Source organism: Triticum urartu, chromosome 6A (genome assembly GCF_056163025.1).
Source record: "Triticum urartu cultivar PI428250 chromosome 6A, HENAU_Tu73, whole genome shotgun sequence".
NCBI classification, from domain to species: domain Eukaryota; kingdom Viridiplantae; phylum Streptophyta; class Magnoliopsida; order Poales; family Poaceae; genus Triticum; species Triticum urartu.
The window spans coordinates 67656356-67728444 of record NC_141878.1 but is presented as its reverse complement, the minus strand read 5'-3'; the positions used below and the strand labels follow the sequence as shown (position 1 = coordinate 67728444).

The following is a 72089-nucleotide window of genomic DNA, read 5'->3' as shown; positions in this document are numbered from 1 at the left end:
GTACCATTAGTGCCGGTTCGAACGGCTATGCATTAATGCCGGTTCGTGTTGAACCTTTAGTACCGGTTCGTGCCATGAACCGGTACTAAAGGGGTGATGGCAGGCTAGCGTCAGGCCGGGGCCCCACGATCACCTTTAGTACCAGTTCATGTCACAAACCGGTACTAAAGGGCTAACCTTTAGTACCGGTTTGTGCCACGAACCGGTACTAAAGGGGTCTGACCTATAGTACCGGTTTGTGACACAAACCGGCACTATAGGGCAATTTTCAAACTCTAACCCCCCCCCCCCCCGTGTGTCGCCATTTCAGTTCTGGAAAAATCAAAAGAAAATGATAAAAACTTCAAAAAATAAAATCCTCCGAGAGGTAGTTATATTACTACATCTACTAGTTAGGAAAATTTGAAAACTTAAATTTGGACATGTTTTGCAAAAAGTGTAGGGAAAATGTAAAACGGCTATAACTTTTGCATACGATGTCGGAAAAAACGTATAATATATCAAAAAATTCAGCACGAAAATCCGCATCCGATGGAGACCGCCTACGGCCTGTTTGGATTTTTTTAGAATCCTCAAATTCCAAAAGGAAAAAAAGATATGGTCAAATTTCAGTTTTTTTAAAAAAAATTGGTTAAATCTGGTCAAACTACTTATTCAAGAAGTATTAATGTTACTACATAATTATTCAAGAATATTAGTGTTACTAAATAATTATTTCAATTTTTTGAATTTTGGTCAAATCTGGTCAAACTATGGTCAAACTATGGTCAAACTTATTCAAGAAATATTAGCGTTACTAAATAATTACTGTTTTTTTAGAATAATAGTTTCAAACTCAAACGGTGAAATGTGTGACTTCATGCTCAAGCTAAACTCCTGAGGGTTAATAGGATTAACATCTTACTATTGTCAGGAAAACAACAAGTGCAGACTTGGGAACGAAGGAGAATAGAACCCGAAAGTTAAGCATGCTCGGGCTGGAGTAGTGAGAGGGATGGGTGACCGGTCGGGAAGTTAGATGATTTGGAATGAGAGTGATCCACACTTGAGCAGTTAAGAGAGGTGATTAGAGACTAAATCATCAAATAATTCAGAAAAATTAAAAATCGAAAAAAAAATCAAAATTTTTTTCCAAAATTTTCAAAAAAAATTCAAAAAAAACCTTTAGTACCGGTTGGTAACACCAACCGGTACTAAAGGTCCCCCATACCAGGGCGTGAGCTCACGCCACGTGGTGGCACTTTAGCGCCGGTTCGTGCCGAACCGGTACTAAAGGGGGGGCCTTTAGTGCCCACACTTTAGTGCCGGTTCCATAACCAGCACTAAAGGCCCATACAAACCGGTTTTAAAGCTCCGTTTTCTACTAGTGATAATAATCTCTTCGTTTGTTCTCCGCTATTAGTGACTTTGGAGTGACTCTTTGTTGCATGTTGAGGGATAGTTATATGATCCAATTATGTTATTATTGTTGAGAAAACTTGCACTAGTGAAAGTATGAGCCCTAGGCCTTGTTTCCTAGCATTGCAATACCGTTTACGCTCACTTTACCACTAGCAACCTTGTTGTTTTTATATTTTCAGATTACAAAAACCTTTATCTACCATCTATATTGCACTTGTATCACCATATCTTCGCCGAACTAGTGCACCTATACAATTTACCATTGTATTGGGTGTGTTGGGGACACAGGAGACTCTTTGTTATTTGGTTGCAGGGTTGTTTGAGAGAGACCATCTTCATCCTATGCCTCCCACGGATTGATAAACCTTAGGTCATCCACTTGAGGGAAATTTGCTACTGTCATACAAACCTTTGCACTTGGAGTCCCAACAACGTCTACAAGAAGAAGGTTGTGTAGTAGACATCAAGCTCTTTTCTGGCGCCGTTGCCGGAGAGGGTTAGCGCTTGAAGGTATATCTTTAGATCTTGCAATTGAATCTTTTTGTTTCTTGTTTTATCACTAGTTTAGTCTATAAAAGAAAACAACAACAAAAAATGGAATTGAGGGTACCTCATATGCTTCATCTTTTTAATGTCTTTTGTGAAAATAAGGATTCCGATAATTGTGCCAAAGTGTTAGAAGAAGAATGCATTAGAATGTTTGGCACTAAATCTTTGTATGATGAGCATGATTGCAATGTTGTTAGTATGAATTCTTTGAATATCCATGATGCTAATTATATGCAAATCCACAAGCATGGGGATGCTATGTTTGATGAACATGATATTTTTTGTCCCCCAAGTTTTGATGTACAAATTTATTTTGATGATAGCATGCCTCCTATTTATGATGATTATATTGATGAAAGTGGGTTTGGAAGAGTGTCAACTTTAGGAAGTAATGATCCCACTATTTTGGAGGGTGTTGAATCTTATTGTGATAATTATGAAAGTGGATTTGGAAAGGTCATGACTTTAGTTAATGTTAATCCCACTATTTTGGAAGAGTGTCAACTTTGCATACATGTGGATCGTGTTAAGAATACGTTTTCTGATAGCTATATTGTTGAATTTTCTTACGATCCTACATGTAATTATTATGAGGGAGGAACATATGCTTGTAGGAATTGCAATAATATCAAGTTTCCTCTCTATGTGTTGAAAATCTTGAAGATTTGCTAGTTTTACCTTCCTATGAAAGTTGATTATTGTTCCCATAAGTCGTTTGCCCACAAAATCCCTATGCATAGGAAGTGGGTTAGGCTTAAATGTGCTAGTTATATTCTTCATGATGCTCTCTTTATGTTTCAATTCCTATCTTTTATGTGAGCATCATTGTCATGATGATGCCTAGCTAGGGGTGTTAAACGATAGCGCTTGTTGGGAGTCAACCCAATTTTTATTTTTGTTCCTTGATTTTTGTTCCTATTTAGTAATAAATAATACATATAGCATCTGTTTAGATGTGGTTTTATGTTCTAATTAGTGTTTGTGCCAAGTAGAACCTTTGGGAAGACTTGGGTGAAGTCTTTGTGATCTTGCTGTAAAAAATAGAAACTTTAGCGCTCACGAGATTAGCTACCCTTTTTTACTGGAGAGTGCTATTAAGTTGATTATTTTTGCAGATGATTAATAGACAAATTACGCAGGTCCACCAATTTATTTAAGAATTTTTGGGGTGACAGAAGTATTAGAAACCTACATATTACTACAGACTTTTCTGTTTTTGACAGATTCTGTTTTCTATGTGTTGTTTGCTTATTTTGATGAATCATTGAGTAATATCGGAGGATATGAACCATAGAGAAGTTGGAATATAGTAGATATTGTACGAATATGAATTTAGAATGAGTTCACAACAGTACCAAAAGTGGTAATTTATTTTCTTATACTAACGGAGCTTACGAGTTTTCTGTTGAGTTTTGTGTTGTGAAGTTTTCAAGTTTTGGGTAAACATTCGATGGACTATGGAATAAGGAGTGGCAAGAGCCTAAGCTTGGGGATTCCCAAGGCACCCCAAGGTAACATTCAAGGACAACGAAGAGCCTAATCTTGGGGATGCCCCGGATGGCATCCCCTCTTTCGTCTTCATTCATCGGTAACTTTACTTGGAGCTATATTTTTATTCACCACATGATATGTGTTTTGCTTGGAGCGTCATTTTATTTTCTTTTACTTTAGTTGCTGTTTGGATAAAATACCAAGATCTGAAATTCTTAAATGTTAGATAGTCTTCACATAGTTGCATAATTATTTGACTACTCATTGATCTTCACTTATATCTTCCGGAGTAGTTTGTCATTTGCTCTAGTGCTTCACTTATATCCTTTTAGAGCACAGCGGTGGTTTTATTTTGAAGAAATAGATGAACTATCATGCTTCACTTATATTATTTTGGGAGTCTTCAGAACAGCATGGTAAGTTGCTTTGGTTATGAATTTAGTCCTAATATGATGGGCATCCAAGAGGGGTATAATAAAAACTTTCATATAGGGTGCATTGAATACTATGAGAAGTTTGACACTTGATAATTGTTTTGAGATATAAAGATGGTGATATTAGAGTCGTGCTAGTTGAGTAGTTGTGAATTTGAGAAATACTTGTGTTGAGGTTTGCAAGTCCCGTAGCATGCACGTATGGTAACCATTGTGTGACAAATTTGTAGCATGAGGTGTTTCTTTGATTTTCTTCCTTATGAGTGGCGGTCGGGGATGAGCGATGGTCTTTTCCTACCAATCTATCCCCCCAGGAGCATGCGCGTAATGCTTGGTTTTTGATGACTTGTAGATTTTTGCAATAAGTATGTGAGTTCTTTATGACTAATGTTGAGTCCATGGATTATACGCACTCTCACCTATCCATCATTGCTAGCCTCTTTGGTACCGTGCATTGCCCTTTCTCACCTTGAGAATTGGTGCAAACTTCACCGGTGCATCCAACCCCCGTGATATGATACGCTCTATCACACATAAACCTCCTTATATGTTCCTCAAAACAGCCACCATACCTACCTATTATGGCATTTCCATATCCATTCCGAGATATATTGCCATGCAACTTTCCACCGTTCCATTCATCATGACACACACCATCATTGTCATATTGCCTTGCATGATCATGTAGTTGACATCGTATTTGTGGCAAAGCCACAATGCATAATTTCATACATGTCACTCTTGATTCATTGCCCATCCCGGTACACCACCGGAGGCATTCATATAGGCTCATACTTTGTTCTAGTATCGACTTGTAATCTTTGAGTTGTAAATAAATAGAAGTGTGATGATCATCATTAATAGAGCACTGTCCTTGAAAAAAAGAGAAAAAAAGAAAGGCCAAATAAAAAATAAAGGCCAAATAAAAAAAGGAAAGGCCAAATAAAAAAAGAAAAAAAGGGGCCAAATAAAAAAGGAAAAAAATAAAATAAGAAGGGGAAATGCTACTATCCTTTTTCCACACTTGTGCTTGAAAGTAGCACCATGATCTTTATGATAGAGAGTCTCTTGTTTTGTCACTTCCATATACTAGTGGGAATATTTCATTATAGAACTTGGCTTGTATATTCCAACAATGGGCTTCCTCAAATGCCTAGGTCTTCGTGAGCAAGCAAGTTGGATGTACACCCACTTAGTTTCTTTTGTTGAGCTTTCATACATTTATAGCTCTAGTACATCCGTTGCATGGCAATCCCTACTCCTCACATTTACATCAATTGATGGACATCTCCATAGCCCGTTGATTAGCCACGTCAATGTGAGACTTTCTCCTTTTTTGTCTTCTCCACACAACCCCCATCATTATATTCTATTCCACCCATAGTGTTATGTCCATGGCTCACGCTCATGTATTGCATGAAAGTTGAAAAAAGTTTGAGATTACTAAAGTATGAAACAATTGTTTGGCTTGTCATCGGGCTTGTGCATGATGAGAGCATTTTTGTGTGACAAAGATGAAGCATAGCCAAACTATATGATTTTGTAGGGATGAGCTTTCTTTGGCTATGTTATTTCGAGAAGACATAATTGCTTAGTTAGTATGCTTGAAGTATTTTTATTTTTATGTCAATATTAAACTTTTATCTTGAATCTTATGGATCTGAATATTCTTGCCACAATAAAGAATATTACATTGATAAATATGTTAGGTAGCATTCCACATCAAAAATTATGTTTTTATCATTTACCTACTCGAGGACGAGCAGGAATTAAGCTTGGGGATGCTCGATACGTCTCCAATGTATCTATAATTTTTTATTGTTCCATGCTATTATATTATCAACCTTGGATGTTTTATATGCATTTATATGCTACTTTATATGATTTTTGGGACTAACCTATTAACCTAGAGCCCAGTGCCAGTTTCTGCTTTTTTCTTGTTTTTGAGTATCGTAGAAAAGGAAAACCAAACGGAGTCCAATCGACCTGAAATTTCACGGAGATCATTTTTGGACCAGAAGAAGCCCACGGAGTACTAGAGATGGGCCAGAAGAGTCCCGAGGCCACCACGAGGGTGGGGGCGCGCCCTACCCTCCTGGGCGCGCCCCCTACCTCGTGGCCGCCTCGGGGACCCCCTGACTTGTTCCCGACTCCAACACCTCTTATATAACCCCAAACTTCCAAAAAGAAACCTAGATCGGGAGTTCCGCCGCCAGAAGCATCCGTAGCCACCGAAAACCAGTCTAGACCCGTTTCGGCACCCTGCCAGAGGGGGGAATCCCTCTCCGGTGGCCATCTTCATCATCCCGACGATCTCCATGACAAGGAGGGAGTAGTTCACCCTCGGGGTTGAGGGTATGTACCAGTAGCTATGTGTTTGATCTCTCTCTCTCGTGTTCTTGATATCGCACGATCTTGATGTATCGCGAGCTTTGCTATTATAGTTGGATCTAATGATGTTTCTCCCCCTCTACTCTCTTGTAATGGATTGAGTTTTCCCTTTGAAATTATCTTATCGGATTGAGTCTTTAAGGATTTGATAACACTTGATGTATGTCTTGCATGTGCTTATCTGTGGTGACAATGGGATATCACGTGATCCACTTGATGTATGTTTTGGTGATCAACTTGCGAGTTCCGTGACCTCGTGAACTGATGCATAGGGGTTGGCACACGTTTTCGTCTTGACTCTCTGGTAGAAACTTCGGGGCACTCTTTGAAGTTCTTTGTGTTGGTTGAATACATGAATCTGAGATTGTGTGATGCATATCGTATAATCATACCAATGGATACTTGAGGTGACATTGGAGTATCTAGGTGACATTAGGGTTTTGGTTGATTTGTGTCTTAAGGTGTTATTCTAGTATGAACTCTAGGATAGATTGAATGGAAAGAATAGCTTCGTGTTATTTTACTACGGACTCTTGAATAGATCGATCAGAAATGATAACTTTGAGGTGGTTTCGTACCCTACAATAATCTCTTTGTTTGTTCTCCGCTATTAGTGACTTTGGAGTGACTCTTTGTTGCATGTTGAGGGATAGTTATATGATCCAATTATGTTATTATTGTTGAGAGAACTTGCACTAGTGAAAGTATGAACCCTCGGCCTTGTTTCCTAGCATTGCAATACCGTTTACGCTCACTTTTACCACTTGCTACCTTGCTGTTTTCATATTTTCAGATTACAAAAACTTTATCTACCATCTATATTGCACTTGTATCACCATCTCTTCGCCGAACTAGTGCACCTATACAATTTACCATTGTATTGGCTGTGTTGGGGACACAAGAGACTCTTTGTTATTTGGTTGCAGGGTTGTTTGAGAGAGACCATCTTCATCCTATGCCTCCCACAGATTGATAAACCTTAGGTCATCCACTTGAGGGAAATTTGCTACTGTCCTACAAACCTCTGCACTTGGAGGCCCAACAACGTCTACAAGAAGAAGGTTGTGTAGTAGACATCAGATCCATGTATGAGAACAAAGTATGGACTTTGATTGACTTGCCCAATGATTGGTGAGAAATTTAGAATAAATGGATCTTCAAGAGGAAGAAGGACATTGATAGTAGTGTTACTATCTACAAAGCTCGAATTGTCGAAAAAGGTTTTCGACAAGTTCAAGATGTTGACTACGATGAGATTTGCTCACTCATATCGATGCTTAAAAGTCTGTCCAAATCATGTTAGCAGTTGCCGCATTTTATGAAATCTGGCAAATGGATATCAAAATTACATTCCTTAATGGATTTATTAAAGAAGAGTTGTATATCAAAATCATGCATAGCAGAAGTGGCATCATCAATAACATGCGACATATCAGAATCAATAGCAGGTGTAGGTGTCACAAGTTTACTCAAAACAGAAGGCGAATCAAGTGCAGAGCTAGATGGCAGATCTTTACCTCCCCTCGTAGTTGAGGGAAAAATCTTGGTTCTTTCATCTTTCAAGTTCCTCATAGTGATCAACAGATATAACTCCCAAGTGACTCAAAGAACAGAGCTATGCTCCTCGGCAACGGCGCCAGAAAATAGTCTTGATAACCCACAAGTATAGGGGATCGCAACAGTTTTCGAGGGTAGAGTATTCAACCCAAATTTATTGATTCGACACAAGGGGGGCCAAAGAATATTCTCAGGTATTAACAGTTGAGTTGTCAAGTCAACCGCACTTGAAAGACTTAATATCTACAGCAAAGTATTTAGTAGCAAAGTAATATGGAAGTAGCGGTAACGGTGGCAATAGTAACAGTAGTAGTTTTTGTAGTGATTGTAACAGTGGCAACGGAAAAGTAACTAAGCAAAGATCAATATGTGAAAAGCTCGTAGGCAATGGATCAATGATGGATAATTATGTCGGATGTGATTCCTCATGCAATAGTTATAACATAGGGTGACATAGAACTAGCTCCAGTTCATCAATGTAATGTAGGCATGTATTCCGAATATAGTCATACGTGCTTATGGAAAAGAACTTGCATGACATCTTTTGTCCTACCCTCCCGTGGCAGCGGGTTCCTATTGGAAACTAAGGGATATTAAGGCCTCCTTTTAATAGAGTACCAGACCAAAGCATTCCACATCAAAAAAATTGTTTTTATCATTTACCTACTCGAGGATGAGTAGGAATTAAGCTTGGAGATGCTTGATATGTCTCCAACATATCTATAATTTTTTATTGTTCCATGCTATTATATTATCTGTTTTGGATGTTTAATGGGCTTTATTAAACACTTTCATATTATTTTGGGGATTAACCTACTAACCCAAGGCCCAGTGTAAATTGCTGTTTTTTTGCCTATTTCGGTGTTTCACAGAAAAGGAATATCAAACGCAATCCAAACAGAAAAAACTGTCACATCCCTAGTTCTGGTATGACCTAGAATAGCTAGTCATGTGTGCATCATGTCTAAATTTCTGAAACTTGAATTGAGGATTGTTGAAACCTCAGAAATCTGATTAAAAGAAGGGCAAGCACCCTTTAAATTGCATTCTGTGAATCCAAAATGCCCTAAAAATAGTTTTGTGAATTTTGGCAAGAGTTATATATCAAACCAAAATTCTGGAACATTTTTAAGGAATTATTTGGTCTCTAAATTTAAATCAATAATCTATTTGAATTTGGGGATATATTCATAATATATAATGAATATATTTTCAAATGCTTTGAAATGTTTTATGTACTTTTGGAATAGTCCAGAGAGGTAACATAAAATATCTCAGAATGTTTTGGCACTGTTTGAAATTATTTTGAATTTGAAAACAGTGGCAAAATAAAATGAAAAGGGAAACAAAACAGAAAAACAGAAACAAAAGAAAAACGAAAGGCCACCGGGCCTCTTACCCGCACCCACCTGGCGGCCCACCTACCTGGTCCAGCCCACCTACCCCCACTGCGCCGTCTTCCTCCTGCCAGTAGGAGCAGGTGCGTGTCGATGCACGCGCAGCTACGGCCACCTCCTGCTTCGCTCTGGAGGCCTATCCTTCTCCCTGATCCCGCTCTTGGAGATGCCCTGGAGCCCCTCTGTCCTCCTCCTACTTCACTGGTTCCCCACCTCCTCTGCTCCCTCGCTCGCGTCGGAATGCAGCCGCCGACCGCCACTGCCATTCGCATAGCCAACACCTCCCCCTTGACTGCTTGACGCATCCGGAAGAACCGCCATGACGCCTCGTCCTCGATGAGCCAAGCGACCAGGGACGCGCTACATCGCCGCCACCATCGTCGTCTTCACCTCCGGCCGCCCGAGATCGCCGTCGTCGTTCCGTCCGCACCAACGCATCCCCGACCTCGCTCTCGCGCCCGTCGACTTCACTATGAGCACCTCTTCATTCTCCTCCTCTTCCAATCATCGATTGCGCCCCCTAGCCGCTGTTCCCGCCATGGCCGAAGCTTCTCGCTGCCGCGTTTGTCGCCGCCATCACTAGAGCTTGCGCTCGATGTTTCTGAGTGCGTCGGCGTGCTCCCCGTGCTCTGTAGCTGTTGCCTAGCCGCTTAGCTCGCCCGTTTGTAGGCCGCAGCCCTATGCCCGAACAGAGCCGTGCTCCAGCCGCCACCTTGCTCGACGCCGGCGCCATTTCCGGCCACCCCAGCAACTCCCACCACCACCAACGGATGCGCGCTGCCCCCAGCTAGACGTAGGTCCAAACAGCGCTCAATTCCGTGGACTACAGCGCAAACCCGACGCGTCTCCGCCGCTCGGTTTGGTCATCGCCGGCCCAACTCCGGTGAGGTGACGTGGCGTCATTAGCCTGAGGCTAATTACCGCGTTAACCTCACCCTGTGTCACTAATAGACCGGCCCCACCATGCTAATTAACCACGGGGTAAACCCCTGTTAGGTTTTAACCTAACCACAGTGGCCCACGCGTCAGCCTTGACCGTGCTGACATGGCCGTTGACTGGGCCCACAAGTCAGCGACCCTAGCTAGCACCGTGACACTGACCAGTGGGACCCACTGGTCAGGTTTGACCTGGACCAGCCCCTATGACCTGCTGATGTCATGCTTACACATTGCTGATGCAGTAAAGGAATTTCTGGATTAAATCTAATTCAGGAAATTCCAGAAAATAACCAAAACTTCAAAAATTCATAGTAAATCAACCGTAACTCCAAATGAAATAGATTATATATGAAAAATTATCAGAAAAATTCAAGGAATCCATATGTACCATTTTCATGCATGTTTGAGCAAATTAACCTCACTGTTTAGGATGAAACATGATTAGGGCAAATTTCATAATAGGTTTGGAGTTGGAATTTGATATAGTTTTGAATTCCACTTCAATTAAAATGACTTTCTGTTGCATTAGCCCAAAACACATTCATATTGCCATGTCATAGCATGCATCATATTGTTGCATATCGCCATGTGTTGATTGTGTTCTTTCTCAGTTGCCAGTGTTTGTCCCCCCTCAGTAGACATTGATCCAGCGGTGAATTCGATGACACCGATGAAGAGCTATTCTATCTTAAGAAGTGCCAGGCAAGCAAAAACCCCTTGTTCATTCCGATACAATCCCACTCTCTCGCTCCTGCTCTCTTTTACTGCATTAGGACAACACCATTTCAACTGTTACATGCTGCGATAGCTAAACCCCTTTCCTCTGCATGACCTGTCATTGCCACAGTAAATAGATGAAACCCACTAGCATGGGTAGGAATTGTTTGAGCCCTGATGTGCCTACTCATTCATGCTTGTTGTCATTCCTGCTACTGCTTAGAGTTGAGTCAGGTCTGATTCATCGGGAATGAATTGGAACGTGGTGAACATGTCCTACCGTTGAGAGCTAAGTGTGTGAACACGGTTTGGTAAAGGTAGTGGTGAGAGGCCATGTAGGAGTACATGGTGGGTTGTCTCATTGCAGCCGTCCTCAGGAACTGAGTCCTGTGTTTGTGATCCATGAACAGTTACTACCACACATTGGGTTCCGGTAACTCGGCCCCTCTCGGCTTATTAATCAACTCGATCTCTGTCCAGGAGTTGCAACTAGTTTCTGGTGTTTGTAGGTAGTGTTAGTAGTCTACCAAGTGGCACCCGGTACAGGTGGGCTTGGGACAGACTAGGGACAGTGGCACGGTGTACCAAGTGGCACCCAGATGGTGGGCTTGGGAACCCTGCACACATCGTTTGGGGCCGTGAGCGACACCCCGGCCGGATCTCCTTGCGGATGGAACCCGAATAGGCGATAAACCTGGACTAGAGACTTGTTGGTTAGTCAGGTCGTGGCCGACTCCCTCGCCCGGCTTCCGCTTGAAGGTTGCCGAGGTACATGACGTGTACATGGCAATAAGTGGCGAGAGCGTGTGTGAAGAAGTACACCCCTGCAGGATTATCATTATCTATTCGAATAGCCGGATTCCTCGGATGTGGAAACTTGGATCCCTTGCATAGTTCATAGACAAGTGAAAGTGGATACTCTAAAACTAGCTAGATAATCATGAGTGCTATGGATGGCCTTCTCGTAGGGAGACGGCAGCGGATCCATAGTGGTGTATTGATATGGTGAATATGTGGACTCGTGTGCGCCACCTCAAAGAGTTGCTTGTAGTCGTAGTTCAGGTTAGCCACTGAGTCAAAGCTGGCTTGCTGCAGTTAAACTCCACCACCCCTTTTTTTGATACCGATGCATATGTAGTTAGTTCTGATGTAAGTCTTGTTGAGTACACTTGTACTCACGTTTGCTTAATTTATGTTTTGCAGAGAGACTTCAGTCTCGCTAGTAGTTCCACATGGACTTCGACATTTAGCTTGTTACCTCAGCTACGATCTTGTGCCCTCGGCAGGATCTGGTAGATAGTCAGGCTTCTCAGCCTTTTTCATTTGTAGATGTCTGTACTCAGACATGTTAAGCTTCCGCATGTGTTTGACTTGTATGCTCTGAATGTTGGGTCATGAGACCCATGTTTGTTTTATCTCGCTCCTCGGAGCCAAATGAATAAATACTTTGAGTCGTAGAGTTATGTTGTGATGCCATGTTGTATTTACACATATCGAGCATATTGTGTGTATGATTGAAATGCTTGGTATGTGTGGAATCCGACAACCTAGTGGTTTATCCTTGGTAGCCTCTCTTATGGGGAAATGTAGTCTTGTGCTTCCATGAGCCATAGTAGTTCGCTACAGCCCAGTTCACCGGAGTCCTGCTAGCCCAGCACTACTGCTCAGGACACTTGACTGGCTGACATGTGTTTCACTTCGTTCCTGTGTCTGTCCCTTCGGGGAAATGTCACGCGGTGAAATCCGGAGTCCTGCCTAGCCTGCTACAGTCCGGGTTACCGGAGTCCTGTTAGCCCAATGCTACTGCCCGGATTCACATGCTGTTGACCGACATGCTCGATGTGATTCATGTATGCCTGTCCCCATAGGTCTGTGCCGCTTTGGGTTCACGACTAGCCATGTCGGCCCGAGTTCTCTGTCATATGGATGCTAGCAACACTATCATATACATGAGCCAAAAGACGCAAACGGTCCCGGGCCATGGTAAGGCGACACCCGTGGGAATACCGTGCGTGAGGCCGCAAAGTGATATGAGGTGTTACCGGCTAGATCGATGTGACTTGGAATCGAGGTCCTGACAAAATCCTTCGGGAGAGTTGTTTTTGGAACAAACGTGATCCAGGGGACTTGGAGTAGACGTCAAGAAAGGAGCGAGGAGGCCATGAGGTAGGGAGGCGCGCCTGCCCCCCTGGGCGCACCCCCCACCCTCGTGGGCCCCTCGCAGCTCCACCGACCTACTTCTTCCTCCTATATATATCCATATACCCCAAAAACATCCAGGAGCACCACGAAACCCTATTTCCACTGCCGCAACCTTCTGTACCCAAGAGATCCCATCTTGGTGCCTTTTCCGGAGCTCCGCCGGAGGGGGAATCGCTCACGGAGGGCTTCTACATCAACACCATAGCCTCTCCGATGATGTGTGAGTAGTTTACCATAGACCTTCGGGTCCATAGTTATTAGCTAGATGGCTTCTTCTCTCTCTTTGGATCTCAATACAAATTTCTCCTCGATCTTCTTGGAGATCTATTCGATGTAATTCTTTTTGTGGTGTGTTTGTCGAGATCCGATGAATTCTGGGTTTATGATAAAGTTTATCTATGAACAATATTTGATTCTTCTCTGAAATCTTTTATGTATGATTTGTTATCTTTGCAAGTCTCTTCGAATTATCAGTTTGGTTTGGCCTACTAGATTGATCTTTCTTGCAATGGGAGAAGTGCTTAGCTTTGGGTTCAATCTTGCGGTGTCCTTTCCCAGTGACAGCAGGGGCAGCAAGGCACGTATTGTATTGTTGCCGTCGAGGATAAAAAGATGGGGTTTATATCATTTTGCTTGAGTTTATCCCTCTACATCATGTCATCTTGCCTAATGTGTTACTCTGTTCTTATGAACTTAATACTCTAGATGCATGCTGGATAGGGGTCGATGTGTGGAGTAATAGTAGTAGATGCACAATCATTTCGATCTACTTGTCGCGGACGTGATGCCTATATACATGGTCATGCCTAGATATTCTCATAATTATGCACTTTTCTATCAATTGCTCGACAGTAATTTGTTCACCCACTGTAATACTTATGCTATCTTGAGAGAAGCCACTAGTGAAACCTATGGCCCCCGGGTCTATATTTTGTCATATAAGTTTCCAATCCATCTTATTTTGCAATCTTTATTTTCCTATCTATATCATAAAAATACCAAAAATATTTATCTTATTATCTCTAACAGATCTCACTCTCGTAAGTGACCGTAAAGGGATTAACAACCCCTTTCTCGCGTTGGTTGCGAGGTTCTTATTTGTTTGTGTAGGTACGAGGGACTTGCGTGTAGTCTCCTACTGGCTTGATACCTTGGTTCTCAAAAACTGAGGGAAATACTTACGCTACTTTGCTACATCATCATGTCCTCTTCAAGGGAAAACCAACGCAGTGCTCAAGAGGTAGCAAGAAGGATTTCTGGCACCATTGCCGGGGAGATCTACGCACAAGTCAAGACATACCAAGTACCCATCACAAACTCTTATCGCTCGCATTACATTATTTGCCATTAGCCTCTCGTTTTCCTCTCCCCCACTTCATCCTTGCCATTTTATTCGCCCTCCTTTTCCGTTCGCCTCTTTTTCGCTCGCTTCTTGTGTGCTTGTGTGTTGGATTGTTTGTCACGATGGCTCAAGATAATACTCCCTCTGTCACACAATATAAGAACGTTTTTCAAGCTAACATAGCTTGAAAAACGTTCTTATATTATGGGACAGAGGGAGTACTAAATTGTGTGAGTTTTCCAATACCATCAATAATGATTTTATTAGCACTCCGATTGCTCCTCTTACCGATGATGAATCTTGTGAAATTAATACTGCTTTGCTGAATCTTGTCATGAAAAATCCGTTTTCTGGCCTTCCTAGTGAAGATGCCGCTACCCATATAAATAGCTTTGTTGATTTGTGTGATATGCAAAAGAAGAAATATGTGGATAATGATATTGTTAAATTGAAGCTATTTCCGTTTTCGCTTAGAGATCATGCTAAAACTTGGTTTTCGTCTTTGCCTAAAAATATTATTGATTCTTGGAACATGTGCAAAGATGCTTTTATCTCTAAGTATTTTCCTCCCGCTAAGATCATCTCCCTTAGAAACGATATTATGAACTTTAAGCAACTAGATCATGAGCATGTTGCACAATCTTGGGAGGGGATGAAATTAATGATTCGCAATTGCCCTACTCATGGTATGAATTATGGATGGTCATACAAAATTTTTATGCTGGATTGAAATTTGCTTCTAGAAATCTTTTAGATACGGCCGCGGGAGGCACTTTTATGGAAATCACCTTAGGAGAAGCTACCAAACTCCTAGATAATATTATGGTTAATTATTCTCAATGGCATACAGAAAGATCTACTAGTAAAAAGGTTCATGCTATAGAAGAAATTAATGTTTTGAGTGGAAAGATGGATGAACTTATGAAATTGTTTGCTAATAAGAGTGTTTCTTCTGATCCTAATGATATTACTTTGTCTACTTTGATTGAGAATAATAATGAATCTATGGATGTGAATTTTGTTGGTAGGAACAATTTTGGTAACAACGCGTATAGAGAAAACTTTAATCCTAGGTTGTTTCCTTGTAATTCCTCTAATAATTATGGTAATTCCTACAACAATTATTATGGAAATTATAATAATACGCCCTCTGATTTTTAATCTAGTATTAAAGAACTTATTAGTTCACAAAAGAGTTTCAATGCTTTGATTGAAGAAAAATTGTCTAAGATTGATGAGTTGGCTAGGAACGTGGATAGAATTTCTCTTGATGTTGATTCTTTGAAACTTAGATCTATTCCACCTAAGCATGATATCAATGAGTCTCTAAAAGCCATGAGAATTTACATTGATGAGTGCAAAGAAAGAACCGATAGGATGCATGCTAAAAAAGATTGCTTTATAAAAGCGTGTTCTTCTAGTTTTGATGATAATAAGGATGAAGATCTAAAAGTGATTGATGTGTCTCCTATTAAATATTTGTTTTGCAATATGAATCTTGATAATGATGGGACTGGAGATGAGTCAACTTTAGTTAAAAGGCGTCCCATTGATTCGGAGTTTTTAGATCTTGATGCAAAAATTGGTAAAAGTGGGATTGGAGAGGTCAAAACTTTAAATAGCAATGAACCCACTATTTTGGATTTCAAGGAATTTAATTATGATAATTGCTCTTTGATAGATTGTATTTCCTTGTTGCAATCTGTGCTAAATTCTCCGCATGTTTATAGTCAAAATAAAGCTTTTACCAAACATATCGTTGATGCTTTAATGCAATCTTATGAAGAAAAGCTGGAATTAGAAGTTTCTATCCCTAGAAAACTTCATGATGAGTTGGAACCTACTATTAAAATTAAAATTAAACATCATGAATGCTATGCTTTATGTGATTTGGGTGCTAGCGTTTCCATGATTCCAAAAACTTTGTGTGATGTGTTAGGTTTCCGTGAATTTGATGATTGTTCTCTAAATTTGCACCTCGCGGATTCCACTATAAAGAAACCTATGGGAAGGATCAATTATGTTCTTATTGTTGCAAATAGGAATTATGTGCCCATAGATTTCAGTGTTCTTGATATTGATTGCAATCCTACATGTCCCATTATTCTTGGTAGACTTTTCCTTAGAACGATTGGTGCAATTATTGATATGAAAGAAGGGAATATTAGATTCCAATTTCCGTTAAGGAAAGGCATGGAACAATTTCCTAGAAATAAAATTAAATTACCTTATGAATCTATTATGAGATCCACTTATGGATTGCATACCAAAGATGATAATACCTAGATCTATTCTTGTTTTTATGCCTAGCTAGGGGCGTTAAACGATAGGGCTTGTTGGGAGGCAACCCAATTTTATTTTTGTTTATTGATTTTGGTTATGTTTAGTAATAAATAATTCATATCTATTATGTTTAGATGTGGTTTTATGCTTTTAATTAGTATTGGTGCCAAGTAGAACCTTTGGGAAGACTTGGGGGAAGTTTTTGTGATCTTGCTGTAAAAAACAGAAACTTTAGCGCTCACGAGATTTGCTACCATTTTTTTACTGGAAAGTGTGATTAGGTTGATTCTTTTTGAAGATGATTAATAGACAAATTCCTCATGTCCAACAATTTATTTCAGAATTTTTGGGGTTACAGAAGTATTCTAAACCTACATATTACTACATACTGTTCTGTTTTTGACAGATTCTGTTTTTCGTGTGTTGTTTGCTTATTTTGATGAATCTATGGCTAGTATCGGAGGGTATGAACCATAGAGAAGTTGGAATACAGTAGTTTTAACACCAATATAAAGAAAGAATGAGTTCATTACAGTACCTTAAGTGGTGGTTTGTTTTCTTATACTAACAGAGCTCATGAGATTTCTGTTGAGTTTTGTGTTGTGAAGTTTTCAAGTTTTGGGTAAAGATTTGATGGATTATGGAATAAGGAGTGGCAAGAGCCTAAGCTTGGGGATGCCCAAGGAACCCCAAGGTAAAATTCAAGTACAACCAAAATCCTAAGCTTGGGGATGCCTTTCGGGCATCCCCTCTTTCGTCTTCGTCCATCGGTAACTTTACTTGAGGCTATAATTTTATTCACCATATGATATGTGTTTTGCTTGGAGCGTCTTGTAAGATTTGAGTCTTTTCTTTTTAGTTTACCACAATCATATTTTCTGTACACACCTTTTGGGAGAGACACACATGAATCGGAATTTATTAGAATACACTATGTGCTTCACTTATATCTTTTGAGCTAGATAATTTTGCTCTAGTGCTTCACTTATACCTTTTAGAGCACGGTGGTGGTTTTATTTTATAGAAATTATTGATCTCTCATGATTCACTTATATTATTTTTAGAGTCCTTTAGAAAAGCATGGTAATTTGCCTTGGCTCTCAAATTGGTCCTAATATGATAGGCATCCAAGATTGGAATAATAAAAACTTTCATAAAAAGGTGCATTGAATACTATGAGAAGTTTGATACTTGATAATTGTTTTGAGATATAAAGATGGTGATATTAGAGTTGTGCCAGTTGAGTAGTTGTGAATTTGAGAAATGATTGTGTTGAAGATTGCAAGTCTCGTAGCATGCACATATGGTAACCGTTGTGTAACAAATTTGAAACATGAGGTGTTCTTTGATTGTCTTCCTTATGACTAGCGGTCGGGGACGAGCGATGGTCTTTTCCTACCAATCTATCCCCCTAGGAGCATGCACGTAATGCTTGGTTTTTGATGACTTGTAGATTTTTGCAATAAGTATGTGAGTTCTTTATGACTAATTTTGAGTCCATGGATTATACACACTCTCACCTTTCCATCATTGCTAGCCTCTTCGGTACCGTGCATTGCCCTTTCTCACCTTGAGAGTTGGTGCAAACTTCACCGGTGCATCCAAACCCCGTGATATGATACGCTCTGTCACACATAAACCTCCTTATATCTCCCTCAAAACAGCCACCATACCTACCTATTATGGCATTTCCATAGCCATTCCGAGATATATTGCCATGCAACTTTCCACCGTTTCATTTATGATACGCTTCATCATTGTCATATTGCCTTGCATGATCATGTAGTTGACATCGTATTTGTGGCAAAGCCACCATGCATAATTTATCATACATGTCACTCTTGATTCGTTGCCCTTCCCGGTACACCGCCGGAGGCATTCATATAGAGTCATATTTTGTTCTAGTATCGAGTTGTAATCATTGAGTTGTAAATAAATAGAAGTGTGATTATCATCATCAATAGAGCATTGTCCCAAATAAAAAAGGGGGAAGGCCAAAAAAAGGGAAGGCCCAAAAAAAGAGAAATAAAAAGGGACAATGCTACTATCCTTTTTTTCCACACTTGTGCTTCAAAGTAGCACCATGATCTTTATGATAGAGAGTCTCTTGTTTTGTCACTTTCATATAATAGTGGGGAATTTTTATTATAGGACTTGGCTTGTATATTCCAACAATGGGCTTCCTCAAATGCCCTAGGTCTTGTGAGCAAGCAAGTTGGATGCACACCCACTTAGTTTCTTTTGTTGAGATTTCATACATTTATAGCTCTAGTGCATTCATTGCATGGCAATCCCTACTCCTTGCATTGACATAAATTTATGGGCATCTCCCTAGCCCGTTGATTAGCCGTGTCGATGTGAGACTTTCTCCTTTTTTGTCTTCTCCACATAACCCCCATCATTATACTCTATTCCACCCATAGTGCTATATCCATGGCTAAAGTTTGAGATTACTAAAGTATGAAACAATTGCTTGGCTTGTCATCGGGGTTGTGCATGATGAGAGCATTCTTGTATGACGAAAATGGAGCATGAACAAACTATATGATTTTGTAGGGATGAACTTTCTTTGGCCATGTTATTTTGAGAAGACATGATTTCTTAGTTAGTATGCTTGAATTACTATTATTTTTATGTCAATATTAAACTTTTGTCTTGAATCTCTCGGATCTGAATATTCATGCCAAAAAAAGAAAATTACATTGAGAATTATGCTAGGTAGCATTCCACATCAAAAATATTGTTTTTATCATTTACCTACTCGAGGACGAGCAGGAATTAAGCTTGGGGATGCTTGATACGTCTCCAACGTATCTATAGTTTTTGATTATTACATGTTATTATATTATCTGTTTTAGATGTTTAATGGGCTTTATTATACACTTTTATATTATTTTTGGGACTAACCTACTAACCCAAGGCCCAGTGCAAATTGTTGTTTTTTTGCCTATTTCAGTGTTTCGCAGAAAAGGAATATCAAACGGAATCCAAACGGAATGAAACCTTCGGGAGAGTTATTTTTGGAACAAACGTGGTCCAGAGGACTTGGAGTGGACGTCAAGAAACAAACGAGGAGTCCACGAGGCAGGGGGTGCGCCCTCCCCCCTCGTGGGCCCCTCGTGGCTCAACCGACCTACTTCTTCCTCCTATATATATTCATATACCCCAAAAACATCCGGGAGCACCACGAAACCCTATTTCCACCGTCGCAACCTTCTGTACCGAAGAGATACCATCTTGGGGCCTTTTCCGGAGCTCCGTCGGAGGGGGAATCGATCACGGAGGGCTTCTACATCAACACCATAGCCTCTCCGATGATGTGTGAGTAGTTTACCACAGACCTTCGGGTCCATAGTTATTAGCTAGATGGCTTCTTCTCTCTCTTTGGATCTCAATACAAAGTTCCCCTCAATCTTCTTGGAGATCTATTCGGTGTAATTCTTTTTGCGGTGTGTTTGTTGAGATCCGATGAATTGTAGGTTTATGATCAAGTTTATCTATGAACAATGTTTGATTCTTCTCTGAAATCTTTTATGTATGATTTGTTTTCTTTGCATGTCTCTTTGAATTATTAGTTTGGTTTGGCCTACTAGATTGATCTTTCTTGCAATGGGAGAAATGCTTAGCTTTGGGTTCAATCTTGTGGTGTCCTTTCCCAGTGACAGTAGGGGCAGTAAGGCATGTATTGTATTGTTGCCATCGAGGATAAAACGATGGGGTTTATATCATATTGCTTGAGTTTATCCCTCTACATCATGTCATCTTGCCTAATGCATTACTCTGTTCTTATGAACTTAATACTCTAGATGCATGCTGGATAGGGGTCGATGTGTGGAGCAATAGTAGTAGATGCAGAATCGTTTCGGTCTACTTGTCGCGGACGTGGTGCCTATATACATGATCATTCCTAGATATTCTCATAATTATGCACTTTTCTATCAATTGCTGGATAGACCCACCGTAATACTTATGCCATCTTGAGAGAAGCCACTAGTGAAACCTATGGCCCCCGGGTCTATCTTTTATCATATAAGTTTTCAATCTATTTTATTTTGCAATCTTTATTTTCCTATCTATATCATAAAAATACCAAAAATATTTATCTTATTATCTCTATCAGATCTCACTCTCGTAAGTGACCGTGAAGGGATTGACAATCCTTTTATCGCGTTGGTTGCGAGGTTCTTATTTGTTTGTGTAGGTATGAGGGACTTGCATGTAGTCTCCTACTGGATTGATACCTTGGTTCTCAAAAACTGAGGAAAATACTTACGCTACTTTGCTGCATCACCCTTTCCTCTTCAAGGGAAAACCAACGTAGTGCTCAAGAGGTAGCAGATCATAACACATAGTAGGTGACTATTGACTTGTACAATAGGATCAAGAACTCACATATATTCATGAAAACATAATAGGTTCAGATTTGCAATCGTGGCACTCGGGCCCTAGTGACAAGCATTAAGCATAGCAAAGTCATAGCAACATCAATCTCAGAACATAATGGATAATAGGGATCAAACCCTAACAAAACTAACTCGATTACATGATAAATCACATCCAGCCCATCACCGTCCAGCAAGCCTACAATGGAATTACTCACGCTCGGTGGTGAGCATCATGAAATTGGTGATGGAGGAAGGTTGATGATGACGATGGCGACGGATTCCCCTCCTCGGAGCCCCGAACGGACTCCAAATCAGCCCTCCCGAGAGAGATTAGGGCTTGGCGGTGGCTTCATATCGTAAAACGCGATGAATCCTTCTCCTTGATTTTTTTCTCCCCAAACGTGAATATATAGAGTTGGAGTTGACGTCGGTGGAGCCTCAGGGGGCCCACGAGGTAGGGGCGCGCCCTAGGGGGGTGCGCCCTGCACCCTCGTGGACAGGGTGTGGGCCCCCTGGTGTTGATTCTTTCGCCAGTATTTTTCATTTATTGCAAAACTTGTCTCCGTTGATTTTCAGGTCATTCTGAGAACTTTTATTTCTGCACAAAAATAACACCATGGCAATTCTGCTGAAAATAGCGTCAGTCCGGGTTAGTTCCATTCAAATCATGCAAGTTAGAGTCCAAAACAAGGACAAAAGTGTTTGGAAAAGCAGGTACGATGGAGATGTATCAGAGACTTGCCGGTAACGAGATTGAACTAGGTATGAAGATACCGACGATCGAATCTCGGGCAAGTAACATACCGATGACAAAGGGAATGATGTATGTTGTCATTGCGGTTTGACCGATAAAGATCTTCGTAGAATATGTAGGAACCAATATGAGCATCCAGGTTCTGCTGTTGGTTATTGATTGGAGATGTGTCTCGGTCATGTCTACATAGTTCTTGAACCCGTAGGGTCCGCACGCTTAACGTTCGATGACGATTTGTATTATGAGTTATGTGTTTTGGTGACCGAAGATTGTTCGGAGTCCATGACAAGGAGTCTCGAAATGGTCGAGAGGTAAAGATTGATATATTGGACGATAGTATTCGGACATCGGAATGGTTCCGGAGTGTTTCGGGTATTTATCAAAGTACCGAGGGGTTACCGGAACCCCCGGGGGAAGTAATGGGCCATATGGGCCATAGGGGAGAGGCAAGGCAGCCCACGAGGGGGTGGCGCGCGCCCCCCATGGGGAGTCCGAATTGGACAAGGGGAGGGTGCGCGGCCCCCCTTTCCTTCTCCCTCTCCCTTTCCTTAGCCCTTTCCCCCTCCGATAGAAGGAAGGGGGCTCGAATAGGACTAGGAGTCCAAGTGGGATTCCTCCCCACTTGGCGCGCCCTAGGCCTGCCTCCTCCCCTCTCCCTCCTTCATATACGGGGGCGGGGGGCACCTCTAAGCACATCAATTGTTTCTTAGCCGTGTGCGGTGCCCCCCTCCATAGTTTACTCCTCCGATCATATTGTCGTAGTGCTTAGGCGAAGCCCTGCGCGGATCACATCACCATCACCGTCACCACGCCTTCGTGCTGACGAAACTCTCCCTCGACACTTTGCTAGATCAAGAGTTCGAGGGACGTCATCGAGCTGAACGTGTGCAGAATTCGAAGGTGTCGTACGTTCGGTGCTTGATCGCTTGAATCGAGAAGACGTTCGACTACATCAACCGCGTTAAGCTAACGCTTCCGCTTTCGGCCTACGAGGGTACGTGGACACACTCTCCCCCTCTCGTTGCTATGCATCTCCTAGATAGATCTTGCGTGATCGTAAGAATTTTTTTGAAATTGCATGCTACGTTTCCCAACATTTGGTCCATCACGGCAGCAGATCCAGCAGGCTCATGTGGCGGCGGATCTAGCAGCCCGGCAATGTGTGTGTGTGTGCGCGCGCGCACGCGCGCGCGCCAGCTTCTGAGTTGGGCAGGGTCGCACTGTGGAGTGCCGGCGCCGCGCCTCCGGGATGTGCATATTTTTTTTAATTTTTAAAATCATAACCGTGGCGGGTGAATATTGATGCCCGCCATTGCTAGTTTGTGACGTTAGTGCCATTATTGGATTATACTTGTGGCGGGCACTATGTGAAGCCAGCCACTGCTAGGTCTTTAACAGTGGCGGGCGCGCGCACGCCACTGATGCCTTGTTAGCAGTGGCGGGCGACCCTGAGAGCCTTGCCCGTCATTGCTGGGATTTTTACACCTTCCATTGCTAGGCATTCCTGCAGTAGTGCATGTAGGGGTACGTAAAAGGTTAGACTTCTATCGATCATGATTTTTCTGGCAATGTGATGAAATCAAGACAAAATACAGGCTAACCAAGTGGGACATTATATGTAGACCAAAGGACCAGGGTGGGCTTGCGATTAAAAACTTAGAGGTAAAGAATAGATGCCTGCTCAGCAAATGGTTGTACAGTCTTTCTATTGAGACCGAAGGAATATGGGTACAATTTTTTGCGTAATAAGTACCGGCAATCGAAAACCCTGGCCCAGGTTACCGTAAGACCCAATGACTCGCCTTTCTAGAAGGGGTTAATGAGGACAAAAGCAACCTTCTTCCATAGGACTATATTTATCATTGGGAACGGTAACTCGACTAGATTTTGGGAAGATACATGGTTAAGGGCGATGCCACTAGCCATAAAATATTCTTCTCTCTATAATATTGTACAACATAAGGACGCTTATATTGCTAAAATATTACAATTTGTCCCTCTACATATCCAGTTCAGGAGGTCCCTAGTAGGAGACCGATGGGATAGTTGGCTGCATCTCGTGTGGAGGTTGATGGACGTTCACCTTTCTGATGAGGCAGATATGATTCACTATAAATTATCCGCGAATGGGATATTCTCCATGAAGTCTTTGTATTTAGACTTAATAGTCTCTTGTCCTATTCTGGAATCAATCTTTATTTGGAATATTAAAGTACTATTAAGAATAAAAGTCTTCATGTGGTTTGTGCACAAGGAAATGATTCTGACTAAGGATAACCTGGCAAAACGAAGATGAGAGGGTGGTAAACAATGTTGCTTTTGTGATCAAGATGAAGCTATACAACACCTCTTTCTCAAATGTCCTCCCGCCAAACTCTTATGGTGTAGGATTCATGTAGCCTTTAATGTTAGCCCTCCTAATAGTATTAACACGTTATTTCGGACGTGGCTTAATGGAGTGGAGGCAAGTACTGCGGGACATATTCAAATAGAAGTATGTGCATTACTTTGGGCTATATGAAACTGTAGGAATGACATGATTTTTAACTGACAAACTCTTATAAAATTTTGCAGGTTATATACAAAGCCACTTCTTGCATCCAGATGTGGTCGTTACTCAGTCATACGGAAGCCAAGGAGCTTATGGCTATTGAGTGGAATCATTGAAAGACGGTAGCACGGGATATTTACAAATGGTTTGGATGGCGGTCAAATAATAAGCTAGGTGTTTAGTCATCTTGATATGTTTTTGCCGGTTGTGGCAACCCTTATTTCTAGTTTACTTTGGGTCTTTTTGTGAGCTTGTATCGGATCACAAACCTATTTGGACATTTCCTTAATAATATGGTTGCATGCATCATTCTAATACAGAGAGCAGAAGTAACCCTCCTTTTCAAAAATACATAAATACACTCCATAGGTAGTTAATTGACAAAGCCTAAACAAGCATGATAATACTACAACATTTCACCACTATAAATCAGTTAAGCAGATGTATCCAACGTTGGCATCCATCAACAATTTTTTTTTACACCCATCAATAATTGGTTGAGAAAATTCCTTATTTAACATTATCTTAAAATCTGCTTCCTTATTTGACACTGGAAAAGTTTTTCTTTCCTATTTGACATAAGTTCTAAATTTTATTTTCTATAAGACATTTTCGTCCATTTTGAGCCTAAATGACACCTGAAAAGACTCTTTTGCCCCTCATGTGATATGTGTGTGGGGGGCAATAGCGCGCACACGCAGCATCAGTGCGAGGGCAGGAGCACACACGCAGCAACGCATACACATGCACCAACACACAACGCACACGCACACACACGCAACAACACATGCGCGCGTGCACACACGCACGCAGCAACACACACTTCACGCAGCACACACACATACACACACACGCAGCAGCAGCACACACGCAGGCAGCACATAGGCACACAACCGCACACACGCACGCGCGCGCGCACGTACACATGCAGTAGCAAACACACGCAGCATCACACATGCAGCAGCAACACACACGTAGGCAGCACATAGGCACGCAACAGCACACGCACGCACGCACGCACGTACACACGCAGCAGCAAACACACGCAGCAGCACACATGCACACACACATGCAGCAGCAGCACACATGTGCGCGTGCACCCACACACGCAACAGCACACGTGCGCGCGCACACACACGTACCACATGAAGGGCAAAATCGTCTTTTCAGGTGTCATTTAGGTTTAAAATGGACGAAAATGTCATATAGGGAATAAAATTTAGGACTAGTGTCAAATAGGGAAAGAAAAACTTTTCTAGTGTCAAATAAAGAATCAGATTTTAAGACAGTGTCAAATAAGGAATTTTCTCTAATTGGTTGGGCTAAATGGCCGGTTCGATGTTCAAAGTACATAACTTTTGACACTTTGTGTATCACTAGACCCACGACATGACATATTTGATGTGCCGAATACATGCACTCAAGCAGAAAAATTCTATCTAGCGGATTTCCTTTTAGGGAAGAACTAGCTCAGCTAGAGTTCGAACATCCCCGTTCGAATTTGGTCATTAATTTGCTCTCTCTTCCAGGCCTATAGTGCCTTCTTCACTTGTTGATTTGACCGTTGGATGGATTAAGAGAAGTACTACTCCCTTTGTCTGCTGAAGAATGTATATTTGGATTTAAAAATTTGTTCACAAAAAAATGTACTTCTATATTTTCAATGTAATTTAAAGTATTTTATCTCATCACACGATAACTAAGATCAATAGCATTATATACATAGTTTTCTTAATTTTTAAATGCACTTAGCTCATTGGGGTTGGGTAATTAAAGAGGTGAGAGATGGTGGCTTGCATCTTCCCAAAACATTTTTTACTCCACTTCATATTCTAAAATTTCTAAATGTACATTTTTCATCGAACGAAGGGAGTATACAGTAGGTAAAGTTTCAGAATTCTCGATGGTCGTCGACAGACTATTGCGGTTGACTTTGACCAGACTTATGAAGACGCGGCATGTGAAGTAAACGGGTGATGATTTTCTATGGCATTACACGATCGTCTTTATCGTGACGGAAATAGCAGCGAAGGTGCATTGCTAGCTAGTGGGACTCGGATCTCAACATCACTCAAAAGTTGCTTCACTGGCGTCCTTATAGAGCATTTACTCTACCTGTCTACCCGATTAAATAAAAACACCTAGTTGATGTTTACGCTATGTAAGTATCGAGCTACGTGTATTTGGGCAAAGTCAACAGCGTCGCCTCGTCGGTTTTCCCGTAGGATAAACAATGTGCATGCACTAGTACGTACTCCTCCTACTTTTGAAGAGTATAAACCCAGTCCGAAGCGAACCCAAACGGCGCATCCTCATTCACTAGTACAGTAGTGTACTACACTACTACGACTGGCAGCAGCGGCAGCAGCAAGCAGCAGCAAGAGGCGATGGGCATGAGCTGCTGCGAGGAGAGGGAGAGGCCCAGGAAGAGCTGTGCGCCGGTCCACGCCAACGCCGGCTTCGCCGCCGGCGTCCTCTTTGCGCTCCTCGTCTACTTCCTCGTCCGGCAGCAGACTTCGATCAGTGGTAAATGATTCGTTCGTTCCATTCATCTTCTTACCCGCTGTTTGCATACTCCATCATCTTATTCCGGGGCTAGCTTTTCAATGTCACGCTAACGTACGTTAGCCTAGCCTTATCCTTCGACGACCAATGTGGCTTATTTAGCTGACTGACGGCAGCGGTTCTTTCCTGTTGTTTAATATGCAGCTGCCACCACGGCGGCACTAGCACAATGGAGCACGGTTAAACAACTGATTAGAGCTCCTGGTGAAACGCAACTGATTAAAGCTCCTGGTGAAATACGTGAGCACATCTACCCATATGCTTATTTCCAATCTGTGTAGTCTATAATCTGAAGATTAATTCTTGCTTGTTGCTTAATCTACAGTTGTTACGTCTGATGTGCACCGGGTCGCCGACAAACAACCGATTCAAGATACGGGTGAGCAGATCATCAAACTCTCCCAGTCATTTCTACCAAATTTGCATGCATGCTCTGTTAGTTTGGGTACCCAAGGAAATCATGAACTAGAAAAAGGAAAAGTTATATGGAAAATCATTTATTCAGAAGACAACTTTCTTCCCACGCAAAAAAGGTTGTCGGGTCGCCTCTATTTCCGGCAGTGACTAGGTAGTTCACTTAAGCTTAAATACATGTATGACAGATCTGACAGGCAACTCATGATTTAGACTGGTCATAGTAGGAGTAACATAACTAGTAACATAACGCACTTCAATAATTTGCTTATGTGGCAAGTAGTTAATGAGGAAAGAGGTGCCTAGAGTAAAATAATACTCCCTCCGTCTAGGTGAGTAAGTCATTTTAGATTGTGCACCGTGACCAAGAAGGAGGGGGAAAACAAGAGAATTTAATGTTTATTTGCTAATTAATAGCATTGCATGCAATGAACTAACCACTGCATGTCGTGTTTGGTAATCTCAAGTCATTAAAAACATACACACCCTTCATCTCTTAGACTAGCCACAGCGGGAGTAACTTCAGCAATAACATCGAGTCCAACTCAGCAAATTTGCTTATGTGGCAATGAGTTAATGAAGAGAGAGGTAGTTGTAGTAACTTAGCTAGTTACTGTAACATCACATGTTCCAATGCAATATGAGTCTATAACCTAATAAATGAATCTTTGCATGTTATCACACTTAAGTTACTACCCACTATCAAGGTAGTAACATAGTCTAAAAATATGTGTATGTTACTAGTGTATGTTACTATCCATTGTGGCTAGTCTTATTGGTTGATATGTTAAGAAACAAGAAACGAGGTAGAAGTTAATGCACCGCGCCTAAGTGTTTTGGGACTATTTGGTTTTCGTAAGATGACTTACACACATAGACGGAGGGAGTATGTTACTGTAACATAGCGCTTCCCAAGAATAAATGAGTCTACAAATTAATAAATGCAATCATCTATGTTACTAGCTACTTCTTTGTTACTTTGCATTATGAACATAGTAACATAGGCTAGTGTCATATGCATGACACTAGTCTAAGTCACTCCTCACTATGACTAGCCTTAACCTGTAAATCAGAGAAGTCAATGTCAGTTTACATTTAAAAGTGAACTAGAGCGGTCTGGTTAATATTTTAGATCAATGGTCTTACAATTCACAACATTGTTAAAGTTTTCTAGTAATTAGAATAGTGTCTTTAAAATTAACACTAACCAGCATATGGGTCCCCACATATGTTCAATTAATAGACTTTATTAATATGAAAAAGTCATATTACCATTTTTAAACAAACGCATCAGCAGGTCGACAAAAAGAATAATGCTTAACTAGTACTCCCTCTTTAAAGAAATTTAAAAGCATTTAGATCACTAAACTAGTAATCTAAACGCTCTTATTTTTCTCTACAGAGGGCTAATTAGAGGCTCCATGTTAATCCTCACGAGACATGCACTCTAGAAGAGAAAATAAATAATAGAGTTCTTTCAAATGACAAACTCCGACCGTTAATGATGTGGACCCAATCATTGTTGATAACTATTACCAGTTGATCTGGTTTGCTTCTAATCACTCATCTCTTTCACCATTTAATATAATCTAGAAAAAAACCAAGCTAAATTTGCACTAGTATTCTCTCTTAATTAGTTTGAACTTGCATATCAAAGATGAATCAAGATGTGTTATCTAGGCTTCATGCATTGGTTGATGATGCAGCTAATGATAAATGCTCCTGCATATACTCGTTTGCCGCATCACTATTTGCTAATATGTTTTGTACTGTGAGAAAAACTTTAAAAAAAAACTAAGATGTGCTCCTTTTGAATCTCCGCTACCCATCGCTGTCATTGCGAAAAGTAAGCTAGCCCCTTGGATTTGCTTCCATTTACCCAATCATGTCATTATTAAAGTTCATCTCATAAAGTGACCCACTAAATTTGCATCTAAATATTATATCCAATATGTTTTTCAATATAATTCACAAATATTTGGTTGCATGGAATATGAATATTTGAATTACTAATATGAAAACTGAAACTGAAACTGAATATAACTAATTGTATTAATATTGTATAGCTGGTTGATAATATTGAATATAAGGAAGACAACTGTAAATCAATTCATCATGCATGGTTGCATGTTGAGGTCTTTTTGTACATGTGTGGTTACATGTTAACATGACATGCTAGAGAAATAAATTACTGAGGATCACCCATATAGCTATATAGGATACATGCATAAAGTAGCACAGCCTAAATTTGCATCTAAACTACTCCCATATGCATTATATAAAATAACAAAATAGCCCCTAGATCTTGATCTCAACTGCTGTCCTCTACCATTACAAAAATATATATGGGAAATGTTAACTGGTGAACGTTCGCTCAAGTAAGGTCGATCGTAGCGAACGCTAGCGCGGGCCGTCTAGTGGGAATCAAACAGATGACATTTTTGGGAGAAAAGAAGTGTTCACTGGCAATTCTTCCATACACATGGCAAGTTTACATTCTGTACATGGCAAGTCCCTAACAAACGTATGGCATTTTTAGTTGTTTTGACATAGCAACTCCGGCGTTCGCTGGGAATTTTGCTCCCGGCCAACGTTCACCAGATATTCGTGTCCATAAAATAACGGAATCCTATGCATTCTTCTAAATAACCTCTGTTAATATAGTATAAAAGATTATTATATGCATGCAGGATGCATGCCACCGGACCACATATAACCGATGAGGCGGACAGCTATAAGCATATCAATTGCATTGTTTTTTCATAGTAAAAGAAATTATCAATTTGCAGGTTTAACATTTATCAAAGATATTTCCTTACTGGGTGACTTACTGTGACAATAACAATCAACTTGCTACTCCATGAAGGCACACGGGTTGATGGTTACAGTACTAGTTAGGCAGGCCGAGTGCAATTAGAAAAGATGAACACGTTGTCCAACCGTTGAAGCAACATGTTAACCTGCTAACTTAGTCTGGCTATAAGTATTATCATGTCATTTATAGTCCATTTTATATCAAATATGTACAATAGTTGATTAGAAGAGTGTATTATTTTTTTATTATATGGCCCACCTTTCACTCTCACAAAGTGCCTAGGACTAGGAGCACGTGCTAGAGTTGGCTCTTCACCAAGAGCCCGTTTACCTTTTCTCTCCTCTTTTCTTTCCTCCAACTAAGCAAAAATATACTAGTTTATTTTTTATAGCCAGCTGACTCAGCTCTATTGTACTTGCTCTTATGCTAACGAACGAAGCTAGTTTCACAATGTTAATTGTTTTTTCTTTCCTTGGCACGTGACAGATAATGGCAAGGTGGTGTGTACCACGGAGGACCACTCCCGCGGTTTGTCTGGCACCTGTGAAGTCGAAGGCGACGTCCGCACCAATGGCACAGCCCTATCGGTGAGCCTCGTTCCAGTGAGCTGGTCGGAGCGCCACGAGTGGATGATCTCACCGTACACGCGCATTGGCCAGAGCCTCAGGGCGGTCACTGTGATGCAGCTGCAGGATCGGGCTGCCGCCCCGTCGTGCACGCTGACCCACACGATGCCTGCCATCATGTTCGGGATCGGGGGGTACGTGGGCAACTACTGGCATGAGTACGCTGACATTCTGGTGCCGCTGTTCGTCGCAGCGCGGCGGTACCACGGCGAGGTGACGTTCCTGGTCAGCAACATCCAACACATGCCGCGGTGGCTGGTCAAGTACAGGGCCTTGTTGCAGGGGTTGTCCAAGTACGGCGTCGTGGACATGGACCGCGATGCGTATGTGCGGTGCTTCCCGCGCGTCTCGGTTGGGCTCCGCCTCGATAAGGACCTCAGCATCGTTCCCGAACTGGTGCCGGGGGGGCGCCTCACCATGGCCGACTTCACGCACTTCGTGCGCGAGACCTACGCGCTCCCACGCGGAGCAGTGACCATGGAGCCGTACAAGAAGCCGCGGCTACTGCTGATCCAGCGGGTGACCTCCCGCCAGTTCCTCAACGAGCCGGAGATTGCACGAGCGGCCGAGGCGGCGGGGTTTGAGGTGGCAGTGACGGAGCTGCGGCACAACGGCTCCGAGGTTGAGCAGGCGCGGGTGGTGAACTCGTTTGATGTGGTGCTGGGCGTGCACGGCGCCGGGCTGACGAACGCGGTGCACCTGCCGCCGGGCGGCGTCCTGATCCAGGTGGTGCCGTATGGCAAGATAGAGCCCATGGCGAGGTTGGATTTCAGCGAGCCGGCAACAGACATGGGGCTCAAGTACCTTGACTACAGCGTGAGCGCGGAGGAGAGCTCGCTGCTGGAGAAGCTAGGGCCGGAGCACCCGGCAATCAAGGACCCCGACTCCATCCATCGAAGCGGCTGGACCACAGTGTATGAGTCCTACCTGATGCAGAACGTACGCATCAACACCACTCGCTTCGCGCCAACGTTGGAGCAAGCGTTCAACCACCTACGCAAGCACTAGGGGCAGATAATGTTCGTCAACTCATTGTTTCCTTAGTTAGTTTTTCTCATTTTGGGTTAATTCTTTGCTAGGTGGCATGGCGTCTTTTCTTTTGTCATTATTTTTTCCCTTTTCTCCACTACTATTAAACAATCAAACAAGAACTTTCTTAGATGTACCCCGCAATTAGCCCCACAACACCGCACGTATCAATCAACACCGTACGATTAGGGCCACAATTCTCAATCTAACAGTCATCATTGATTTAATGGCTCTGTGGTGTGGACTTAACAATTTTCAATGACTGACCATGCTTGACCGGAAAAGTTTTCGAACTACCGGTCCCGCATCCCCTACAATCACGTGATTCTGAATCCCAAACTCCACCCCGATCCGCAACCTGTTTTCCGTGATTAGCGCTCACCTCTCAATCCCTTCCCCCGCATGAACCCTTTCCAACTGAAAGACAAAATCTCAGGAGACGCAAGCTGCCGTCAGGGACTCGGTAGATGCCTGCCGCCACCACGCACACGAGCCACGGTGGAGAGAGAGGAAAGGTGGCCAGCCATGGCGAGGCGTCGGCCATCTGCCGCTCCGGCGAGCGTGGAGAAACTAAGAGGAGAGGTGGCCAGCCATGGGGGCTCTCGAGTCTCGATGTGGCTCGGGCGGCAGATCCCGCAAGAGCCGTGCGCCTGGTGGGGCGCCAAGCCCTAAACGCTTCTACTCACCTCGGTCCTCGCCCACCGCGGCCTCTCCCTTCGTCTTCCCCAACCCTTAGAGATGGCCTCGACCTGCTTCCACGCCGCCACCGCGACCTGGTGCTCCATGCCCTTCGTCGGCCGCTCCGCCGCCTGCCACACCCCGTGCATCTCCGGGTAAATAAACATGACGCAGTTGCTAGACTTATCCTTGCAGGTGCCAGATCTGTGACGCAGAATGGTTTCTGGTGTACAGGGTGTCGCTTGAGCTGGGGAGCTGCACGGGAATGTTCCTGTTGTCGCAGCACACGGCCAGGCTGACTTTGCGGCTGAGCACGGCGTCCTAGAGCCCTTGCGCTCTCTCTCTCAGGGTATACTCTGTCACACCTATCCCGGACTTTAACAATCATATAATCGATGAAGCTGTTGTCTGTATTTTCAGTTTAGGTGAGAACTGTGCCCCTGCATACCTTCCTTTATTTCATGCATCGTTAGTTTACTTGCTTGCTTTAGCATGTTGAAGACTCTGATGCTGCTTGTTTGATCCGTGTCACCCTCTGGTTAATTTCCTTCCGTGTAGTATTTATCCAAATATGTGTGATGTCACAGAAATGTCAGTGTTCTAAGAAGTTCCATTTGGTGTTTATTTTCTGTTATTTCTATTCCAAAGGGAAATGTTCAGCTTGCTGTAGATGGTTTGATCCATAAAAATGGAGAATTAGATATCCATGTGCATAAACTCTAAATTCCTCTAATTTTTACCAGAATAATGTCGTATATAACAACATTTGGCTGGGTTCTGGTGAGAGCACGGGCATGCTCACCCCCAACTCTTTGATCAATCCATTTGTTAATGCTAGCTCCTCTCTATTCTACTGGTCTCGCTTGGGTTTCAAATACAGTCCATGTAGGTTTTCTCTAATCAATTGGATTGGTTATCTTCATTTTACTGGGTGTGCCTGTTAGCGGCTAGGGTTCTGCCCGGTCTTGGTCGGAGACAGTAGGGGAAGGAGGGGGAAGGGCGAGGGCTTGAGCGCGGCGGCCGGCGGCGGGGCGCCGTCCTGGCGCGGTGCGGCGGCGGCGAGAGAAGGAGGCGGCTAGGGTTTAGGGTTTCCGGCTCCTCTGGGAGCCGAGCAATAGAAATAGTCTTATTGCTTAATTCCAAAAAGAGTCTTACAACCTATATTTATATCCTAGATAACTTGCAGAAGAATTAACCTAAGATAACTTGTATAAGAATTAACCTAAGATAACTTGCATAATCTGAAAATAAAAACTAAGATAACTTGCGGGCCTAAGCCTGCCTGTTGGGCCTCCTTCGGCCATAGACCTGGCCGGTCATAACATCTCTCTCCGCCTGCGCAAACAGCTCGTCCTCGAGCTGAAAGTCAGGGTAGTGCTGGAGGAACTCCTCGCGCTGCTCCCAAGTAGCATCCTCCTCTGGTAGTCCAGTCCACCGGATCAACACGTACCAGGAGCCTCGGCGCAGCTGAGCCTGCAACGCCTTCTCTGGTTCAGGAAGGAGACGCCCGTCCGTGACCGGTGGAAGAGCCGGCGGTGCCGCAGGTGGCTCGCCGTGGAATGGCTTGAGCAGCCCGACATGGAAGACATCATGGATCCGGGCGCCTGCCGGAAGCTGCAGACGGTAAGCCACTTTTCCAATGCGTTCCAGGATCGCAAAGGGACCGGCATAGCGAGGACCGAGCTTCTTCCTCGCGCGGGGGTCCAAGGACTGCGTAGAGCGGTGAAGTAGACGCAGCCAGACCCAATCACCCACCGTACTCCGCCTCGCGATGGTGGCCATCATAGTAACGTTTGGCCTACTGCTGGGCCTGCAGGAGTCGTTGCTGGATCTCCGCGATCATCTCATCACGACTTCTCAGAAGGGCCCCGGCTACCTCGGTCCGCGCCGAGGCCGGATCAACCGGCAGGATCGGCGGGGGTGGCCGGCCATACACCACCTCAAAGGGCGTAGCTCGCAGGGCGGAGTGATAAGAGGTGTTGTAGCAGTACTCTGCCCACGAGAGCCAGTCACCCATGCACGAGGGCGATCACCTGTAACACAGCGCAAATACATGGCAATCACCTTGTTAACGATCTCAGACTGGTCGTCCGTCTGAGGGTGGAAGGCTGTGCCGAGGCGTAGCTTCACGCCCGCCAGCTGGAAAAGGTCACGCCACACGTGTCCCGTGAACACGGGGTCCCGATCACTGACGATCGAAGAAGGGAACCCGTGGAGACGGACAATGCCATCGAAGAAGGCCCGGGCAACCGATGCCGCTGAATATGGATGGCCGAGCGGTATGAAATGAGCATACTTGGAGAAGTGGTCGACCACCGTGAGAATGACAAACTTGCCGCCCACCTTGGGAAGGCCCTCGATGAAGTCCATGGAGATGTCCGCCCAAACCTGAGTGGGGACCTCCAAGGGTTGCAGCATGCCAGCCGGCCGTAGAGTCTCCGTCTTGTTGCGCTGGCACGTCACACACGACCGTACCCAGTCACGGACCAAGGCACGATCACCGGGAATGTAAAAGTCGGCGCGGAGACGATGGAGCGTCTTCTGCACTCCCTCATGGCCCGCCGAGTGAGCGAGGCGCAGCACCTGCTGGCGAAGATCGTCGTGCGCCGGAACGAAGACCCGACGCCCATGGAGAAGCAGGCCATCGGCAAGGCGCCACGGTTCCTCCAGCTCACCCGCCGCCAACTGCTGCTGTAGGAGGAGGGAATCGGCCGCAACAGCAGTCGCCCGACGGATGTCGTCGTAGAGGGCGAAGGAGGGCCCGGTGATGATGCAGAAGGCCGCCCCCTCCGCCGCACCGTCGTCCACATCGGCATCACGCTGAGACAGGGCGTCGGCGACGGTGTTAAGGCGACCCGGACGGTACTCGACGGTGAAGTCAAAGCCAAAGAGTTTACTGATCCATTGGTGCTGGGGCACCGTCGAGAGCCTCTGATCTAGCATGAACTTGAGGCTGTAATGATCCGTGCGGATCCGGAAAGAGCGACCCCAAAGATAGGGCCGCCAATGGCGTACGGCCTGCACCAACCCAATGAGCTCACGTTCATACGCCGCCAACTTAAGATGATGTGCGGCAAATGGGCGACTGAAGAAAGTGAGGGGTCCCTCTCCCTGGTGTAGGACCGCATCGAACCCCGCACCGGAAGCGTCGCAGTCGACGGTGAAGGGGAGGTCAAAATCCGGCATCTGCAGTACGGGTCCCGTCGTGAGGGCCCCCTTGAGGGCCTCGAAGGCTGAAGTGGCCTCCTCGTCCCAAGAGAAGGCGTCGCGCCGGAGGAGACGCGTGAGTGGGGCCGCGATGAGGCCAAACTCCCGGATGAACTTCCGGTAGTACCCCGCGAGGCCAAGAAACCCGCGAAGAGCACGCGGAGACTGCGGAATCGGCCAGGCGGCGACGGACGCGACCTTGTCGGCATCCATGGCCACTCCCTTGGCCGAGATGACGTGGCCGAGGTAAGCGACCGACGGCGTCCCGAACGAGCACTTCGAGCGCTTAAGATGAAGATGATGCACCCGAAGCTCGTTGAAGACGACGGCCACATGCTGGAGGTGCTCTGCCCAAGAGGCGCTGTAGATAAGAATGTCATCAAAGAAAACGAGCACAAACCGGCGTAAGTAGGGCCGAAGGACATCGTTCATCAAGGCCTGAAACGTCGTCGGGGCGTTGGAGAGGCCAAAGGGCATCACCAAGAACTCGAAGTGGCCGTGATGAGTCCGAAACACCGTCTTGGCGATGTCGTCTGGATGCATGCGCACCTGATGATACCCTCAGGTCCAGCTTGGTGAAGAAGCGTGCCCCGTGCAGCTCGTCGAGAAGCTCATCGACAACCGGAATAGGAAACTTGTCCTTCAATGTGAGAGCATTAAGGGCACGGTAGTCAATGCAGAAACGCCACGTGCCATCCGACTTACGCACGAGGAGGACCGGTGCTGTAAACGGGGACATGGAGATGCGGATGATGCCGGCGGCAAGCATGAGTGCACATTGTCGCTCCAACTCGTCCTTCTGCAGCTGTGGATACCGGTGAGGCCGCACGGCCACAGGGGCCGATCCCGGAAGGAGGTGAATACGGTGGTCGTAGATCCGGGCCGGTGGCAGACCCTGCGGCTCCTCAAAGAGATCCCGGTGCTGCTGCAGGAGCCCGTCCAAGAGCGGATGCTCGGCCTCCGTGGTCGCCGTGGCCAGCTGAAGAGGGGGCGCGGGTGCGGCCCCCCGAATACCCTCCCACCGAATGCGACGACCCAAACGCCAAAAGGTCATCGTTAGCGCGTCAAAGTCCCAAAGGATAGGACCCAACGTGCGCAAGAAGTCGACGCCGAGGATAAAGTCGAAGCAGCCCAAATCGATGCCGGCGCATGTGATGGTGAAGTGCTCGTCGCCGATAGTGATGGGCACGTCGCGGGCGAGCCCATGGCAGCGTAGACGGTCGCCATTCGCGACCGTGACCCATAACTGCTCTCCTCCGGCCGGCTGGAGCGCAAGTCGCCGCATGGTGGCCTTTGGCAGGAAATTATGCGTGGAACCTGTGTCCAGGAGGGCCACCAGGCGCTCGCCATGGATCATGACCAGTAAAAGCATCGTCCGTTCATCACGGATGCCGGCCAGCGCGTGAAGGGACACCACGAAGGCGGTAGCCGGGCCCGGTGCGGGTGCCGCTGCGGGCTCCGCAAGAGTCGGGGTGCCGAGGTCGGCCTCCGGGGTGTCATCCTCGATCTCGTCCGTCGTCTCCAGGTAGAAAAGGCGCGGACAAACATGGCCCGGCACATATGGCGCATCGCAGTTGAAGCACAGGCCCAGGTGCCTGCGTTCCAGCTGCTCCGCCCGAGTGAGGCGCCGGAACGGCCGTGTCGGGGCTGGGGTAGCGGCCGGGGCGGTGGTAGAGAACGCCGGTGCTGCCGGAGGCGGGCGGGGAGGCTGGCGGCCCCCACGCGGCGCGGATGGCCATGGCGACGTCAAAGCCTGGGCACGCTGCTCGAACGCCCGCGCGTAGTACATGGCCGTTTGAAGGTCTTGTGGTCCCTTCATCTCAACGTCCACGCGGATGTGGTCGGGAAGGCCACCGACGAAGAGCTCCGCCCGCTGTAAGGCTGTCACACCAGGCGTGTGGCACGCTAGAGCCTGGAAGCGGTCGGCGAAATCCTGCATCGTGGAGGTGAATGGTAGGCGGCCCAACTCGGCCAAGCGGCTCCCGCATACCGGTGGCCCGAACCGAAGAAGACAGAGCTCGCGGAAGCGATCCCACGGTGGCATGCCGCCCTCGTCCTGCTCGAGGGCGTAGTACCAGGTCTGGGCGGCCCCGCGAAGATGGTAGGAAGCCAGCCACGTGCGCTCGGACGCGGGCGTGCGCTGTCCACGGAAGAACTGGCACATTGGTTTAGCCAGTTAAGCGGGTCTTCGGAACTGTCGTACGTGGCGAAGTCAATTTTGGCGAACCGGGGCGGCTGCTGGTGTGGGGCGCCTGGGGCCACGGCCTCGGCGGTGCGGAGGGCGGAGGACGGCACCCGGTCCAGGGTAGACGGCCCGGCGTACTGCCCTGGGACGCCCGACGCCTCGGGCTGCCACGGGGACCCTGACGGGGGCCGGGCCTCCGTGGGAGCCGACGGCGGCCCGTGGAGCCAGTCGGGCAGCGGCGATGGCGACGAAGGAAAGCGGACCTCCTGGATAGGGAGGCCGCTCGGCGAGGACCTGCCCGGCCCAGGGTTGGGCGGTGGCGGTGGTGGAGCGCGCGCCATGGCTGCCGGGAGGGACGGCGCGGTGGAGGGTGGCGCGGATGGTGGAGTCCAGGTCGGCCACTGCGGTCCCTGGGCGGAGGCGGATGGCGCGGTTGGCACCGTGAACGGCGTCGGCCATTGTGGCCAGGGCGTCGTCGAAGCCGTCGGAGCGGGAAGCACTGGGTAGCCGCCGGTGAGAGCCGCCGGTACGGGGTACCACAGCAGCGCCTGCTGGCCCGTGGCCGCGGTCTGGTGGAGCGGTGGGGGCGGCCCGTATGGGCTGGCCAAGTAGAGATGGATGCCCTGGACCGCCACGACTAGGTCATTGAGCACGTCGGCCATAGCTTCTGGTGTGAACTGCGGCGGCGGGGGGGGGGGAGGCAGCGGCGATGGCTGCTGGATGGGAAGCTGCGGCGATGGCTGCTGGATGGGAAGCTGCGGCTGGCCCTGGCCCGGCGTGGTGCCGGGGCGGAGGAGAGCGGCGCCGACAGGGAGGCCGTAGTGCCCGTCGACGCGGCGGCGGTAGTGGAGGAATCGGTGGCAGCGGCGGTGGGGGAGGCGTGGGGCAGCGGTGGCGGCGGTGGTGGGATTGGCGGGGAAGACATGGTCGAAACCCGGGTACCTGATACCAAGGTGTTAGCGGATAGGGTTCTGCCCGGTCTTGATCGGAGACAGTAGGGGAAGGAGGGGGAAGGGCGAGGGCTTGAGCGCGGCGGCGGCGAGAGAAGGAGGCGGCTAGGGTTTAGGGTTTCCGGCTCCTCTGGGAGCCGGGCAATAGAAATAGTCTTATTGCTTAATTCCAAAAAGAGTCTTACAACCTATATTTATATCCTAGATAACTTGCAGAAGAATTAACCTAAGATAACTTGTATAAGAATTAACCTAAGATAACTTGCATAATCTGAAAATAAAAACTAAGATAACTTGCGGGCCTAAGCCTGCCTGTTGGGCCTCCTTCGGCCATAGACCTGGCCGGTCATAACAGTGCCCTCACCTCACCCCCAAAGAAACCAAGTTACATGGCGTGATGGAGATCAATACAGCAGGTAGGCAAGATAAATTATGAAATAATCATATTCATGATATGGTGTTTTCCTGGTGCATCCATGTGCTTTTTTAATAGTTCCCATAAGATTACCCAGGCATGATTTTTTTTAGTCACTGCCATGAGCTTCTTAGTCTTTGTTAGTTCCTGACCAATCAAAGGCAATGGAAATTTACCGGATCCAAGGAAGTACTTTTGATGGAAGTCCAAGGATCGATCTCATCTTGTCCTGGTGCAAACATATATACCAACTGTTTTTATGTCTTATAACATGGTGCCTTTTATATGTACTAAATTAAGGAAATACCAATGTCTAGGAGAAGATGCAACATCACAAACAACTCATAATTGATTATTGTATATAGTATAGCTAGCAAATCAATGTATATTATGAGTGATACTTCTCTTTATAATGCTACAGTCTTTGTGAAAGTTAGACCATTTATTCCTCTTCAATTGACATGAATGGCTAAAGTTCAATAAAGTCTTCATGTTTGAAAATTCACAGAATGAAGTAGTAAGGAAACTTGAGAATAAGTTCAAATTGTGAGAGAGAAGGAGCGATACAGACAGTGCATCCGATAAGCGAGATAAGTTTCTCTTAATATATATAAAAGCACACCTTACCTGAGGGAAGGAGCTAATGATCGATTCCACTGGTCTGCTAGCATCGGCGGCGCTGAGGGTATTCGTGTGTATTCGTATGAATACCCATTATTGAGCGCAAAAAAAATTAATACATACTCCCTTCTCTCGACGCACGCGCCCACCGCTCGCTCGTTCTGTCGTTCCCCAATCCCCCACTTCCCCTGCTCTCGACGCACGCCGCACGCGCCTACTGCCCTAGCCGCCCAGCGACCCCCGCTCACCGCCCGCCGCCCCGCCCGCCCTCAGCCGCTCAGCGCCGCCGCCCGCCAGTGCTCGCCGGCCGCCAAGACCCAGCGCCGCCAGTTCTCGCCGGTCGATCGGGGGCTGCACCGACCGGACTGCATCGCCGCCCCGCCCCGGCGCTCGCCGGACGCCGGCTGCTCCGCCCCAGCCCCGTCGTTCGCCCCTCTTCTGCTATTCATCAGTGTCCAGTCCAGCCGCCCATCGCCCGCCGCGGCGCCGCCCAGCCCAGGGACCAGCGGCAGTTTTTCTCCCCCCTGCGGTCAGGTACAGTCCTAAAAAAAACAAAATTTCAGTTTTTTAGTTGATTCGATTTTGCTTACCTAATTATTGCAAGTAGTTGATTTAATTTGTAGATGCTAATTTCTTCCTTGTTTTGTTGTAATGTAGATGAAGAAGAAGAATGAGACTGGTGGTGGCAGTAGGATTTTTGCATTGTGGGAAAAAGCTTCAAAAGCAAAGAAGATTGATGAAACGTCTACACCGAATCAGAGTGCAGCTGCATCGGGTACTTGTACCTCTCATGTTCAGCTTGAGAGCAATTTGCAATTGGCGTTAGGGCAAGCACCGAATGCGGAACGTGAACCGGAGAGCAGAGAAGCAACCCCAACCCCAATTGTAAAAGATGCTGAAACAAGTGATGCAGATGATGACCCAATGGAAGCAGATTTGGAGGCACTCGAACCTGATCCTGGGAAGCGGATTCCCATCTCAATGTATGCTGTCAATGACCAAGATAGAGTAAGAAGAAGATATATTGAGATGAAGCCATGTCAACCAAAGAATCATAACTTTGAGTATACAAATAAAAGTGGAGTTGACCGTCGCTTTTGCCGTGCTTGGTTTAAAGAATTTCCATGGATTGAGTATAGTGTGGCAAAAGATAGTGCTTTCTGCTTTGTTTGTTATTTGTTCAAGGATAAGACAAAATATCCCGGTGGAGATGCATTTGTGAAGAATGGATTTAGGAACTGGAACATGAAATCGAGATTGAAGAAACATGAAGGTGAGGTTAGTAGTGCTCATGCTGAAGCTCAAGAGAAGTATGATATGTTCACTACACCACAAGCATCAATTAGGGAGTCTTTTGCTTCAAACACCTCACAATATAAGGCTTTGTATAAGCAGCGTTTGACATGGACACTCAAATGTTTGAGATTTCTATTGCACCAAGGCTTGGCATTTAGAGGACATGATGAAAGTGAAAACTCACTAAATAAAGGAAATTTTCTTGAGCTTTTAAATTGGCTAGCTGGAAATTTTGAAGAGGTTGATAGGGTTGTTCTAAAAAATGCTCCACAGAACTGCAAGATGACTCACCATGATATACAACATGAGCTAATAAAATGTTGTGCACAGGAGACTACAAAATTAGTCATTGAAGAACTTGATGGTGGCCACTTCGCAATACTTGCAGATGAGTCTAGTGACGTGTATCAAAATGAACAGTTGGTAGTTTGCTTGCGTTACGTTGATAAGAAAGGAAGGGCTGTTGTAAGATTTCTTGGTCTTGCTCATGTTCAAGATACTACCTCTTTGACACTTAAAGCTGCTATTGAGAAAATGCTTATGAAGTACAATTTGACCTTTGCAATGGTTCGTGGACAAGGATATGATGGGGCTAGCAACATGAAAGGTAATGCTAATGGCCTAAAAAAACTGATTATGAATGAGTCTCCTTCTGCCTATTATGTTCATTGTTTTGCCCATCAACTACAATTAACTCTTGTTGCTGTTGCCAAAGAGAGTGGTGATTGTACTTGGTTCTTTCAACAACTTGCACACTTGTTAAATGCTCTTGGCATGTCTTGTAAAAAGATGAGAATGCTTCGTATAGCTCAGGCTGAGGAACTCATTGATGCATTGGAATTGGAAGAAGTAGAGACGGGGAGTGGGCTGAATCAGGAAATGGGTTTGGGAAGGCCATGTGATACACGTTGGAGCTCTCACTTCAAAACCGTGAACCATGTCATCTGTATGTATGGTGCAATACGACGAGTCCTCATCAAGATTGGAAAAGAGTACCATGGTGCGGAGGCGCAAGCGGCTCTAAGCATATTGACACCATTTCGATCATTTGAGTTTGTTTTCATGGCACACTTGATGCAAGAAATATTTGGATACACAGATGAGTTGAGTAGAGCTTTGCAAAAGCAAGACCAAGATATTGTTCATGCTATTGAGCTTGTTGATATCACAAAGTATCACTTGGAGGGTTTGAGGACTGATCCTGGATGGGATGATTTTCTCAAAAAGGTCACATCTTTTTGTACAAAGCATAAGATCAAAATTGTTGATATGGAGGGTCCTTACTTTCCCGCTGGCCGGCCTAGAAGGGGTTTCTTTAATGGTGCAACGAATTACCATCGCTTCAAAGTTGATATGTATGTGAGTGTCATTGATAGGCAAATTAGCAAGTTGAATGAAAGATTTGATGAGGTAAACACAGATCTACTTTCTTGCATGGCAGCATTTTGTCCACTTCGTCTATTTGCTGCTTATGATCAAGAGAAATTGGTTAGGCTTGCTACAAAGTTTTATGCTAATGATTTCACAAGTGATGAACTGGCAAGACTTCCATGGCAACTAAACATGTATGTTACTCATGTGCGTAGAGATGAAAGGTTTCAAAACTTGAAGAATCTGTGTGAGCTTTCAGTTATGCTTGTCGAGACAAACAAGCATGAACAATACTATATTGTTTACAAGCTTCTTAAGTTGGTATTAATTCTGCCAGTAGCTACTGCTAGTGTTGAAAGGGTGTTCTCTTCAATGAACTATGTGAAGAATAAGCTAAGGAGCAAAATGGGTGATGATTACTTGAACAATTGTTTGGTTACATTTGTTGAGAGAGAATTCTTCAATCAAGTAAAGGATGAGGATGTCATCAATCTCTTCCAAAAAGGCGATCGTAAAGTTATATTGTAAGATGGGATATCATCAATCTGTCAAATAAAAGGTACTGGTGTCTTTATGTTCGTGTATAATTAGTATGGTCTGATGCATTAAAAAATTACTATTGTCGTACTGGTGTCTTTATAGTACATTTAGAGTATTTTTATGTGCCAATGAATACCCAGCCTCAAAATCCTGGCGCCGCCACTGTCTGCTAGCCGCTCACATTTGCTGCTCCATTTTTTTCTTCCACACTTGCTTCCGTATACCTTTGTTATGAAAACAATGACACTATAGCGTCTTCTTTTTCTTTGCTGTGGTTTTGTTTTTATCATGTATGGCATACATATAAATATGTGGTTAAAACTGATGTACTTCGTTTGGATCTGCTGCCTGTTGCATTATATATCCAAACGAGGACAAGATCCCACTGGAAAAAGCACCAAGAACTTGTGTATGGAGATGCTTGGAGCGATGAAAAAAGTTTCTTATATATTCATGACAATGCATCTCACAGTTGCATGACAGTTCTCATTTCATTTGACTATTAATCTTTTTTATCTTTCTGATTTCTATATGTGTTATGCAGCCAACAACAATTATATTCAACTAATGTAAAAGATTATGGTCCTCTTTCTTTTCATTATTTCATTTCTCTTTGGTTTTCTCTTTTATGTTGCAGTGGCATGCGAGAATGCTACCTGTTGTTGTTTATGTAATCATCTATTTCTAGCTTATGTCTTAATATTTGCAAGGAACAGGAGATGCACTGCTAGGGGAAAGTACAAATGCTCTTATCAAAACCATCTTTGTTATCTATATTACTACAAGGTTAAGCCATTCAGAAATCAATGCCAAGGTGTTCATCATCATTTTCAATTTTAAGATGCATCATGGACTATAGTGTCAGTATATGATCATTGGATTCCTGATCACGTACATTACTATAAGGCTAAGCCAACTAGAGAACTGGGAACTATCTACAAGTTTAAGCCAGCTAGAGAATTGGGAACTATCTATAAGGTTAAGCCAGCTAGAGAATTGGTAACCATTTTTGAAAGAAAAAAGCCATAACTGTACATTCTATTGGATACACTTTCATTCATCCACTCTTATGCAGCAATAGCGTCTTAGGCACGTAAATTATTTTTGACGGGCAATGGCAGTGGTTCTGCCTTTTCATATAAGAAGGAAGCAAAGGATCAAAGATCACGACTGGCCGCTCGGATTCAACAAAAATAGAAAAGAAAGAAGAAAGGAGAGGAGGAGGCAAACACTATCTAAAAACCTCTCTGTACAGACTCATCTCCTCTCTAGCTAAAGCAGCAACAGTCTCGGGAGAACATCTCTTACCCTCAAAAGTTCTTGTATTTCTTTCTTTCCATAGGTTCCAGGCAATATAAACCCCCGTGGTAATCTCAGGAGCCAACTTGGGTCTCTTGTGTAGCGCCCATACCTGTCGCCACCAACCTTTGATAGTGATGTTCGTTGAGTCGGCCTCCGCAGCGGCTCCGTCAGAATGATGGAAAGAGAACCAGACCTCCTGAGCATAAGGATACAGCAGGGTAATGTGCGCAGCCGTCTCAGGTTCTTGGTCACACAGCAGTTCTACATAACTTTTTGTGGTTTCTTCTCGACGTCAGATAATAGTCAGAGGGTCTAACTTGCTATTCTTAGGGATCAATCATTTAGAAAGAGTGTTTCAAGATGACTGCAAGCAAACGTGATGGATGTATCTTATTTTTGGTCGCCCTTGAATGGAACACATTGTTCCATCTAATGAAATACATTTAGTACTCACACATGGTTTAAAACATATTTTTGCTGCTGATGATAGGTCGTTGTCTTGGAGTGTCATTATTACTTACATTTTTTTCAAAGAAAGAAGAGTTTGAGTTTTGAAATAAAAAGCACACTTGTAAAAATTAATGGAGAGGGAGTATCAAATTATTTTCCTGTGCATTTGAATTCTTGCATCAGGTATTGAATCTAGTCAAAATGTGCGTTACACGTGCACACTTACTAGTTTCAGTAAACTAGCATGGTGGCCCTCGCAGACTTGTATTGTATTGACTGTTAGTTTGCCCTGACCTTGTACACGTTGCCTAATTATTACAAAGAATAATACTCTCTCCGGTTTATATTACTTGTCGTTCAAACGAATGTATTTAGCATTGAAATACGTCTAGATACATCCGTTTGGGGAGGCTTTACTACGGTCCATCTCCAGGATGATCTCCCCGATGATATCAAGTGAAACCTCACCACCAATGGAATTTATTCCCCGGCATCGGCCTATAGGTCTCAATTTGTGGGCGTTGCCGCTTCAAACATGAACAAGGTTGTGTGGAAGAATTGAACACCGTCCAAGTGCATGTTCTTTGCCTGGCTCGCTACCAAGGATAGAATCTAGACAGCAGACCGGTTGCACAGAAGAGGGTGGCCAAACTACAACTTGTGCCAGCTGTGCAAGAGGGAGCCGAAGACCGCAACTCATCTTCTGGATGCCATTGGACGGTGTAAGATGGCGCGAGGCAATTTGATTGCAATGACTTGATGAATTGAAGGTTGTGGAGCGGTGGCGGGATCGAGCTATGCCGGCGAGGAATAGTCTGACATGATTTCCCTCTTAATTGGCATGTCGGGTGATTTGCTGTCATACAAGGATAGTAGAGCAAGAGGTAACATACAATGGCGTTGTCTTCTACAGATTTTCCACCGGTGGCCACATCGAAGGATGGTGCGGGACTGCCCGAGCAAGAGGTAACAAACAGTTGTGTTTTGAAGAACCTTACTCGTGGTCTTTGTGTTGTCAAGATATCATAGGTGCTGATGGTCGTTGCTGCATTTTTGTCGATCGTTGTTTTGATCGCTACAGGGGTCATTTCTTTTCCTTTTTTTCTGCCACGGCATAGCTTTGGTCTTGTATAACGTTGCTCTTGTTGGTGGATCTTTTGGACATGCGTGTGTGTGTGTGTGTGTGTGTCAGGGGAAGTGTTGGTTACGTGCATCCTAACTATGTAAAGGCTGAATTTATTTCTCACCATGTTTGTATCCCTTAATGCTTCATTATGAGATAAAAATGCCCTTTATCGAAAAAAAGTGCCTATGTACGTGAGAAAAGATTGAAGACTGGTGATTCCACTGCCTCCTTCTCCGTGAGAAGCGTAAACAAGGGGCATTGGCGTCGTCTGTTCCACTGCCAATGTCTTTTTGAGGCATCATTGTTTGGTGTTGTCGACCGTAAAATAAGGGAGAAGAGTCGACCAACCTAGGGCACGAAGGCAAATACGCCGGCATGGACGGTTGTGTGTGAAGGCTGGGCACAGGGGCAAATACGTTGGCATCTACTTCCAGTTAGTGATTTAAACGCTCTTATATTTTTACAAAGGAGTATATGAGAATATAGAGGCCGTGATGCATGAGGCAGACATGTTGCCTAATCTGTCGATGGTCATGAAAGGATTAGCTGGAGTAACAAAACATGTGCTAGTGGTGATCGATGGGATGGATAACATGGATTGATTATTTTGGCAGTGGTCGACGCAGTGTTGTGGGTCGCACGGCCGACACTATATTGGGGAAAGAGAAAAATTGATTAAGGCCCTCAGAGGAAAGATGTTTTACAGCATTGTTCACGGTTGATTTTTTTTGGCGCAGAAGGGGGGGGGGGGGGGGGGGGGGGAGGGGTGACATTTCATTACATAACAGTTCATAATTTAGTGCATGCTATTGATGGGTAATTTTTCCGGCTTTAAAATTGATCTAACAGTTTTGATATTTTAATGGACAAAATAAAAGGTTAAATGTTTTTGGCATTTGTGAGCAGTTGTAGTTTATTACCTTTTATTTATGGTTAGCCCTTCAAACACTTTTAATACTTACGAATTTGAAAAAAATTTGAGATATTTGGAAAAATGTTCATGGATTTAAACATATCTGCTATTTCAGAATATGTTAGTGTGAATTAAGAAACTGAAAATAAAAATGTATTCACAATTTTGAGAAAATTTTCATGATTTTTAAAATCTTCATGAAACAGGTAAAAAATCTTGAAGAATTTTAAAAATGGCCAAAAATTCAAGAAAGTTCAAGGATTTGTAATGTATTTAAAAAATCATGAATTAAAAAGAGTTCGAGAATGCAAAAAAAAATTGATGAATTTGAAAAGCTATTCGTCAATTTAAAAAATGTTCACAAATATATAATTGTAGAAGGAAAAGAAACTGATAAACAGAAAAGAAATAAGAAACTTAGAAATAAATAATAAAGAGAACCTAAAAACCTTGATAAAATAAAAAAATAAAAGAAAAGAAAAGAAAGAAACAACCTTATGAAGAAAATCTGAAAGTCAGGTGGAATATTCCAGAAGCTTCTGAAGACCGAGCGAACGGTTCTAAAATATTCGCAAAACTAGGGTGAATTAGCTGCCTCTGATAAAGGCCCGGCCTACCAGTAGCACTAGTGGGCTATTTCTTGCGAACCGATCGTATCATCGGCGGTATTATTGGTCGGGCAGTGCTATACCTCGCCTACAGCAAAGATGGAAGCGCGGATCACGTTAGCAACTCCCCAAAATAGGCCAGGCCCAGCGCCGGACGGAGTGTGCATGAGTCACCACGTACCCCGCATACCATAGGTATGTTATACATTTTTTTCTGTATATTTTGTGAAATGATCCATGAAAATAGATTTGGAACATATTAGAAGTATGTTCCTATAATTTATAAAAGTGTTTTGAAAAATATCCATCAGATGTTTGGAAATGGTCCATCGTGTGATTAAAAAATGTTTAGAATGTTTTACAAAAATGTTCATGTATTAAAAAAACATGTATATCATATAGAATGTATCATCTATTACGAAAATGCTCACCATGTTTTTATAAAAAAATTCATCATTCTTCATGTGTCAATGAAAAGTCCATCTTGTGTTTAAAATGTTCGATGTGTATTTAAAAAAATGTAAAACATATTTAAGGAAATATTCACCATGTATTTAGAAATCAATGTTCAACATGTGTTTCAAAAATTATCATTGTGTGTTATTCGCCATTAATTTAAAAAATGTTCAACATGTATTCAAAAATATGTTTCGCAGGTATCTAAAACTATTTAACGTCTGTTTGAAAAAAGTTCAACATGTATTCAGAAAAAAATAATGTGTGTTTTAAAAACATAAAACACGTATTTGAATTTTTTTTATAATGTATTTTTAAAATGAGATAAAAGTTAAAAATAAAATAAACAAGAAAATGATTTTTTAATAAAACCTAAGGAAAGCCAAAAACCAATAGAGAAAACACAAACGTATATATAAATTAAAAACATGGGCCAAAAGTTCCCAAAACCGCCAGGCCTAGATACAATGCAACCTCACAGTAAGCGAGGTTTAGCATATGTTATAAAGGTGCGCTACTCCTATAATAATTTGGGCCATTTTGTGTTAAATTTGGCCAATGGTGGCCTTAAGTGTCCCCAAGTATTCATGTAACAAGGTGCCCTTCCATCTTCAACATAGGCACAACCCTTGCATATCGACAAACATGGTGTGTATGAAGAGCAACTAGTTAACATATGCACCGCAAGGGGTACTTTTGGTGCGTGGGAGCACTCCGGCATTGTCATGTGTTGTGCATTGGACGATTCCCTCGACGGACCATTTTTTAAGTTTTATTTATTCTTTTATCCTTAGTTCCATGTTTTCCTGGTTTTTTCATGTTTTCCTAGGTTTTTGGTCTGTCCGGGGCTTAGGTGTGATCTGTGCTAAGCACATGTATGCTTTGTTGTGAAGCATAGGAGTGCTCCATGCAGAAGCATATGCGGCAGGCCCTGTAGAGAGCACATCTTACTTCACACAGAAGCATATGTGTATGTCATCCATATCTGTTCCGGCCCCTTTTAGCGCGATACCTACTCCTTAGATGCGCCGCTCACTGCCACCATCTCCGCCATGGACACTTTCCAGAGCCGCACTTTTCCTTCAAGGTAATAACTCATCTCCCATGTCCTTCCCATCATCGTACTCCCGTACTTCATCCGTTCTTAAAAGAGTGTACTTCTAATTTTGTTGTAAAGTCAATTTTTTTGTTTGACCGTATTTATATAATAATATATGAACATTTATGCCGTCAAATTAGTAGCATTAGATTCATAATAAAATATATTTTTTATCATATACTTATTTAGCTTCACAAACATTAATATATTTTTGCATAAACTCGATTGGTTTGACCCTCATAATGTTGGAAGTACACTTTTTTAAGGATGAAGGAGTAGGTGTGAGTGATAGGTATCAATCGCCGTCCGCTACACCGCCGGCTGCTATGCGCTCGGTCAGACCACGAATCATGCACTGCAACTTCACGTGTGGCCATTACTATCTTCACGTTGACATGGACTTGTACTTAAGATAGTCTAATCAGTTGCAAACTTGCAATATGATGTTGCATGTACTCTGCTCGATTAAATACAAACACAGGGACGTAATTACTGTTTACGCCAGGTGCATTTGGGCAAATTCAACTGTCGTCGGTGATCCCGCTGGGATAAACAATACGTACTACGTATGCTTCACCAGTGGAAGACCCTCGATAACTTGCGAAACTCACTCATACTGCGACGTGCACACACCCCCACCATACCACGTACGCCGCCAAGTGCAGAATCTACCCAAAAACTAATCACCAGCAATTCAACCTGTTCACAACAGTACTAATGCTAACCAGACTCAACTAGCACACACGTCCTCACTCACTCACCACAGCAAGAGAAAGCAAGTGGCGATGAGCTGTGCGCCGGTCCGTGTCAACGCCGGCTTCGCCGCCGGCGTCCTCTTCGCGCTCCTCGTCTGCTTCATCCTCCAGCAGGAGGTTGCCATCAGCGGCCTCAGCGGTAGCCATTTATCCCTTTCATTTCACCGTTTCATGAATCTTCTGCTTACCAAGAGGCAAACACAATGCTTTATAGCAACTTCTCTCATCGTTAGCTAGATCCTAGCCTTGTTGATTGACGACCGGTGAGGCTTTTGTTTTTCTACCTTGAGCACACACACGATCGATGCGGTTGACGGCAACACTTCTTTCCTGTTGCTTCATATGCAGTCGCCACCACGGCAGCAGTAGCGCAGTGGATCACGCTTAAACAGCTGAGTAGAGATCCTGCTGCAATGCAGCTCATAAAAGCTCCTGGTGAAAGTGAAACACGTGAGTATTTTTTGACCTATCTGTCTTGCTTTGTGCCAGCAACTATGCTTATTTCCAGTCCCCAGTCTCTGTAAGCTGAAGATCAAACTCTTGCTTGTTGCTTAATCTACAGTCGTCGCTTCTGACGTGCAGCGGACCCCGGACATACAGCTGATCCAAGGTTCAGGTGAGCACAGCACTCCGGTCCTTTGCTTTGATCAAGTTTGCATGCTCAGGTCGTTTAATTTGGGTATCCTAAGAAATCGCAAAATGGAAAACTGTTTGTTTCGACTCCTGTGTATTTAGCCTACGGATGCCCGCGTCTATTGTAAGCAATGAGGTAATGTAGGAGTACATCGACTCTCAAATTTCACAGTAAATACGGGAGTTTTTTTTTTTGCGGGGGTTGACATAGGCGTAAAACTCTGACAGATCTTACTAACAATTGATTACTTTGTCAATTCGAAGAACTCAGATCTAGCTAGCGAATATTTTCATTAAACTAATGGACGGTTGCCTACCCAGGGCAATGCATGGGAAGCAGTGAATACTAAATTTAACATCCTGTGATCCTGATCATCGCTATAGACTGTCAGAGTGAGGAGTAGCATAGTACACATTATTCTAGACTATATTATCTTTATAGGGTTAGTAACATATGTGTAGTGTCATGCAAACTTTTATTTATTAGATTATATCTCATTTTTCTTGGTATGTGTGATGTTAAAAACCGAGTCCCCTCATTTGTTTGATTGAATTGTGTGGGCGGTAGCTGTAGGGTTAGTAATGACGTGGCTGCAAATGGAATCAGTTTTTGCTTAGATGGCATAGTTGCTGATGTGGATAGCTTGCATGTTGAGAGAAATATCATAGTGGGGATGAACTATTTAGGTATTATAGATGAGTAACTAGCTAAGTTTCTCAATTTACCTACATCCTCATTAACCCATTGCTACATAGGAAAATTAGCTAAGTTGGACTCGATGTTACTCTTAAAATTACTCCCACTATGGCCAGTCAAATATGCAGGCCTGGGGTGCCTACCAAGTGAATTAATTAGTTTGTCACACACACCACATAAGTAGGAGTAGAAGTAAAAAAAAATATATAAGTCTATAAATGTCGGGAGCTATATAAGCAAGTAAGCATATCAATTTTGCATTGTTTCTTCACAGGAAAAAAAAGCATAACAATTTGCATATGGTTTAACAATGCTAATTGTTAACTTTCAAAAAAAAAACAATGGTAATTGTTTCTCCTTTCCTGGCGCGTGACAGATAATGGCAAGGTGGTGTGTAACATGGAGGGCCGCTCGCGTGACTGGTCCGAAACGTGTGAAGTCGACGGCGACGTCCGCACCAACGGCACAGCACTGTCGGTGACCCTCGTCCCAGCGAGCAGGTCGTCGGAGCGCCGGGAGTGGATGATCTCACCGTACGCGCGCGGTGGCCAGAGCCTGAGGTCGGTCACGGTGACGCAGTTGCAGGACCGATCCGCCGCCCCGCCGTGCACGGTGACACACACTATGCCCGCCGTCCTGTTCGGGATCGGGGGCTACGTGGGCAACTACTGGCATGACTACACCGACATTCTGGTGCCGTTGTTCGTCGCGTCGCGGCGGTACCACGGCGAGGTGACGTTCCTGGTCAGCAACATCCAGCACCTGCCGCGGTGGCTGGTCAAGTACAGGGCCTTGCTGCATGGGCTGTCCAAGTACGAGGTCGTGGACATGGACCGAGACGCGTATGTGCGGTGCTTCCCGCGCGTCACGGTGGGGCTCCACCTCGACAAGGAGCTGACCATCGTCCCCGAGCTGGTGCCGGGGGCTCCCCTCACCATGGCCGACTTCACGCGGTTCGTGCGCGAGACCTACGCGCTCCCACGCGAAGCACCGACCCGGGAGCCGGGCAAGAAGCCGCGGCTGCTGCTGATCCACCGGGGGGACTTCCGCCGGTTCCTGAACGAGCAGGAGATACTGCAGGCGGCGGAGGCGGCGGGGTTCGAGGCGGCGCTGTCGGAGCCGCGGGTGAACGGGTCCGAGACGGAGCAGGCGCGGCTGGTGAACTCGTTCGACGTGGTGCTGGGCATGCACGGCGCGGGGCTGACGAACGCGGTGCACCTGCCGCCGGGCGGCGTGCTGATCCAGGTGGTGCCGTACGGGAAGATGGAGTACCTGGCGAGGGCGGAGTTCAGCGAGGGCGCGACGGACATGGGGCTCAAGTACCTTGACTATAGCATAAGCGCGGAGGAGAGCTCGCTGATGGAGACGCTGGGGCCGGAGCACCCGGCGATCAAGGACCCTGAGTCCATCCACCGCAGTGGTTGGGAGAATATGTTTAAGCTCTACCTTAAGCAGAACGCCCGCATCAACACCACCCGCTTCGCGCCAACGCTGGTGCAAGCGTTCGACCACCTACGACAGCAGTAGGGGGGGAGGGCATGCTCATTAATCCTGTTGTTTTCTTTGGTAGTTTTTTCTCATTTTGGGTTAATTGTAGCCTCCCGTTTTTCTTTTGTCATTATTTTCTCCTTTTCACTCGATTGTTTGTTCAAATGTCTACTTCCACTTTTTTTTTATTGGTTAAGAAATGCATAATCGGTTCTACTCTTGCCAGTTTCAAACAGGAAGATCTTCATGAACCTGCTCGATTTATATCAGAAAAATCAGAAATGAATGTAAGGCAAGACTAAAGTACATCAAATTTTGGCTCACGACAGAGCAAAACAAAGGCAGGAAATGCGTGGGTACTCATGGACCCAAGCAGGCATATTCCACTTAGAGCTGCAGACAGAAAAACAACACAATTTCGAATATTCTTGCTAAAATTGACATGTGATAAATACGTAGGTACAAACAAGAGAACAACACCTGAAAAATAGTCAAGGCAACACACACACGCACACGCACACACATCCACATCTATGCCAAAACATATCATGACAAAAATGTGTGCGTTAAAAAAAGAGTGAATTCTGGTTTTTACCCTCTATTTTGATGTTTTTGACACTAATTACCCTATTTAGCAGGATTTCATCCATTTTACCCCATTTAGCAAATTTTTTGCCATAATTTACCCATTTTAAAATTTTACGAGCATTCTGATGAGCAGGTCCCAATTGTTAGGTCCATCTAGCATGCCCCATCAACAGTTTTTACCTACCTATTTTTCTCCACGTTGAACCAGTCCTCGCAGCTTCGCTCGACTGGGCTGGCCTGATATGATCGCCAGAGCAGGTCGCTCGCGTCCAACGCACAAGGCGTAAGTTGGGCCGCACCACTTTGGCCTCCAATATTCATAGCACACATTGTTCGCCTTCCTTCGAATCACACACACGCTGCAAACAAAGAAAAAAAAGAATTTCAACAATATTCAAAATGGTGAAAAAACTTTAAATCAATGTACGCCAGTTATAGATGGGTGATATGTATACACGTGATCTTCTAATAAGCATTTTAATTCTGTCTGAATCAAACACCTCACCGGCCAATGCATGAGTCAGGAAAACTTCATAATACACATATGATGGAGATGGTCAAAATCATGTGGAATGGGGTACGACATGATGGCTTGCTTGTTCACCAACCTCGCTGATTTGTTGGACGAGCGGCCCCCATAGATCTGCAACCGAGCACAACCTGATGGGGGCATGTACATGGACGCGCCCACGCCGACGTCGGCGAGCTTAATGGAGCTGGATTACATGGGGTCATTTCTTGCCTTGATGTCGCGCCCAGACGTCGGCGAGATTGACGGAGCCGGATTCCACGGGGTCATTTCTTGCCTTGATGTCACGACCATATATAACGCCGCTCGAGGAGGTATGAAATCACGCCGTTGCCGTTGCCTGACAATCCCTAACCATAAGTTTGAGCGAGCCTGACGGGTACGTGAGGGCAGAAGCCTGGACGGGCGATGCAATCTATTAGGCGTGAGTAAGGAGCGTGGTCGACTCAGGCATTATGCGTTGGACGAGACGCAAGTGACTTCCATCGGGCCGGTCCGGTCGGGAGAAGCCGTGAGGACTGGTTCACGAGAGAGAAAAATAAGCAGGAAAAAACCATCGATGTGGCATGCCAGCTAGACTTCACAATTGGGACCTGTCTGCCAGAACACTCATGAAATTTTAAACAGGGTAAATCGTGGCAGAACTTTTGTTAAATGGGGTAAAATGGATGAAATTTCGCTAAATGGGGTAAGTAGTGTCAAAAATGTCAAAATAGGGGGTAAAAACACATCGTGGCGACACACTAGTTTATTTAGATTTGCTATCAAAGTTGGATAAAAAAAAGGGTTCTGGTTTGTAATAAAAGTTAGCATGAGTGTACTCTAACAAATGCCATACCGGAGACAAATATGTCATGACCTTGAGACCACGTGTCCAGAAATTGCTCCCCCCCTCCGAATAGAAAAATGATGTTGCGAGGCTACATGGCAAAATGGCCATGATATACATCTGTTTTCGCCTTAAAAATTGCCATGTACCTAAGTGACCGCGCGTGACGCCGGCTGTGTACACGCCCACCGCAGCACTTTTGCATCCTCGCTGCCGCACTCGCGCGCCACCCGTCGCTGCTCCAGTCGCCGGAACAGCCTCTATCGTCCGTCGCCGTCCCGCAAGGTCGCACCATGGTACCCGCTGAACGCCACTCTCGCACGACCGCAACCCTCCCGCATCCTCGCCGCCGCACTCGCACACAGCCTGCTGCCGCTCCAATTGCCAGAAGGCCTTCGCCGCTGCAACCCCTCGCACGACCGCGACCCTCCTACATCCTCGCCGCCGCACTTGCATTCCGCCCGCCGCCGCTCAAATCACCGGAAAGCCTTTGCCGCTGCACCCTGCCTGACCAACGTCATTGGGGAAGGATGGGGTGGGGCGAGAATTGGGGGAAGTGGGTGAGCCCAGCTGAGGGGAGGAGTGGCTGAGAATCGTGGAAAGGGATAAGGTATGCGTGGGTGAATCTGGTGTGAACGAGAAAATCGTTCAGGTGAGTTTGCCTTTGACGTGAACGAAGGAGCTATGATGACGTGGCGACTTCACGTGCGCCAATATGCGTGCATGCGATCCAACGTTAACAAACTTGTTCGGGGCAAGATGCACAAACATAACACGTTCGGGAGTTATTGATTCCGTAAAATAGTTAGGTAGGCGCCACAAGGAGCTCCTCTTTGGCGCTCTCAGCGCTGCTTACACAAGTTGGCGCTCGAAGGCCATGGCTACTAGGTAGGCCCAGCATCACTAGCGCAATAACCATTGCAATGCGATGACTTTCATGTTTTATATATCCAAAAACAACACTATTTGTCCCTTGTTGTCCGTCCAACTATAATTTATTTGAAAATAGAAAACGTATTTTTATAAATAATTCACAAATTTTAGAAAAGGTTCATTGACTTTTAAAAATAGAATCACGGATCTAATAAAAAAGTTCACAAATTCAAAAAATATTATCAATTTTGAAAGATGCTCACAAATTTGAAACAAGTTCACCAGATTTTTAAAAATGTTCCCTGGATTTTGGGGAAAACATTCACAGATTTGGAAAACTTTCTTTCATTTTCGTAACAAAAAATATGAATTAAAAAAAGTTCATCAAAATTAATTTTTTGGCAAATTTGAAAAACATTCACTAGATTTTGAAAAAAAACATGGATTTGAAAAGGTTCATAAATTTTTATAAAAAAGTTCGCCCATTTTGAAAAAACAAATCACTTGATTTTTAAAAAACTTCACAAAATTTGAAAAACGTTCACTGGTTTTTTTAAAAAGTTAAACGATTTGATAAAAAAAGTACATAAATTCGTTCAAAAAATTTGAAAAACGTTCGCTGGATTTTGAAAAAAAATCGCTGCGTTTTAAAAACTTCACACATTTTGAGAAAAGAAAGAAAAAGGAAAAAAGAAAAAGAAGAAGGAAGAAAAATGGAAAGAGAATGTAACATCAGGTTGAGAAGTCTAGGTGGCTACCGTAGCCAACTGTAAATGTGGACGTCGTATGTTCGAGTCACAAGAGTGTGGTCGTGTTTTAAAACCGAAAAATGAAAGGATAAACAGGCCAGCCAGCACGGAGTGGTAGTGTGCGCCGGTTTGCGGAAAACACTATAACGGGCGCCTTCAAATAGGGTTTGCCGACGCCACGGACGCGCCTGGGGCCTTCCTTGGACTGACATGTTTTTATTTGGTCTTGCTTTAAAACAATTATTAATCATGCATTTGAAAAAAAAATGTGTATAGAAGCAATGTTGACTATGTATTAAAAATATCAAACTTGTATTTGAAAAACACTAATCAAGCATTTGAAAATGTTTAAATGGGTATAGAATGTAATGTTGATCATATATACAAAAACGTATCTTGTTTTAAAAAATGTTAATCCATCATTTAATTTTTTAAATGTGTATACAAAATATATTGATCATGTATTAAAAATGTTAATCAAGCATTTAAAATATGTCAAATGTGTATAGAAAAGAATATTTCTCATGTAAATGTACACAAAAATATATATAATGTGTAGAAAAATTTCCTCATTTATTTAATAAATGTTAAGCAAGCACTTGAACCAAATGTTAAAAAGTGTGTGAAAAATATTAATCAAGCATTTTGAAAATGTTAAATGTGTATAAAAAAGGTTGACCATCTATTAAAAAAATAAACTTGTATTTGAAAAATGTTAATCAAGTATTTGAAAATTGTCAAATGTGGATAGAAAAATGTTAACTATATATTTAAAAAATATTAAACTTTTATTTGGAAAAAATGTTAACCAACCATTTGAAAAATGTTAAATCTGTATAGAGAAAATGTTGACAATGTGTCCAAAAAATGTTAATTTTGTATTTAAATTTTTTAATGAAGATTTTAACAATGTTAAATGTATATAGAAAACAATTGACCATGTATTAAAAAAATTGTATTTAAAAACTGTTAAACACTTATTCCAAAAATGTATTAGTTATATACCAAAAATGTGTATAAAAAATGAAAACCGAGATAAAACGACAAACAAGATGAAAAACGGAAAATAAAGAAGCAAAATCAAAGAAAAGGCGGTGAAAACCGAAGAAACGGAAGAAAGAAACACCCCAGAAACAAAGAAAAATGGAAACCCTAAATAAAAAAAGTGAAAATCAATGAGGAAACGAAGAAAACCTAGAAAAATAGAAAAGAAAACTGAGACGTTGCACTGTCGGCTGTTTGCCAACTCGGTCATGGGCCTAAGCCCAGGCTCATCTCCCTACCTGACGGCACATATATTGGAGGCATTGGTGAGTGCAACCAACACACCCACTTTCTCCTCGCGCAACCCTAGCCATCATCTACTCCTTGTCTCACCGTGCTGCTTCCAGCGATCCCATCCCGAGGACCGCGTGAATAGTCAGTCGGGCGAGCAGGCCTCCGAAACCCCGTCATTCAAGATCCTACACCGAGAGAAGGGCGATAGGGTTTTTGGGGAGAGTCTCGGCCCGACTGCTCCCGATCCATCCCCGTCTTTGTCCGCTGCTTCGATTACTCCTGCATGGACACCATGGCTGTCCCCGCCAAGAAGAAGGCCACGGATGAAGCCGAGGTTGCTGTTGCCGTCGTGACCCTTGCCTGGCCTACCGGATGGTATGATTCGGCCATCCTCTACTTGCTCGTTCATGAGCTAGCCGTATATGATCTGTTCATAGATGTTTTGGTGCTATGCTATAGACGTGCACACATGTTTAGGTTTCAGTATGAGTTGCATACTATGAATGCCATATTTACCATTTGCTCGTGGATTAATCAAAAAAGTGCTAATATATCCAGCATTCTACTCGCTAAATCGGGTCTTTGTACTAAAAATAAATAAGGTGTGTGCTTATGTCTTGGCTAACTTCACTAGAACCGTGGGTGGCAATAATGTTTGGTCCTCTTGCCGGAGTGTATCCCAACTAAGAGTTTTTTTTTGCAGGGCAACTAAGAGTATTTGTTACCCTGCAAAAAGAAAACCTAAGAGTATTTGTTAGCGGACTGTAACCTTCTACCAGTCTAATAAATATCTCTTTCCCTAAAAAAAGGTACAAAAAAATAGCAACTAGGCAATATACACATGACTAGTCATTACTTGTTGCATGATGCCTATATATATGCATACGGGGAGTAGGAGAGAGCTCTTGTGATCAAAATAAATAAATCAAATGGACTAGGTAGATTGTATGATGCTCCACGCTTGTTGCTTGGGAAGAGTGCTCATTTGCAAGGATCGTCACGGTGGACCATAGTCTAGTATCTCCTCGCTTGCCTTGCTTTTCGATTCAGCAAACCACCTATAGGCTTGGAAGGCATCAAGAATTGAGGGATTGCATAGAATTCTCATCTCGCTTGCACTGCATGAATATTTAGCTATAACACAGCCCCACTACGTACATGAAACCTATCAGGTTCTGCCTAACCTTCCTCCCTCAGCAAGTCCAGACGTGTCTCATCATCTCTGGATCACCCTATGTCCCTAAGTTAATTCGCACCGGGTGTTTTAGGTACACCATCGTTAACATTTGCATAAAATGTAGATCTGTCCAATGTGCTAACTGTCACTAGTTGAGTATCGGTTGGCCAATTAAATGATTAGACGAAAATCACAGTCCAGAACGTACGCATCCCCTTCTACAGTCTGCTTGATTGTCCAAAAGAAAAAAAAATATAGTCTGCTCAACTAGTTTGTGAAATAGAATATCCTTCGGCCTGATTAGTGCAGCCTTGGAGCTACTCGTTGACTAGACAGGCCACATGTTTCTCTTTTTTTTCAGAAAATAATTCTTGTATTACTCAAAGATTAAGGCATACAATCTTGTCCAGCAATGTTCAAGACTTTCCCTGGACCAGAGCCTAAGCGAACCGCAGTTCGGTTATTCAACTCACCAAAGTTAGCCATAAAATCACTGACATTATTACAGCTCGACGAATACGAGTAATACAAAAATCGGATTCCCACATGCTAGTTTTGATCTCACTGATAAAAATGCATACTTGGACCTGTTTTTTTTTTCTGCTCTTCACCATGGAGATAATTTCCATACCATCAACTCTATCAATTCGCAAATTTCTCCACTGCAATGCTAAAGACAACCATTCCTTGACTGCTAGAATCTCAACCGTGCAAGTGTAAAGATGCCTACAAGAACTGGAAATAATAGCACCCTCATGATCCCAGAGAATCATACCAGTTCTTCCTAATCTCAACCGTGCAAGTGTAAGATGCGTACAAAAACTAAAATAATGACAGGGCATCTACAATGGGAGGTGCTTATCTAGACGCTTAGACAGAATAAAATAAATACCAGAAAAATTAAAAAGCGCTAAGCGTGCTTCAATGCAAGGCGCTAACCAGGGGCGCTAAATTAATGGGAACAAACAGCGCCTCGTCTCAGGCCGTGAAGGAAAGAGCCTAGCGCTCGGCTCCTTCTTTTGCGTCGAGGAAGCAACCGATGCCAGGATTGAGCGACGTAACTGCCGATTGGCCCGGGAATAAATCCTGGCGCCCGGCTGCTAGCGCCCGCGTTGGAGATGCCCTCATGATCCCAGAGAATCATACTAGAAAGAACCATCGGTGTTCAGTTTAAGATGTCTAGGTGTCGGAGGCATCCATGGAGTAAGTGACAATGTCCTAGATAAGGGGCCTCTCACCACGTCGACTCCCGGCCTGGTGGCCCGGGCTGAGGACCCCTTGTGAGTTCTGTCCCAGGCCACATCAGGTGGCCCATGGCCTATAATCCGAAGATTTGAGAAGACTTAGAGCATCTACAGCCGGTCGCCTCATACGCCCGGGCAGGCCGTCACGATTTTTTGACCCAGACGGCCCCCTCAAATGCACGGGCTGACCGACACCCCTCATATCCAGCCCAAATATGGGGCGGGTAAGGGAGCGCCCGGGCGCACCCAGGCACGCCCACCACGTTGGACTGACGAAGGGTTCCTAGCCGGAAACGCCCTGAAATCCGGCGGTCCGAAGCTCGTCTCCTCCGCTAGACCGGTGGCGCCGCCCGGTGCAGCTCCGACGGGCAGCGTCGTGCCTAGCCCGACTATTTAAGCTGACCGGCGGCATCGAAGCCCTACCATCTATCCACATTTTCCTCCTCCTCATGTCCACCGCTGCCGCCACTTTCCATTCCACCCATCCACCTAGTAGTCGTGCCCCCACGCCGCCGGGTGAGGAGCGAGCCTTTTCTGATGCCAAAGCGCCGGCTCGAGCTCCTTGAGCTGATCCGGGCTAGGCGCAAAGCCTGGATCGCCGCGGGGCTACCTCCGGATGTAGTGGATCCAGAGGAGGAGTTGGAGTAGGAGGACGAGGGCTAGGAGGAGGAGGATGAGGATGAGGGGGATGTGGGGGACGCTGGTGACACGGATCTGCAGGTGGAGCAGTAGGCCATCCTTGATTCCCTCTAGTCGGAGTCGACTGTGGAGGCCAGACGCCTTGCCGGCAGGAGATGGAGGTGCGGGAGGCCGTGGAGAAGGCGGAGATGCTCACCTACATGGATGAGGTCGCGTAGGAGGAGGATGATCGAGAGGCCTCCTACCCGCTCGTCCAGCCGGCGCCCAGGGCCGTCGTCTTGGGCATCTCTGACGGTGAAGACTAATTAGGTTAGTACGTAGGATTTCTTTGCATGCTTTGTATGGATGTAGGGGATGCAATATGAGAGAGGAGGAGCAGAGTTGCTAATTTGAGGCGTGACCGGTCACTGTCCGCGGATGGGCCCGGTCACGTCCACGGGCATTTGTGGGGTTAGATTTGCAAAATCCGACTGTAGATGCTCTTAGACGTACAAGATATCAAGCTGGATCCGTTGAGGAATCTATCTCCTCGTACGTAGCCAACTATGAAACATGTAACATTGGTGAAGGAAATATGCCCTAGACGCAATATTAAAGTTGTTATTTACATTTCCTTATATCATGATAAATGTTTATTATTCATGCTAGAATTGTATTAACCGGAAACTTAGTACATGTGTGAATACATAGACAAACAGAGTGTTACTAGTATGCCTCTACTTGACTAGCTCATTGAATCAAAGATGGTTAGGTTTTCTAGCCATATACATGAGTTGTCATTTGATTAACGGGATCACATCATTAAAGAATGATGTGATTGACTTGACCCATTTCATTAGCTTAGCACCTGATCGTTTAGTATATTGATATTGCTTTCTTCATGACTTATACATGTTCCTATGACTATGAGATTATGCAACTCCCGAATACCGGAGGAACACTTTGTGTGCTACCAAACGTCACAACGTAACTAGGTGATTATAAATATGCTCTACAGGTGTCTCCGATGGTACTTGTTAAGTTGGCATAGATCAAGATTAGGATTTGTCACTCCGATTGTCGGAGAGGTATCTCTGGGCCCTCTCGTTAATGCACATCACTATAAGCCTTGCAAGCAATGTGACTAATGAGTTAGTTGCGGCATGATGCATTACAGAACGAGTAAAGAGACTTGCCGATAACGAGATTGAACTAGGTATTGAGATACCGACGATCGAATCTCGGGCAAGTAACATACCGATGACAAAGGGAACAACGTATGTTGTTATGCGGTTTGACCGACAAAGATCTTCGTAGAATATATGGGAGCTAATATGAAAATCTAGGTTCCGCTATTGGTTATTGACCGGAAACGTGTCTCGGTCATGTCTACATAGTTCTGGAACCCATAGGTCTGGACGCTTAACATTCGGTGACAATCGGTATTATGAGTTTATGTGTTTTGATGTACCGAAGATAGTTTGGAGTCCCGGATGTGATCACGGACATGACGAGGAGTATCGAAATGGTATAGACATAAAGATTGATATATTGGACGACTATATTCGGACACCGGATGAGTTCCGAGGGTAGCTTCATCATCACCGTCATCATGCCGTCGTGCTGACAAAGCTCTCCCTCTACACTCTGCTGGATCGTGAGATTGTGGGACGTCACCAAGCTGAATGTGTGCGGATCGCGGAGGTTCCGTATGTTCGGTATTAGGATCGGTCGATCGTGAAGACGTATAACTACATCAACCGCGTTGTCATAGCGCTTCCGATTTCAGTCTACGAGGGTACGTGGACAACACTCTCCCCTCTCGTTACTATGCATCACCATGATCTTGCGTGTGCGTAGGATTTTTTTTGAAATTACTACTATCCCCAATAGTGCCATCCGAGCCAGGTTTATGCGTAGATGTTATATGCACGAGTAGAACACAAAGGAGTTGTGGCGTGGGTATATACATAAAGCTTGCCGTCACTAGTTGATTCTTGACTCGGCGGTATTGTTGGATGAAGCGGCCCAGGCCGACATTACGCGTACGCTTACGCAAGACTAGTTCTACTGACGTGCTTCGCACATAGGTGGCTGGTGGGTGTCAGTTTCTCCAATTTTAGTTCAATCGGATTCAATGAACATGGTTCTTTTAGAAGATCAAAAAGCAATCACTATACCGCGTTGTGGTTTCTGATGCATAGGTAAGAATGGTTCTTGCTCAGCCCGTAGCAGCCACGTAAAACTTGCAACAACAAAGTAGAGGACGTCTAAGTTGTTTTTGCAGGGCATGTTGTGATGTGATATGGTCAAGACATGATGCTAAATTTTATTGTATGAGATGATCATGTTTTGTAATGGAGTTATCGGCAACTGACAGGAGCCATATGGTTGCGCTTTATTGTATGAAATGCAATCGCCATGTAATTGCTTTACTTTATCACTAAGCGCCAGCGATAGTCGTGGAAGCAATAATTGGCGAGACGACAATGATGCTTCGATGGAGATCAAGGTGTCAAGCCGGTGACGATGGTGATCATGATGGTGCTTTGGAGATGGAGATCAAAGACACAAGATAATGATGGCCATATCATATCACTTATATTGATTGCATGTGATGTTTATCCTTTATTCATCTTATTTTGCTTAGTACGGCGGTAGCATTATAAGATGATCTCTCACTAAATTTCAATGTACAAGTGTTCTCCCTGAGTATGCACCGTTGCTAAAGTTCGTCGTGCCAAGACACCACATGATGATCCGGTGTGATAAGCTCTACGTTCACATACAATGGGTGCAAGGAAGTTTTGCACAAGTAGAATACTCAGGTTAGACTTGACGAGCCTAGCATATGCAGATATGGCCTTGGAACACTGAGACCAAAAGGTCGAGCGTGAATCATATAGTAGATATGATCAACATAGTGATGTTCACCATTGAAAACTACTCCATCTCACGTGATGATCGGACATGGTTTAGTTGATATGGATCACGTGATCACTTAGATGATTAGAGGGATGTCTATCTAAGTAGGAGTTCTTTAGTAATATGATTAATTGAACTTTAATTTATCATGAATGTTGTTGTAGATAGATAGCCCGTGATGTTGTTCCGTTGACTTTTAATGCGTTCCTAGAGAAAGCTAAGTTGAAAGATGATGGTAGCAACTACACGGAGTCCGTAACATGAGGATTATTCTCATTGCCGCACATAAGAATTATGTCCTGAAAGCACCGCTGGGTGACAAGTCTGCTGCAGATGCTACTGATGACGCTAAGAACGTCTAGCAGAGCAAAGTTGATGACTACTCGATAGTTCAGTGTGCCATGCTTTACGGCTTAGAACCAGGACTTCAACGATGTTTTGAACGTCATGGAGCATATGAGATGTTTCAGGAGTTGAAGTTAATATTTCAAGCAAATGCCCAAATTGAGGGATATGAAGTCTCCAATAAGTTCTACAGCTGCAAAATGGAGGAGAATAGTTCTGTCAGTGAGCATATACTCAAAATGTCTGGGTATAACAATCACTTGATTCAACTGGGAGTTAATCTTCCTGATGATAGTGTCATTGACAGAATTCTTCAATCACTACCACCAAGCTACAAGAGCTTCGTGATGAAGTATAACATGCAAGGGATGGATAAGACAATTCCCGACCTCTTCGCAATGCTAAAGGCCGCGGAGGTAGAAATCAAGAAGGAGCATCGAGTGTTGATGGTCAAAAAGACCACCAACTTCAAGAAGGGCAAAGGGAAGAAAGGGAACTTCAAGAAGAATAGCAAGCAAGTTGCTGCTCAAGTGAAGAAGCCCAAGTCTGGACCTAAGCCTGAGACAGAGTGCTTCTACTGCAAAGGGACTGGTCACTGGAAGCGGAACTGCCCCAAGTATTTGACGGATAAAAAGGATAGCAAAGTGAAAGGTATATTTGATATACATGTTATAGATGTGTACCTTACTAATGCTCGCAGTAGCGCCTGGATATTTGATACTGGTTCTTGTTGCTAATATTTGCAACTCGAAACAGGGGCTACGGATTAAGCGAAGATTGGCTAAGGACGAGGTGATGATGCGCGTGGGAAATGGTTCCAAAGTCGATGTGATCGTCGTCGGCACGCTACCTCTACATCTACCTTCGGGATTAGTTTTAGACCTAAATAATTGTTATTTGGTGCCTGCGTTGAGCATGAACATTATATCTAGATCTTGTTTGATGCGAGACGATTATTCATTTAAATAAGAGAATAATGGTTGTTCTATTTATATGACACTACTGCAGGATGCTGCTAACGCGACACTACGATCAGAGACCCTTCGAGAAACTGTGTGCGATGCCATAATCGCAAACGGTGCTGTATGAAAACCGTCAAAAAAGGTGAAAACGTTTGCGATGGAGGATGCATCAAACACGATTCAGATTTTAGTTGTGTGTGATCCAGAGCATACGGTTCAGTCCAATGAACTGTTTGTGATGAGGCGGAACAAAAGAAACGGGAAGCCTGATGAAGGCGTGTGCCATATAGAGCATACGGTTCACTCGGATGAACTGTTTGTGATTAGGCAACACAAAAGAAACGGGTAGCCAAATGAAGGTGTGTGCGATATACAGCATACAGTTCACTCAGATGAACTATTTGTGATTAGGCAACACAAAAGAAACGGTTAGCCAGATCAAGGTGTGTGTGATTGAGGGCATACGCTTCAGAAGGATTAACTGTTTGCGATTAGGAAACAGAACAGAAACGGGTAAGCCAGATCAAAGTGTCTGCGATTGATGGCATACACTTCACATGGATGACCTGTTTGTGATTAGCCACAACAAACTAAAACAGTTAGACAGATCAACGTGTGTGCGCTAGACGGGCACACCCATTCTAATTAAAAGACGTGTGCTGACATTGCCTATTGCGGTGCACCCTATGGTGCAAATGCACGTACGCGGCCGAGAAGGCTTACGTGCCCACGTTACGCCTTCCGTGAATAGTGCCGCACTTATAACCGTTAATAAATTTTGAGCATGCGTCCCATCACATTCCAAATTGCAAACCTCTTCACATCGATCAAAACCTAAACGGTTTCCCACTTAGGAGCATATTACTATGTGGTTATAAATACTACTACTCCAAGATGACTGCACATTCCTCCTCAAATCCTCATCCACAAAAAGTAAAAAACAAACAAGTCATTCATCATCGTTCCCTTGCGTCCGCCATGGCCAGCGTGAGTTCTGGGTCGAGAGATTGCGAACAGGGAGAGGCGAGTCTGGAAGCGGGAGCACGAGAGATGTCCCGCCTCTCCACGATAGCAGCCAACATGTCCCGCCGCACGGCCGTAGCAGCAGAGAGGTCCCGCCGCGCCGTCGAAGCAGCATGGAGGACCTGCCGCGCCGTCGATGCAGCAGACTAGTCCGGCTGCGCCGCGGAGGTAGAAGAGATGTCCCATCGCGCCGCAAATGCAGTAGAGATCTCCTCCCTTGCCGCGGCGGCCTGGGAAAATGCCTCGCGGGTAGGCGAGGACTCTTACAGGCGCATGCGTGCCCTCGTCCATAGGCAGATGGATCAGATCTCCAGGTGGGCGAGGTTACAGGATGACCAGCAAGCCTCGTTTGAATAGTCTACCGATGTCATCCGGCAACTAAATGAGAGCAATGCGAAGCTCTGGGCCGAGCGTGACCTGCTGAGGGCGAAGATCGTCGGAAGTGCGGAGCAGCAGGAGCAGACCACTGCCTTGTTGAAGAGGACCGGCGTCATCGTCGAGAAACTTATGGACGAGAATAACAAGCTGCGCATCGAGTGCAGAAGGCTGGTGGAGGAATTCGTGGATACTCTCAAGCAACATCTTGAGGACAAGAAAGAGCTCGTCGCCGCTCGCCGCGGAGACTAGTTCCCGCGGCCTACAACAACGCACCAAGAAAGTAGAGATCAGCGAGCCAGATCATTGTCTTCCTTCCTATTTTGCCCTCGTGTATTTCGGGCGTTGCCGCATGTGGCTTTTTTTAATTATGTTTCTAAATATGTAAGACAATTATTATCCACTATCATCGTCCTTATATTCATCATGCTTGCTATAAGTCGCAGTCGATGCTATATAGGTCCGTCGGATCTTACATCAAGATCCGTGTAATTTTTTTTTTTCAGATTTTCATTTTTCTCTCTTAAATCTCAGTCCAGTGAGACATAGCCATGCCGTAGAACAGGTGCTCGGGCGCCATTAATGGAGACGTTGGGAGGGAGGTGCGCGGCGGGTAGCAGTCAAAGGGCTCTCCTCTGATGAGCACGCGCAGGGGTCTGATCGCACGCCTCCTGTACTTAAATAGCTACCTCGCACGACATCTCCTAGCCAATAAAAAAAGGGGACGCGTGGCCGCACGTAATTGGTAAGTCGAATGCCCATGGTTTTAATAATACTTGTGTTTCTAATTTGTAACGTGACATCACTTGTTCCAAAATGACTTTGTTGATTATTAAATTGTGGGGCTTCGCAAATCGGACAGAAAAATTACCACAACATATTGATGCCATGTCATGAGACCATGCCAAGTTTCATGATTTTACGCGTGTTTTGAAATTACAGGAATTAAAAAACCAAGTTTCTCAATCTTTCCGGTCAAGCCACGATGCCCAGATGTTTGATTTCACTCCCATCTCTTACATGGGACCTAGAAATTCACCCAAGGACAACCAAGTTTTTTTTCAAACAACTATGGTGCACTGGAGCATGTGATTGCAGTTCAAATTTGAATCATGCATATTAAATGCCCAGAAACTCAATTAATGTATAAAAAGGCGAAACGAAAACGGAATAATTCCAAAATTTAGCATGATACTTCTATTTGGTCTAATCTGACTGTGTAAAAAATTAAGGCGGGAGAAGGCAGTGTACGTATGTCGTTTCGCACATGGAGGTGACACGTTCCCTCTTGGAACCAGGAGCCTTCTTGAGGGAAGCTCCGGTTTGCAAGAAGTTTACACCAAAGCTTGTCCCAATTCGGCCAAAAAATTTACTGCAGCATGTTGGTGCCATGTCATGACACCATGCCAAATTTCATGATTTTCAGCCGTGTTTTGGATTTACAGGAATTAAAAAACCAAGTTTCTCCATCATTCCGGCTGAGCCACGACACCCAGATGTTTGAATTTTATTCCAATTTCTTGCATGAGAGCTATAAATTCACCCAAAGACACACATGTGATTTTTCAGCAAACTTTGGTGCATTGGAGCATGTGCTTGTAGTTCAAATTTGAATTATGCACATTAAATGCCCACAAACTCAATTAATGCATAAAATGCCAAACGAACCCGGAATAATTCCAAATTTAAACACGACACTCATGTACTAGTTGCATATTCACTGTACGTAAATGTTCTAGCAATTCAAACACCATCCTTTTGAAGGAAATATGCCCTAGAGGCAATAATAAAGTTATTATTTATTTCCTTATTTCATGATAAATGTTTATTATTCATGCTAGAATTGTATTAACCGGAAACTTAGTACATGTGTGGATACATAGACAAAACAAAGTGTCCCTAGTATGCCTCTACTTGACTAGTTCGTTTGTCAAAGATGGTTATCATTCCTAACCATAGACATGCATTGTCATTTGATGAACGGGATCACACCATTAGGAGAATGATGTGATGGACAAGACCCATTCGTTAGCTTAACATTATGATCGTTACAGTTTCATTGCTACTGCTTTCTTCATGACTTATACATGTTCCTCAGACTATGAGATTATGCAACTCCCGAATACCGGAGGAACACCTTGTGTGCTATCAAACGTCACAACGTAACTGGGTGATTATAAAGATGCTCTACAGGTGTCTCCGATGGTGTTTGTTGAGTTGGCATAGATCGAGATTAGGATTTGTCACTCTGTGTACCGGAGAGGTATCTCTGGGCCCTCTCGGTAATGCACATCACTATAAGCCTTGCAAGCAATGTGACTAATGAGTTAGTTACGGGATGTTGCATTACGGGACGAGTAAAGAGACTTGCCGGTAACGAGATTGAACTAGGTATTGAGATACCGACGATCAAATCTCGGGCAAGTAACATACCGATGACAAAGGGAACAACGTATGTTGTTATGCGGTTTGAACGATAAAGATCTTCATAGAATATGTAGGAGCCAATATGAGCATCCAGGTTCCGCTATTGGTTATTGACCGGAGATGTGTCTCGGTCATGTCTACATAGTTCTCGAACCCGTAGGGTCCGCACATTTAACGTTCTGTGACGATTTGTATTATGAGTTATGTGATTTGATGACCGAAGTTTGTTCGGAGTCCTGGATGAGATCGGGGACATGATGAGGAGTCTCGAAATGGTCGAGACGTAAAGATCGATACATTGGAAGGCTATATTCGGAAATCGAAAAGGTTCCGAGTGATTCGGGTATTTTTCGGAGTACCGGAGAGTTACGAGAATTCATATTGGGCCTTAATGGGCCATACGGGAAAGGAGAGAAAGGCCTCAAGGGTGGCCGCGGCCCTTCCCCATGGACTGGTCCGAATTGTACTAGGGAAAGGGGGCGCCCCCTTCCCTCCTTCTCTTTCCCCGTTCCCTTTTTCCTATTCCATGTGGGAGGTGGAATCCTACTAGGACTAGGGAGTCCTAGTAGGACTCCACACTTTGGGCGCGCCCTATGAGGGCCGGCCTCCTCCTCCCTCAATCCTTTATATACGTGGCCAGGGGGCACCCCATAGACACACAAGTTGATCATTGATCCCTTAGCTGTGTGCGGTGCCCCCCTCCACCATAATCCACGTCGTTCATATCATCGTAGTGCTTAGGCGAAGCCCTGCGATGGTAGCATCATCATCACCATCATCACGTCGTCGTGCTGACGAAGCTCTCCCTCGACACTCATCTGGATTGAGAGTTCGTGGGACGTCACCGAGCCGAACGTGTGTAGATCACGGAGGTGTCGTACTTTCGATACTAGGATCGGTCGATCGTGAAGACGTACGACTACATCAACTGCGTTGTCATAACGCTTCCGCTTACGGTCTACGAGGGTACATAGACAACACTCTCCCCTCTCGTTGCTATGCATCACCATGATCTTGAGTGTGCGTAGGAATTTTTTTAAATTACTGCGTTCCCCAACAGTGGCATCCGATCCAGGTCTATGCGTAGATGTTATATGCACGAGTAGAACACAAAGGAGTTGTGGGCGTGGGTATATACATATTGTTTGCCGTCACTAGTTGATTCTTGATTCAGCGGTATTGTTGGATGAAGCGGCTCAGACCGACATTACGCGTACGCTTACGCGAGACTGGTTCTACCGACGTGCTTCGCACACAGGTGGCTAGTGGGTGTCTGTTTCTCCAACTTTAGTTGAATTGGATTTAATGAACAGGGTTCTTTCTGAAGATCAAAGAGGAATCACTATACCGCTTTGTGGTTTTTGATGCGTAGGTAAGAACGGTTCTTGCTCAACCCATAGCAGCCACGTAAAACTTGCAACAACAAAATAGAGGACGTCTAACTTGTTTTTGTAGGGCATGTTGTGATGTGATATGGTCAAGACGTGATGAGATATAAATTGTTGTATGAGATGATCATGTTTTGTTAAAGTTATCGACAACTGGCAGGAGCCTTATGGTTGTATCTTTATTGCATAAGATGCAAGCACCATATAATTGCTTTACTTTATCGCTATGTGATAGCAATAGTTGGTGGGACGACCATGTGACGACACATTGATAAAGATCAAGATGACGGAGATCATGGTGTCATGTCAGTGACGATGGAGACCATGACGGTGTTTTGGAGATGGAGATCAAAGGCACACGATGATTATGGCCATATCATGTCACATATTTTGATTGCATGTGATGTTTATCCTTTATGTATCTTATTTTGCTTAGTTCGGCGGTAGCATTATAAGATGATCTCTCACTAAATTTCAAGGTATAAGTGTTCTCCCTGAGTATGCACCATTGCGACAGTTCGTCGTGCCGAGACACCACGTGATGATCGGGTGTGATAAGCTCTACGTTCACATACAACGGGAGCAAGCCAGTTTTGCACACGCGGAATACTGGGGTTAAACTTGACGAGCCTAGCATATGCAGATATGGCCTCGGAACACTGGAGACCGAAAGGTCGAGCGTGAATCATATAGTAGATATGATCAACATAGAAAACTACTCCATCTCACATGATGATCGGACATGGTTTAGTTGATTTGGATCACGTGATCATTTAGATGACTAGAGGGATGTCTATCTAAGTGGGAGTTCTTAAGTAATATGATTAATTGAACTTTAATTTATCATGAACTTAGTCCTGATAGCATTTGCATAACTATGTTGTAGATCAATAGCTCGCGATGTAGCTCCCCGTTTATTTTTGATATGTTCCTAGAGAAAAACTATGTTGAAAGATGATAGTAGCAATGATGTGGACTAGGTCCGTGATCTGAGGATTATCCTCATTGCTGCACAGAAGAATTATGTCCTTGATGCACCGCTAGGTGACAGACCTATTGCAGGAGCAGATACAAATGTTATGAATGTTTGGTAAAGCTCGGTATGATGACTACTTGATAGTTTAGTGCACCATGCTTTACGGCTTAGAACCGTGACTTCAAAAACGCTTTGAATGCCACAGAGCATATAAGATGTTCTAAGGGTTGAAATTGCTATTTCATAGTCATGCCTGTGTCGAGAGGTAGAAGACATCTGACAGTACTTTGCCTACAAGATGGAGGAGAATAGCTCAACTAGTGAGCATGTGCTCAGATTGTGTGGGTACTACAATTGCTTGAATCAAGTGGGAGTTAATCTTCCAGATAAGATAGTAATTGACAAAGTTCTCTAGTCACTATCACCAAGTTACTAGAACTTAGTGATGAACTATAATATGCAAGGGATAACAAAAGTATTTCCCAAGCTCTTCGCGATGCTGAAATCGGTGAAGGTAGAAATCAAGAAATAGCATCAGGTGTTGGTGGTTAACAAGACCACTAGTTTCAAGAAAAAGGGCAAAGGGAAAGAAAGAGGAACTTCAAAGAAGAATAGAAAGAAAGTTGCTGCTCCCATGAAGAAGGTCAAAGCTAGACCCAAGCCTGGAACTGAGGGCTTCTACTGCAAAGGAAATAGTCACTGGAAGTGGAACTGCCCTAGATACTTGGTGAATAAGAAGGATGGAAAAGTGAACAAAAGTATATATTTGATATACATGTTATTGATGTGTACTTTACTAGTGTTTATAACAACACCTCAATATTTGATACTGGTTCAGTTACTAAGAGTAGTAACTCGAAATGGGAGTTGCAAAATAAACAGAGACTAGTTAAGGGCGAGGTGATGATGTGAGTTGGAAGTGATTCCAAGGTTGATAAGATCACCATCGCACACTCCCTTTACCTTCGGGGTTAGTGTTGAACCTAAAAGAAATGTTATTTGGTGTTTGCGTAGAGCATAATATGATTGGATCATGTTTATTGCAATACGGTTACTCATTTAAGTCAAGGATAATTGTTATTCCGTTTACATGAATAAAACCTTCTGAGGTCATACACCCAAGGTGAATGGTTTATTCAATCTCGATCGTA

The 72089-nt window shown here is 44.3% G+C and overlaps 3 protein-coding genes across 3 annotated transcripts; all 3 read left to right on the top strand.

The window, feature by feature from the left end:
• The first annotated feature begins 26679 nt into the window (after positions 1-26679).
• Positions 26680-32008, top strand: LOC125517359 (alpha-1,3-arabinosyltransferase XAT3-like). Its single transcript, XM_048682554.2, has 4 exons — positions 26680-26919; positions 27103-27198; positions 27284-27337; positions 30674-32008. The coding sequence occupies exons 1-4, from the start codon at positions 26781-26783 to the stop codon at positions 31819-31821; spliced, it is 1437 nt and encodes a 478-aa protein (XP_048538511.2). The 5' UTR covers positions 26680-26780; the 3' UTR covers positions 31822-32008.
• An 8547-nt stretch (positions 32009-40555) lies between these two features.
• LOC147963967 (uncharacterized) lies at positions 40556-43096 on the top strand. The gene has a single exon (XM_087528383.1). It carries the CDS (start codon positions 40556-40558, stop codon positions 43091-43093), a length of 2538 nt encoding a protein of 845 aa, XP_087384509.1. The 3' UTR covers positions 43094-43096.
• Positions 43097-49832: 6736 nt separating this feature from the next.
• LOC125515762 (beta-1,2-xylosyltransferase XYXT1) lies at positions 49833-52864 on the top strand. The gene is made up of 4 exons (XM_048681262.2): positions 49833-49953; positions 50163-50264; positions 50377-50430; positions 51521-52864. Exons 1-4 carry the CDS (start codon positions 49845-49847, stop codon positions 52669-52671), a joined length of 1416 nt encoding a protein of 471 aa, XP_048537219.1. The 5' UTR covers positions 49833-49844; the 3' UTR covers positions 52672-52864.
• Positions 52865-72089: the final 19225 nt, after the last annotated feature.

What these genes read in the sequence shown, in the direction of transcription:
- LOC147963967 (XM_087528383.1), top strand. Translation starts at nt 40,556, where the DNA reads ATGAAGAAGAAGAATGAGACTGGTGGTGGCAGTAGGATTTTTGCATTG.
- LOC125515762 (XM_048681262.2), top strand. Translation starts at nt 49,845, where the DNA reads ATGAGCTGTGCGCCGGTCCGTGTCAACGCCGGCTTCGCCGCCGGCGTC. An exon ending in TGCCATCAGCGGCCTCAGCG is followed by an intron (nt 49,954 to 50,162) that starts GTAGCCATTTAT and finishes CTTCATATGCAG; the next exon opens with TCGCCACCACGGCAGCAGTA. An exon ending in TCCTGGTGAAAGTGAAACAC is followed by an intron (nt 50,265 to 50,376) that starts GTGAGTATTTTT and finishes CTTAATCTACAG; the next exon opens with TCGTCGCTTCTGACGTGCAG.
- LOC125517359 (XM_048682554.2), top strand. Translation starts at nt 26,781, where the DNA reads ATGGGCATGAGCTGCTGCGAGGAGAGGGAGAGGCCCAGGAAGAGCTGT. An exon ending in GCAGCAGACTTCGATCAGTG is followed by an intron (nt 26,920 to 27,102) that starts GTAAATGATTCG and finishes TTTAATATGCAG; the next exon opens with CTGCCACCACGGCGGCACTA. An exon ending in ACAACCGATTCAAGATACGG is followed by an intron (nt 27,338 to 30,673) that starts GTGAGCAGATCA and finishes GGCACGTGACAG; the next exon opens with ATAATGGCAAGGTGGTGTGT.